Below are 72,089 nucleotides of genomic sequence, written 5' to 3' on the forward strand. Positions count from 1 at the left end.
CAAAAAGTTACAGATACCCCAATAGTCATTGCAGCACTGTTTACAATGGCCAGGACATGGAAGCAATCTAAATGTCCATTGATAGATCAATGGATAAAGAAGATGTGGTACATAATTACAATGGAATATTACTCTGCCATAAACAGGGATAAAAGTGGGTCATTTATAGTGATGTGGATGAACCTATAGTCTGTCATACACAGTGAAGTAAGAAAGAAAAACAAATATCATATATTAATATATATATGCAGAATCTAGGAAAATTGTACTAATGAAACTGGTTGCAGAACAGGAATAGAGACACAGACATAGAGAATGGACATCTGGACACAGAGATGGGGAGGGGAGGGTGGGATGAATGGGGAGAGTAGCACTGACATATATACATTACCACTTGTAAAATAGACAGCCAGTGGGAAGCTCTACACCACAGGGAGTTCAGCTCGGTGCTTTGTGATGACCTAGACAGGAGGAGACGGAGAAGGCAATGGCAACCCACTCCAGTGTTCTTGCCTGGAAAATCCCATGGACAGAGGGGCCTGGTGGGCTGCCGTCTATGGGGTCGCACAGAGTCGGACACGACTGAAGCGACTTAGCAGCAGCAGCAGCAGACAGGAGGAGAAGGGAACGACAGAGGAGGAGATGGCTGGATGGCATCACAGACTCAATGGACATGAGTTTGAGTAAACTGCGGGAGCTGGTGATGGACAGGGAGGCTTGGCGTGCTGCAGTCCATGGGGTCGCAAAGAGTCGGACCCGACTGAGTGACTGAACTGACTGACTGAACTGAATTGAGAGGGGTGGGATGAGAGGCGTGGGAGGGAGGCTCATGAGGGGAGGGGATATATGTGTACATATAGCTGATTCACTTTATTGTACAGTAGACACTAATGCAACATTGTAAAGCAATTATGTTCCAACTAAAGAAAGAAAAAGGTGAAGAACTGGAAACAAAACTAGCTAAGCGACAGGGTTGGAATTTGAACCAAGGCAGCCTGGCTATAAAACCTAAGTTCATAACTACTGTGTTATATCAGAAAGGCCACTATTGCTTTCTTAAAAACACAGCTTGTCCCTCACAGACTAGTGGGATTAATGTAGACAAACAAATGAGAATAGGAGTGGAAGGCTATTAATAAGGAGAAAAAGTGGAAGAAGAAGAAATAGGACAGAGAGGGAGGTTGTAACTATGGTGTTAAATCACAATTACCAATATTTACCAGTTACTGACTACTTGCTTACGTTTTATATCATCATTTCAGAGTAAACAGACTCCTGAGCATGTATACTGACATGTGTCAAATGTTTTGAGACTCAGAGTCACTTTTCAGTAATTTGGGAGATGTATCCCATTGTGGTAGCAACATTCATTTGGACAGGTCAGGGACACCGTACTCTTTTGGAAAGGGTGCTGGGTCAGAAATATGAGGATCCAAGCTCGCAAGGAGCAGCAAGAGAGCAATACCAACATCAGGAAATCAGCTGAAGACAAATCGGAGGGACAATGCCTTAGAATGACCTTTGAGAACCAGCAGGATCAGACATGACTGAGCGACTTAGCAACAGCAGCAGCAGGATTGGGATAAAATAAAGGTGATGAATAAAGGTAGATGACTGAGCACAGATGAAACCTTTGCCTATCAGGGAAAGACAATCTAGTTTCTCTATATTTGTACCTCAACTCAGAGCTAGATTTCTGGTTGTTGCTGTTGTGGTTGAGTCTCTCAGTTGTGTCCAACTCTTCGACCCCATAGATGGCAGCACACCAAGCTTGCTTCCCTGCCTTTCAGAATCTCCCAGAGTTTGCTCAAACTCATATCCATTGAGTCGATGATGCTATCCAACCATCTCATTCTCATTATTCACAGACTGCTGGTGGCAACTGCAAATAATCTGACAAGGGAGAGCAATCTATGTCAAGGCCAGGTATCCAAATTCCTGGTCATCTTCAAGGAGGCCCATTCAGTCCGTATTTGGAATTTAATTGAAACTGTTGGAAAATAGAAGCACTTTTCCTCCAGTGTTGCAGAGAGGGTAAAATGTAGGCCTGGAGCTGTGGGTGGTCACTGGCGTCTATGTGGAAAGAACCTGCTTCAGTCAAACCAACAGAAAAAAATGCTGATGCAAAAGTAAAAAATGAAAAATTACTAATTCTGATAACACTTGGAATTGCCAGATCCTTTTTTTCCTGAACTCCCTCTATACATTTCTATGATCCAAACCAGTAAATCCCCTTTTATTGGTTTAAAGCCAGACCGTTTGGGGTTCCAGTCCCTTGTATCTGAAAAAAATCTCCCTAAGACACCTGTGGTTCCTTGGAAGAAGGCATGCCCCTCAGTCCTAGGGTTTAAGAACTCCATTCCTGCAAGGGCCGGATCCTGAGGATTTCCTCCTGTGACCGGGGAGAGCAGCCAACATCAGATGCTTGGCTTTTTATTTTAAGAAGCAAACATCCAGAGACAACCAGGTGTTTCTTCATTCTTCTCCCTGACTCTGAGAGAGGGTTTGTGCAGGCTTGTCCCCGCCCCACCACTCTCCTCCTAGCCCCTGACTCCCAACCATACTCCTCCTCCCCATCCCACCCTGCCTCATTCTGCTTCATAAAAGACTGAGAATACTTCCATTACAAAAGCATAACTGAATGGAAAATCCATGGCTATTCATAAGCTCTCAAATGAAAGAATGTGTCTTGCATAGAACACATATCATTGAAGCAATCAGACCCTTTCCAAGTATTGCTCCAGCTTTAAGGCAAGTAGGGGAAACCTCCCCGGGCCACTTTAGATACTGTCATGGAGCCTGAGGTCATGGCTCATCTACTCTTAGCTCTGTGCACATGGCCCATGTGAGATGTTTGCTTGTTTTTCTGTATTTTGAGCTAGACTCTAAGATCCTTGAGGGAAGAAACTTCTTCTTTTCATGCTTTATCCCCTTTTACTTAAGAAAATAAATCAAGGTAACCCTTGATTACCCAGTGGCATCTATATCCCAATGATGAGCCAAGTGCTCTTGATTAGGGTTCTGCAAAGTATGTTTCCTAGAGCAGTAGCAGCAGCATCACCTGGGAACTTGTTAGAAATGCAAGTTCTCAGGCCCTGCTTGCTGAATCAGAAACTGAGCTGAGCCCAGCAAGCCATGATTAACAACTCTTCCAGATGATTCCACTGCCCTAGCTGATTGCTATTCAGTGTGTCATGGTCCAAAGACCAATAGTAGCAGCCTCATCTGGGAGCTTGTTAAACATGCAAAATTTCATGCTCTACCACAGACATGTTGCTGTGCCTGAGAATCTGTGTTTGAACATGCTTCCCAGGAAATCTGTAGCTTCAGTCGCATCCAACTCTTTGTGATCCAATGGACTGTAGCCTGCCAGGCTCCTCCGTCCATGGGATTCTCTAGGTGAGAATAGTGGAGTGGCTTGCCATACCCTCCTCCAGGGATCTGACCAACACCGGGATTGAACCCACATCTCTTATGTCTTCAGCATTGGCAGGCGGCTTCTTTACAACTAGCACTTACCTGGGAAACCCCATACTCTAAAGCAGTGTTTCCTATATTTTTAAGAACATCACTTTATTTAAGGAAAACTCAAGTTCTGATGCCCGAGAATTGGAATTTTTAACAAGCTGCCAGGTGAGACTGATGCTGCTGGTCCACAGACCACACTTCAAGTAGTAAGTGCCTAGAGAGAAAAAGGCAAGTTCTTCAAGACTCAGGGAAATTGGGGGCAGGGAGAGCAGAGAAACATCTCCAGACGTACTCACTAACCGTCCTCCTCCCAAGATCAGGCAGAGCAAATCTGTTTTTATCTGATTTTAATATCACACTTTAAGGAAATTTTTGATTTCAAATAATAATTCTGCTGCAAAACAAATCTTCTAGGCAACTGCATTACAGAAAGTAGTCAGCCTTTAAAGTGATAGACATGCAAACCTAATTCTAAATTAAATGTCATAGGGCAAATTAGTATACGTGCAGGAAGAAGCTGGTGGATTGAAATGAAGCTTGCTTGTTCCTGGAGACTTGGTTTAAAGTTGCAAAGCAAACCTTAAGTTTTAACTGATACTTCAGTGAGATAATTTTGCATTTCCTATTTCCTGTCTGAAACGAAATGGCTCATCATATTTTCATACTGCTTCCTTTTGGGCTCCAGGGTTCTGTAAGTCTGTATTCAGCATTGGTCTGTTATACCTTTCTTGGTAGAGATGAGGTAAAGATGAATTAAGACAAAGTCTTATGATCTTCTAATATCACTATTTTTCTGTTTGGCCATGCCCAACAATTCAACCCTCCTTTTTCCACACCCCCATAATCAAAAAGACCCCACACTGAATCTTTCTGAACAATATCTCTGATGTCTGTTTCCATTTTTATGGCCACCAACTCAACTGAAGTCTTACTCAATTATGTATGTGCACCATACACTATTTTCTTAACTGTTTGCCTAATATGTCTCTCCTCCAACTGTCTCATTCTAATCCATCCTTTGAGACTGATCTTCATGTTAGGAAAAACACACTGACTGAAACCGCCCACCCTGGCCAGGCACCATGGTAACCATTTGCATGAGTTATTTTACTGAAAGGAGGTCCTAGTAAGGAACATGAAACTAACAAGCCACCCACAAGCGTAAGAATCTGGGAAAGGTCAAAAGGAGACGCCATATTTCCTACCATCTCCTAGAATCCTTCTCTCTGGCAACCGTTTTGGCTGAACAGTGTGTATGTCCCATCAGTAAGGACCCTGAGTTAGAGTGATTGGCCAAAGACAACCTGGAAACTAATCCCATCACCATAAAACCTGAGACTGTGAGCCACTTGGCAGAGCAGTTCTCCCGTGTTCCTTTACCTTACTGCTCTCCACCTGGGCTGCTGCTGCTGCTAAGTTGCTTCAGTCGTGTCCAACTCTGTGTGACCCCATAGACGGCAGCCCACCAGGCTCCCCCGTCCCTGGGATTCTCCAGGCAAGTACACTGGAGTGGGTTGCCATTTCCTTCTCCAATGCATGAAAGTGAAAAGTGAAAGTGAAGTTGCTCAGTTGTATCCGACTCTTCGTGACCCCATGGACTGCAGCCTACCAGGCTGCTCCGTGCATGGGACTTGCCAGGCAAGAGTACTGAAGTGGGGTGCCATCGCCTTCTCCACTCCACCTGGGCACCTTCCCAAAAAAGTCTCTTGCTTTGTCAGCTCGTGTATCTCATTGGACAATTCATTTCTGAGTGTTAGACAAGAGCCCACTCTCAGGCCCTGGAAGGGGTTCTGCTTCCTGTAACATTTACACAACGTGTGTTTAATTACCCTCTTTGTGCAAAAATATGGGGACTACCTGAAGTCTATAGGGATAATGGCTAAACTATCCAGTGCTCAGGGCCTTCAACAAACTGATTCCAGCTTGACTTTCCACCTCACTCTCTCAGGATCTTCCACCTAATCAACCAGATTTTGCTGGTGGCAGGGGAGGGGTGTGAGGGGGTGGGATTCAGCCCTGTGAACACACATTCTTCTTTGCCTCCTCTGTGTTTCTGTGGTTGCTTTTGTACCATTTATGTAAAGAGGGAGGGAGACTTTTTTTTTTAATTGGCACCATTTTTAGAGCTGACTTGCACAAGTGTATTTTTTTTTTTTAAAGAACAAATTCTCAGAAAAAAAACATAAGAGCTCCAGAGGAAAGGAACATGCAGGTAGGAAAGGAGTTAATACATTCACCATTTAAGCTCTTTGGAGCTTTGTTTTTTATTAGTATTATTTTAAATGAATGACTCCTTGGAAAGAAATAAAATTCTTTTTTCAGGGGAGCTAAGAAAAGACTATGCAGTCTTGATTATGGCATAGTGGAAAACTGTTATGAGTGGCTATTATTTTCACATAAAGTCTTATCATAATACCAGATATTTCAAAATTTACAAGTCCATAAAGGCTAATCTTTTTTTTACTGTGCCTTCAATAGAGACCAGACTGGAAATGCATATGTTTTCCTGAAGTGAAAGTCTTTTCTGGAACAAAATTCCTCATCTTCCAGAATGGTTACATCTTCAAAATAGGAAATATTTCTGTCCATATGATGTTGTAATCCCCAGGCATATTCTGAATATTAAATATAGTAATACTTTAAAAAATGTATCTCTAGGTTTTTAAAATTAAAGTATAGTTGATTAACATTCGTTTTCATTTCAGGTATATAACACAGTGATTCAGTTATATATATTTAATTTATTATATATATAACACATATGGAATATACATGGGGCTTCCCAGGTGGTGCTAGAGGTAAAGAACCCATCTGATGCAAAAGACCTGGGTTTAATCCCTGGGTTGAGAAGCTCCCCTGGAGGAGGGCATGGTAATCCACTCCAGTATTCTTGCCTGAAGGATCCCATGGACAGAGAAGTGTGGCAGGCTGCAGTCCATAAGGTCACAGAGTTGGACACGACTGAAGCGACTTAGCACATAGGCACACATATAATATACATAATACATATATATATATTATAGATGTATATGCTTTTATTAAAAGCCATTTTAGGAAATTAATAAAGTATTATGTTTTGGTAATAATTCCCAAGGAGATTGTCTTATGTTGAGTTCCCTAGAGGTAGATCCAGAAGTGAGGATTCATGTACAAATGACTTGTTTAGGAGGTACCACCAAGAGGAAGTGACACAGGACAAGGAAAGGTGGAAGCCAAGCATGGCTGTAATCTCAGAGAAAGGCTTTGGAGGGTCACATCAACCATATCCCACAGGAACCCTGGGAGGCGAGTGATGCTTTGAAGTTTTTCCCAACCCACTGCCAGGGGCTGGGTTTCATATTATTGGAACCACGAGTTTCTATCCAGGCAGAAGCTGGGAGTTTCTGGTGGTGGGTAGAACTCACAAATGCATTTAAGCTCTCTGTCAGTTCAGTTCAGTTGCTCAGTCGTGTCCAACTCTTTGCGACCCCATGAATCGCAGCACTCCAGGCCTCCCTGTCCATCACCAACTCCCAGAGTTCACTCAGACTCACATCCATCGAGTCAGTGATGCCATCCAGCCATCTCATCCTCTGTCGTCCCCTTCTCCTCCTGCCCCCAATCCCTCCCAGCATCAGAGTCTTTTCCAATGAGTCAACTCTTCTCATAAGGTGGCCAAAGTACTGGAGTTTCAGCTTTAGCATCATTCCTTCCAAAGAAATCCCAGGGCTGATCTCCTTTAGAATGGACTGGTTGGATCTCCTTGCAGTCCAAGGGACTCTCAAGAGTCTTCTCCAACACCACAGTTCAAAAGCATCAATTCTTCAGCGCTCAGCCTTCTCTCACATCCATACATGACCACAGGAAAAACCATAGCCTTGACTAGACGAATCTTTGTTGGCAAAGTAATGTCACTGCTTTTTAATATGCTGTCTAGGTTGGTCATAACTTTCCTTCCAAGGAGTAAGTGTCTTTTAATTTCATGGCTCAAATCACCATCTGCAGTGATTTTGGAGCCCCCCAAAAAATAAAGTCTGACACTGTTTCCACTGTTTCCCCATCTATTTCCCATGAAGTGATGGGACTGGATGCCATGATCTTCGTTTTCTGAATGTTGAGCTTTAAGCCAACTATTTCACTCTCCACTTTCACTTTCATCAAGAGGCTTTTGAGTTCCTCTTCACTTTCTGCCATAAGGGTGGTGTCATCTGCATATCTGAGGTTATTGATATTTCTCCTGGCAATCTTGATTCCAGCTTGTGCTTCTTCCAGCCCAGCGTTTCTCATGATGTACTCTGCATATAAGTTAAATAAGGAGGGTGACAATATATAGCCTTGACCTACTCCTTTTCCTATTTGGAACCAGTCTGTTGTTCCATGTCCAGTTCTAACTGTTGCTTCCTGACCTGCATACAGATTTCTTAAGAGGCAGGTCAGGTGGTCTGGTATTCCCATCTCTTTCAGAATTTTCCACAGTTTATTATGATCCACACAGTCAAAGGCTTTGGCATAGTCAATAAAGCAGGTATAGATGTTTTTCTGGAACTCTCTTGCTTTTTCCATGCAGCTCCCTGTAGCTGCAGGCAAATCACAGGCAGTAGCCCAAAAGCAGACATTGGATAAAGAGTCACAGAGACACATCAAGGACAGAGAGAGATGCAGGAGAAGGGACCTGACAGGATCTGGAGGATGCTCTGGCCGGGGCCACTAGACAGTACTTTTAACATGGTAGAACCAGGAAGTCCCTATCCCAAGAAATTATTTCATCAATCAAGAATGATTAAGAACAGTGTGACCACATGAAGGATGCAGATGTGTTTTCTTGGACCTGTGTGGCCTTATAAAAATAAAGACATCTGGGAACTGCCCTGGTGTTCCAGTGGCTAAGACTTTGCACTCCCAATGCAGGGTTCTGGGGTTCAATTCCTGGTCAGGGAACTAGGTCCCATATGTTGCAACAAAGAGTTCGCACGCCCAAGAAAAAGACCCCTGCATGCTGTAATGAAGATCAAAGATTCTTCATGCCTCAATTAAGACCTGGAGCAGCCAAATAAATAAATAAATGTAAAAAAAAGTTTTTTTTTTTTTAAATTAAAGCAAGGACATTTGATAGAAAAAAAAAAGAAAAAAAGAACAATGTGACCATAGATATGCTACTTACATTCTCTTCATCTCAGGCTCTTCATGAAATTAATAAAAGTGCCCAACTCAGGATTCTTGTGAGTATTATGCAAAGGAATACACACAAAGGATTCTAATCACTACCTATAGTATCAAATTAATAATTTAATTTTTAAAACTCCTTTGTATTTAATATTGTAATTTTATATTCTTGGGCAGTGGGCCTCTCTTAGTGACATAATAGTATTATACTAGATTCAAATTATATGCAGAAGATAAGAATAATACCAGGCAATATGAAGAATGTATTTTCAGTAACATATCAGAAGATTGCTAAACTGTATAAGAAAAGGAAGGGAAACACAGCTTGGCTATACCTAATGTAAGCAAAAATATAACTCATTTTGACACTGAGGTAGAAAAAAGAGCTAGAAGCTTGAATACCATCTGAGTTTATCATTTTGCATTATTTTAAACTCTAAATTCACCTATGGGTCAAGAAGATCTCAATCCTTTGTAGGAATTGTTATGAGAAAAAAAGCATCAAACAAGTGTAATGGAAAGAAAGAGACAGTAAACAAAAAAGCAAAATATTTAAACAAGAGTAAGGTGTGTGTGCGCACACTCAGTCCTGTGACAGTAAACAAAAAAGCAAAATATTTAAACAAGAGTAAGGTGTGTGTGCGCACACTCAGTCCTGTCTAACTCTTTGTGACCCCATGGACTGTAACCTGCCAGTTTCTCCGGTCCATGGAATTTTCTGGGCAATAATACTGGAGTAGATTATCATTTCCTTCTCCAGGGGATCTTTCCAACCCAGGGATCTAATCCATGTCTCCTGCATCTTCTGCACTGGTAGGCAGATTCTTTACCACTGTGCCACCCAGGAAGCCCTGGAAGCAAAGGAAACAAATGTAAATATGCTGATGTTCATGCTGTTTCCTATGCTGCATGTGATAACTTCCTGTCTCTGACTCAGGGGGTTCATGTTTTCTCACAATCATGAAGCAGCAACAAGCTAACTTTCGAGCTTTAGAATGTGTCTTGTGTGTTCAGTCACATCAGTCGTGTCCAACTCCTTGTGACCCTGTTGCAGCAAGGGGGACCCCTTCCAGGGCCTGAAACTAGGCTCTTATCTAACGCTTGGAAATGAATTGTCTGAGGAGACACATGTGCTGACAAAGCAAGAGATTTTATTGGGAAAGGGCACCCAGGTGGAGAGCAGTAGGGTAAGGGAACCCAGAACAGCTCTGCCACATGGCTTGCAGTCTCGAGTTTTATGGTGATAAGATTAATTGTCTTTAGCCAATTATTTTGACTCAGAGTCCTTCCTGGTGGTGCAAGCCTTGTTCAGCCAAGATGGATGCCAGAGAGAAGGATTCTGGGAGGTGGTCGGAATGTGGTATCTCCTTTTGACCTTTCTGGAACTCTTCTGGTTGGTGGTGGCTTATTAGTTCCGTGTTCCTTAGCAGGACCTCCTGTCGTAAAATAACTCATGCAAATAGTTACTATGGTGCCTGGCAGGGTGGGCGGTTTCCGTCAGTGTGCTTCCCCTAAATACAAACCCTAAGGATTGTAGTCCGCCAAGCTTCTGTCTGGGATTCTCCAGGCAAGAATACTGGAGTGAGTTGCCTTGCCTTCCTCCAGGAGATCTTCCTGACCCAGGGATTGAACCCATGTCTTTCCTGCATCTCCTGCATTGCAGGTGGATTCTTTACCCACTGAGCCACCTGGGAAGCCCTAGCTTTAAAGTAGGGTAAAATAAAATTTCAGACCCAGCAAAGTCTCAGTACAGGCTGCTGCTGTTGCTGCTGCTGCTAAATTGCTTCAGTTGTGTCTGACTCTGTGCAACCCCATAGATGGCAGCCCACCAGGCTCCTCTGTCCCTGGGATTCTCCAGGCAAGAATACTAGAGTGGGTTGCCATTTCCTTCTCCAATGCACTCATGCATGCATGCTAATTCGCTTCAGTTGTGTCCTACTCTGTGTGACCCTATGGACAGCAGCCCACCAGGCTCCTCCGTCCACAGGATTCTCTAGGCAAGAATATTGGAGTGGGTTGCTATTGCCTTCTCCAGTACAGGATACTTTCAAAATTGCATTAGTTGCATCAACTGTGAAGTTTTTCCAAACTACTACCATTTAAGACCAGAAAGCTGAAAACATCCTTGAGAAAGATCAGTGTGGTCATTCATCACTGTTCTAGTCTTGCTTTTAGTATCCTTTCATACAGAGTAAAACACTTTCAGAAGAAGTGAAAAACATGTCATGGCCCTCGGTCTCCCATACCCTCAGAGAGATGTGAAGCCCCTGAGAAAGCTACAATTGTATCTGAAACTTTTGGAAAGATCCCTGTGGGAGGTTTCAGGCAAGCTGATGGCTTGCATTTCCATCCATTCCCTACCAGCTTTATTTGGCCATGGACTCAATCTTTAGACATGAATTGAGCTTTGTAGCTCCTAAAGTACTCAGAGGTCCAACTTGTTAACAGACAGCCTTAGAAACTAAAACACGGGCTGAATGAAAGCTAATAAACTGAGTCTCAAGCCTCAGCGCCTCAGCTCTTTTCTAGGATATGGCATTGGTGACCATACTAGTTTTCTTCCTTCACAAGCTGACCATTGATGAAACCCAACCATTTGCTCCCTGACAATGCCACAATTGTGAAGCTGGCATTTTTATGTAAATAGCTGTTCTCTGATTCATTAAGCCCCTCTGCCCCTGACATTTTCCTTTCTGACCCTTATCAGCCACACACTGGCAAAACACAAAAAAATAAGAAGGACAAAGAAAGGCAATAAAAGGGTTACAACCAAGAAGTATATTGTGACTGTGATCAACAAGGAAATTCAGAAATGGGTGACTGAACACCCAAGGATGCCTTGTCACTCAGTCACAGCGACAACATTTGTTCAAAGCCTGACAAGTGCTTAGCATCATTTCAAGGTGTCACATAGAGATACATAGGAAATGACAGTCATAGGTGCTACCTGAAGAGCATGTAAAGTGTCACAGACAAGATGGCACCATTAAACGGCTGTGTACCTGGAAACATAAAATCTGGCCCTTACTTACCTCTCTACTTACTTTTAATTTCTTTCCTAGCCCCTGTTACAAGCTGCTATGGTTAGTTTATATATTTGTGTTCTTGATTATAATGGCTCTCCAGAAAGGAGATTTGCCTGGTAAGCAATACTGTCCATTCCAGTCAATCTCACCCATTGGAACAGAAATTCTATGAGAACAGGGACCATGTCTGCTTTATTCACCATTGTAAACCCAGAGCCTAGCAAAATGTACCTCGTAGATTCTCAAAAAAAATTTTTTAATAAGTAAAATATTAAGTAAATAAGTAAAACAAGCAACAGCTATAGAGAAATTATATAACTTTATCTTCTGACTGCTGCTACTAACACAGTTACACAAAATTAAGAGTAAACTTGGGTCAAAGGCACAAGCAACATTTTCAAAGAATTTAGATGGGAAAAAATTTTCCAGACCCTAAGGCAGCTGCCTTGAAACTGACCACAGATCAGTTTCTGTGAGCACAGGCAAGATCAGAACTTCCTAGATGACCTATAGCTGTGTGAGCCACTGAATTGTAGAGTGGTAGCTGGTTGGAGAAGGCAGTGGCTACCCACTCCAGTACTCTTGCCTGGAAAATCCCATGGACGAAGGAGCCTGGTGGGCTGCAGTCCATGGGATCGCTAAGAGTCAGACAGGACTGAGCGACTTCACTCTCACTTTTCACTTTCCTGCATTGGAGAAGGAAATGGCAACCCACTCCAGTGTTCTTGCCTGGAGAATCCCAGGGACGGGGGAGCCTCGTGGGCTGATGTCTATGGGGTCACACAGAGTCGGACACAACTGAAGTGACTTAGCAGTAGCAGCAGCTGGTGAAGAATCTGCCTGCAATGCAGGAGACCTGGGTTTGATCCCTGGGTTGGGAAGATCCCCTGGAGAAGGGAAAGGCTGCCCACTCCAGTATTCTGGCCTGGAGAATTCCATGGACTGTATAGTCCATGGGGTTGCAAAGGGTTGGACCCAACTGAGTGACTTTCACTTGTAGCATTACTGTACCAATAACTGATATTATACTCTTTTAGAATTAATAAAAATTAACTACAGCAGAACAAACATGAAAATACAAAGATGATTCACCTTTATTGAAAGTATTTCTAGTTAAATTATTTGATTTCTCCATAGTTGCAAAAGCACCTGTTGGGCAGCCATGTCCATGTCACTGGGGCCGAGCAGGTCTGGGTAGGATGCACTTAGAGAAGAGACATGAAGGACATCAGCAAGCTCAGCACCAGAGCAGTAGATTTGGCCTTTCTGGCACTGTTTGTGTACCAGTACTTCTCATATACATCATCTAGGACTGAAAGCACAGCCTCCATGGTTTCCTCACAAGTGGCCTGAATCTGAGTTTCTGGCAGGACAAATCCATAGGTACCATTGTCCCTCAGTTCAAATGTGTATGAAAAGGGGATCCCAATGTCCCGAGCCCAGTCTCTTGAGGATCCTGATGTAGCATCTACAAATAAAACATGGAGGCAGAGTTAGAAGTTACCCTTGGAAAAGATAGATTTCTATAGGGACATTTAAGGGACTAAAGGTTCAGCCTAGCAAAATCAACTCTTTCATATTAGGATCTATGGACAGCTGCCTTCTTCCTCTCTTCGATATTTTCGGCTTTTGTCTCCACTTACCATCCCCACGATACCTGGCATTATGCCTGGCACCTAACAGAGGTTTGGTTAAAATTTCTCAGCTGAATCAAAGAAAAGACAATCTGATATTAGACAGTAAGAGTCAACTGACATATCAAGGACAGAAACAAAATGACCTATAGGAAAAATACTCGGAGAATACCATCTTGTTGGTTCTTCAGTGCTTGGAGGGGGTGGTAGCTGGGGATTGGGAAAGCAATGCACTGTTCTTTCAAGTAAATTGTTTTTTTAAAAAAAACTCCAAGCCCCACCTCTTTTGCTTTCTTAACCTGATAGTCCTCTGGGAACTAAATCAACTGATCAAGGATCACTGGAAACGGTCTTTCCTGTTAACTCCTGTACCTTCTCATGGCTAGCTCTTTATAACTGAAGCCAGAGGGAGTACTGATCTGAGCCAGTGTATTTTTTACTTTTAGTTAGCTTGCACCTTATCCCTAGAGAACACAATTCTGGATTTGTACAGCCTGCCTTTTATCCTTGATCATTTTGATTTGTACAACTTCCTGTTGATCCATGGAACACTTTTATCCTGTCCACCACACCCCACTCCAAAGTCCACTGATTTCTTTTGTGCCTTAGATACTATTGAAGAAGTTAAAAAAAAAAAGATACTTACATAAAATATCTGCACTCGATCCAACTCTATAATTGGTTCCATGCTTTGCTTTCAATGCATTTGCTGCCTTCTGTCCAACTTGGATCTGTAGGTGGGAAATGCAGAGACAGATATCTGGTGTTAAAAATAAATCTAACAATCCAGAGTGTTTGCTATTTTGTCCAAATCCATCCTCTGAGTTCCAGACTATCTTTCTAACTTCCCACTGAACACCTATACCTGGGTCATCTGCTGATACTTCAGACTCAACATACTCAAATCCAGTTTCATCATTTCCTCCACTAATAAGGCTGTTTTGATTTTCATCATTCTGTCTTATTACGTGCCCCATATGTAAATTCCGACAATCATCTTTGACTCTTCTTTCAAATAATGACCAAGTTGCACTTCTAACATCATCACTCTATTTCAGTTTTATTAACTCTGAAATGGACTGTTGTCATCTTCTAATAAGTTTTCCTTCCTCTTACCAATCCTTAACCCCAGCTGATCTTCCTGACTTCAGGGTGAGCTTTTGTAGAGCAGGACTGTGATCATGGTCCTGCTGAAAACCCTCACTGACTCTTGGTTTCCCACTGCGTTAGGGTACACTGCTCAGTGTAGTATTTAAGATTCTCTACAATAAGGACCTAACCCACCTTTCCAGCATCATATTTTCTTGATCCTACCCTAGATTATAGTCAAACTCCAGTTCTCCCACAGTTCCCCAGATGTGCCCCATGTTCTTCAGCCTCTCTGCCTTTTCTCAAGATATGCCCTCTACCTGGGATGTCTCATTTCTTTGTTGAAATTCTGCACCACCTCAAAACCTTCTCAAATGCTAAGTTCTCTTGAGCACCGTGACTAGATTATATCTCCTCGCTTTTTTTTTTTCTTACATAGCCCTTTCTTCATACTCCTCTTATTGCTTCCCTCTTATTTTTCTTTAAAGGTATTTGATATTTATCTTTCACTCATAGATTTTCAGAACAGGAAATGACACCCTTCTCTGTACCTATCACCATGTCACCTGACTGCATTGGAAACCCTTCAGAACTAGATGATGTCTAAGGTCTCAGCCTTGCTCTCTGAAGACCCTTTCCTGAGATCAGAAACACTAACTGAAGTCTAACTGTATTGGCTATGTTTATTGACCATGCAATAAATCTCCTTTCATACCCTATGGACAGTCTAAGTATTCCCCACCCTAGATTCCCTAGTGCTATATTCTAGCCACCTGATGACTTACACCATTACTTCCCCTTGGGTTCTACACAAGACACCATGAAAATCCCCTTAGCCACCACCTGCCTGGATCCACCATTCCTTCACCCCTTAGGGCAGCCAGACTACACTTTCAGGAGCATCAGTTCCCGACTTCTTCCCTTGATCAGTGACAGATCTTATTTTAGATTCTGTTTTTGTTTTTTTTGTTTTTGTTTTCCTGCTCCTGTACTGCCCCACTGAATCATAATGTGTGACAGTGTGGTCTTTGGGTAGAGTGGATTTAGGCACAGTGACATTCAAAACGAAAAGCAGGAGAGGTAATAAGTGGTGGGAGGGTTCCATGCAACAGTGGTAGGACTTAGAACTTTAAATTGAACATATTTGCAAGCTTTTTGCCTCCTCTCCACTCACTACTGAGTTTTACATTCTCTCTCTCTTCCTGAAAGATTATACATCTGCCCTAGTTCCTGGTTCCTAGTTCCTGTTCCTGTGTCCAGAACTGAAATGATGGGTAGGAAGGGTTAAATAAGTGCAAGGAATAAATCTGGTTTTAATCACTTACACTGGAAAGAAGTTGTTTTTGTTGTTCAATCGCTAAATCATATGTGACTCTTTGTGACCCGCCAGGCTCCTCTGTCCATGGGATTTCCCAGGCAAGAATACTGGAGTGGATTGCCATTTCCTTCTCCAGGGGATCTCCCTGACCCAGGGATTGGACACTTGTCTCCTTCATTGGGCAGGCAGGTTCTTTACCACTGAGCCACCAGAGAAGCCTCTGGAAAGGGGTACAAGAGCTGTCTGCAGAAAGAAGAGGAAATTATAAGAAGGAGAAGAGAGTCAGGGAGGGGATTTCTGGAGAGAAAAAATCCATTAAGGAAATCAGAAAGAAGAGTAGAGAGAAAGGAAGGATTCAGAATAGTTGCCGTGTGTGAGTGAAATTAAAACACGCACCCTGGAGAAAGAGTTGCTAAAATTTAGCAGCTCACTCCTTTTTGTAGTTCTTTGGGAGTCTCTAGTAGAGATGTAAATTGCTTTTAATTATTCTTAATTCCCATGTGTATCTGTGTTTCTTTGAATGAAACTCTGCTAACTTGTCCATGTGGGGTCTTAACCGTTATTTGGTTTGCATGAAGCAGCTCCAGGCTATATTTTCTATTCAGATAGGTTCTTGCACTCATTTTTTATTTCTTGAAACTCACTCCAGATCAAGATTCTTTCTTCTCATGGCCAAACTTAATTTTATATAGTTCCCTCTCCTTAAATCCTGCCTATTGGGTGGGAAAGAGTCTTTCCAGTTTCCTTTTCTTTATTGACAAAAGAACTTGTGATTTCTGTCTCCTTTCAACACTATACTGCAAGGCCATAGAGAGCCAATTTCTCTGCTATCCTTCTTCTCAGCCTTAAGGTTCCTTCTAGTCAAAATAATAAAAAATCTCTTTGCTAGTAGTGTGTAATTTACATTGTTAAAGACCTCATGCATGCTTAATAACTTCTTTCCTGGGCCCAGAAAGTTTCCTATACGCATATATTCACGGGCAAGTACTCAACAAGATTGATTAAGGCCCTGGCATCTGTGTGGGAGGATAGAGCTTGGAATGGGATACAGGGGTTGATGTGGAAAGAGTTCAAATGGAAAGAATGTCAGCATTTGAAACATTAGACTTCTTATAGCTATTCTAATTTCCAGAGAAGTTTCGAATGAGGCTATATATAGTTCTATTTCCCCTACTTAGTGATTGCCAAGTTGTCTATCACGCAGTATAATATTTATCATGATTTATACAAATTTTTCATTTTGTAAATACATAGAGATTAATTACTAGTCTCTGGTGGTTGTAAATATACCAGAAATGGAAAACTCCTGAAACAGTTGGTGTGATTCTGTCTTTGTGTGCTCTATCAAAGCTTACCACTGAGAACCTAAAAACACTGCTAACTAGCTTCAATGAGTTTGACACATGGTGGTAACATTTTCAGTCTTTTTATGGAGAAGTCTTAGTGATGAATGTTATGCTAACTTTTCAACACCTGATACTGTAAGAGACACAGAATTGAAGCAATCTTTGTCAATTCAGTTTTCCAATCTCTACATAGAGTATTAAGAATTGCCAGTAATTCTCATCTTAGAGTTCCACTTTCCATTAGTGGTAAAGTCAGTACTCATTCTGTGGTCAGAGGGTTCTAAGGAGACAGCCCTCAGTAGCCCAAGACCCTGTGACCTTTGAATGCAAACCTTGCAACATGGCGATGTAGTATCTGTTTTCCTGGACTAAAAAAGGGAATGAAATTACCTAGAAAAATACTGGGATATATGAGCCTCTTTTTTTTTTTTTTTGCTGGTAGAAGACCTGTCCCATCAAAGATCTATAATGGCCTGTCTGTGGTGGTTCATTTGTATTTGTCATAGAATCCTTTAAGCAGAAATCAAACACCCATGGCGAGATGGTTGGATAGTATCATTGACTCAATGGACATGAGTTTGAGCAAACTCTGGGAGATAGTGAAGGACGGGGAAGCCTGGCGTCATCCATGGGGTCACAAAGAGTCAGAAACAACTGAGCGACTGAACAACAACAACAATGGCAAATATCACAGGAACTGGGAGATAAGGAGGGGTCTGGGCTTCTTGACTGAAATCCCTGTTTCAGTACATTACTGAAGAAATAGAATTTCTGGGGTACAGAAATGAGGAGAATATAGGACACAGTGGCCCAGGCATCAAAGTCAATGACAGCTTCCAGAAGTTGCAGACCCTTCTTACGTGGAGAGGAGAGGCAGTGTCCTGTGGCCTGATAAATGTGACGCTTGGAATCTGAAGACGTGAGCTCCAACCCAGACTCCACCATTTACCGTCTACAGGGATTTTAGATATACTATTAACTCAAGGTCTTAACTTCTGCATCTCCAAAGTGAGCTTACTATATTGTCATGAGGATCAGATAAGGGTCATAAAATCTCCTTGTAATTTTTAAAGTTCTAGGTAAATGTTATTTCTACCTTGTACAAAATAATCAGGTAGTACAAATGCCCAAAAACAACTGTGGAAAGACAGTTGGGTACTATTGGATATTTTTGACTCCTGGAGGAAGTATTCCCCTCAGCAAAGATCTATAGTGGTTTTTCTTTTAGTGCCCAGACATGTGTTTTATAAGTGATGTTCCAGGGGAGAGAGACAAGAGGAAATGACAGAGTCAATAGGCCACCCGCCTTCTGTGATCTTAAGAACAGAGCAAGCCAGGCCCCCGTCCAGCCCAGCATTTGTTGATAATGAGAAACTTGTTTAAAAAATATTTTTAAAGGGTATACAGAAACTAACAAGTGTTGGTGAGAATGTGGAGAAATTGGAACTCTTATTCACTATTGGAGGGAATGGAAAATGGTGTACTTGCTCTGGAAATGATGATTCCTCAAAAAGTTGAAGACAGAATTACAACACGATTCAGCAATTCTACTTCTGGATGTGCCATATGCTCAGTCATGTCTGACTCTTTGCGACCCCATGGATTGTAGCCTGCCAGGCTCCTCTGTCCATGGAGTTTTCCAGGCAAGAATACTAGAGCAGGTTGCCATTTTCTCCTCCAGGGGATCTTCCTGATCCAGGGATCGAAAATGTATCTCCTGTGTCTCCTGCATTGCGGGCAGATTCTGAATGGAAAGCAGGGTCTCAAGGAGATATTTGTACACTTGTGTTCAGAGCTGCATTATTTGCAATAGGTAAAAGATGGAAACAATTCAATTGCCCATTGATTGATGAATGGGTAAAGAAAATGTGGTACATACATACAATGGAATATTATTTAGCCTAGAAAAAAGAACTTCTGATACATGGTACAACATGCATGAAGCTTGAAGATATTATGCTAAGTGAAATAATCCAGTTACCAAAAGGACAGGTGCTGTAAGATTCCACTTATATGAGCTACCTAGAGTAGTCAAACTCAGGAGGCAGAGAGTAGAAGGGTGGGTGCCAGAGACAAGGTGGGTGGGTCCGGAGTTGTTTGACAGGTAGAGATATTTGATGATGCAAGGTGAAAGTTTTGAAGATTGGTTGCACAATAATGTGAATATATGTAACTACTGACCTGTCCACCTAAAAATGGTTAAGATAGTAAATTTTATATCGATTCTATCACAACTAAAAGTTGAAAAAATAAATTTTAGGAAAAGATAACAAATACTACAACAATTCTAAATTGACCCTTTCTTTGACTTATGTCTATTGTTCTCAGGTTCACAAAAGGGCAAGAGCCCAGTACTTTCCAGCAATTCTGCCCATCAGGGCTTGGGTAAACAGAGCTTCAGAAAAGGACCCCAGATAAGACAAAGCAGAATTTCCCTGCCCCGGTTTGAATTCCACTGGCACTTCCCCTTACAAATATTCCTAGGCAAAAACTAGAGGCAGAGTTCAGAGGGAAATAAAGCATTGTGTTGAGCAGAGAAGAGAGCAGATATTATTTAGCCATGTTATTTTAGATATGCCATATTCCACTAACAGCTGGCAAGTTCTTTAAAGCACGGTTCAGAAGCTATAATTGCTGAACTGAGCTTCAAGAGAATTTACAGAAATGAAAGCACATTCCTACAGATTATTAACATAATCATCTCATTTATATTATACACGAATACCTAAGATGTCTCCCAACTTGACACTTTTCGAAACAGGTAGTTAATTAACGTAGGTAAAGCAGCATTTAACCTGAAGTCTTCCCAGCAGGCGTCTGGCAAGGTGAGAAAAGCGGGAGAAAGAAAATAAGGAAAAGCAGAGGGAACAAAAGCAGGGCTGGAGCCAAAATCCTATTAAAGGAAACGAGGGGGTAAAGAAGGCAGAGTCCTACTGAGGCCTCTCAGGGCTCCGGCACTGTGTATGGGCTTACCAATTCCTCATGGTTATTTGATTTATTTTTGGTGTAGCCATAAGGCACGAGAATGAGCTGTCCATAAGAGTGCATGGTCAGGAAGCAGGCAATGTTCTCCTTCTTGCTCTCGATAAAGCTGGAAACAGCTTTCGTCTCTGGTTCAGACATGGGTCCCATTCCACAAAATGTTAAACTTTCACAGTTGTGAGATGCACCGATACCTGAAATATACAGGAAACCCCAAGGAAGGCATCATGGTCTCCGTTTAGCACCAACCTGGGTGGGGGTTGAGATCGGGGGGTGGGTTGCGAGGATTCACTCTTACTCAGGGCATCTGTGGGTGGAATCAAGGCTTGCCTTTGCTTGTCTAAGTTTGTCCTGGTTAAATGTCATTTAAGGAGGAGCACAGAAAGGCAGGAGGGCTGATGTTCAGATTTAGAAGCAAACTCCCTGCTTATGTGGCTGGGGAAGGAAGATGCAAAAAGGAAAAGCATTTTCAGCAATCTTTCACTTAAATTTTTGGGGAACCCTGAAACGAATGCTTGGGAACCAGTTCTTGGGTTCCAGGGTCAGCCTCTGTCATAGTCTTATTGTCCTAAGTGTCTCTCTTGCTGTTTTACTGGCATGAGTCTCTCTAGAGCTATTTTGCAAGGATAGAAAAACAGCTATTTTCAGTCAGTTGTCTTCACCAGTAATAATAAGGACCATCAACAGAGTACTTTTTCCATGCTGGGCACTGTGCTCAGCCCCTCCTGTGAGACATCTGAGAAATGGGATATTTCCTGCCATATCAGTAAACAAGGATATCATCAGATCAGATCAGCCTCTCAGTCGTGTCCAACTCTTTGCGACCCCATGAATCGCAGCACGCCAGGCCTCCCTGTCCATCACCAACTCCCGGAGTTCACTCAGACTCACGTCCGTCGAGTCAGTGATGCCATCCAGCCATCCTCTGTCGTCCCCTTCTCCTCTTGCCCCCAATCCCTCCCAGCATCAGAGTCTTTTCCAGTGAGTCAACTCTTCGCATGAGGTGGCCAAAGTACTGGAGTTTCAGCTTTAGCATCATTCCTTCCAAAGAAATCCCAGGGCCGACCTCATAGTCATCACCAATTGCAGCCCTTCAGTGTGAGCTGAGCCCTGGGGGAACTCGGGAAGGAGAAGAATACTTGCCATCTAGCAGCCATCAAAATGCAGCCACTCTCTGCAGTGAGCCCCAAGGAAGTTCAGGAGGTGAAAAACAGACAATACTGGCCCCAGATAGCTGAGGTGCATATCAAAGGAATGGTTTCAGTCCAGACTCTTGCATCTTCCCATACACAGAAAGGGTTAAATTCCTTATCTTGGTATATCTGTCTTCTTTCATTAACAATAATATTTTGACCTTCAGACCACCTGCTCTTTATTGCGAAACTCTACATAAACCTGGCTTTCCCCCTCACCTGCTCAGAGTAGCTCTCTCAAGGTCACTTCATACACTGTCTCCCAAGCTTGAAGTCCTAAAAATTCTCTCCGAATAAAACATAATCCTCAACTTTTAGGTTGTGAATATTTTTCAAGTTGATACATCTCATTGAATCCCCACGACAACCTCCTGATAAGATGGTATTATGTTGAGCCACATTTTTTAAAAAAAGAGAAAACTGAAGCCGAGAGAGCAATTTTTCCAAGATCACACACACAGCCACCGAATCTGAACCTTTGTCATTTGGTTTTTAACCAGACTGCTCTTATCCATCCTTATTTCTATTTGCTTCCAATCTATTGAGTCTGTTCAGATTCAGAAACATGAAAATGCCTTGATGAGAAGAAAATGTTTTTCTTGTTCTGCCCTCATGTTGTAAAAAATATCTGCAAGGATAATTCTCTGACTTTTCTTTATACCAATTCCTAAAGAGATCCTTGATGAAAGTGAAAAGGGAGAGTGAAGAAGCTGGCTTAAAATTCCACATTAAAAACTAAGATCATGGCATCTGGCCCCATCACTTCATGGCAAATAGTTGGGGAAACAATGGGAACAGGGACACACATTTTCTTGGGCTTCAAAATCACTATGGATGCTGACTGCAGCCATGAAATTAAAAGACACTTGCTCCTGGGAAGAAAAGGTATAACAAACCCAGACAGTGTATTAAAAAGCAGAGACATCACTTTGTCAACAAAGGTCCATATAGTCAAAGCTGTGGTTTTTCCAGTAGTCATGTACAGATGTGAGAGTTGGACCATAAAGAAGGCTGAGCACCAAAGAATTGATGCGTTCAAATTGTGGTGCTGGAGAAGACTCTTGAGAGTTCCTTGGACAGCAAGGAGATTAAACCAGTCAATTCTAAAGGAAACAAATCCTGAATATTCATTGGAAGGACTGATGCTGAAGCTGAAGCCCAATACTTTGGCCACCTGATGTGAAGAGCTGACTCATTGGAAAAGACTCTGATGCTAGGAAAGACCAAGGGCAGGAGGGGAAGCGGGCAACAGAGGATGAGATGGTTGGGTGGCATCATTGACTCAATGGACATGTGTTTGAACAAACTCTGGGAGATAGTGAAGGTCATGGAAGCCTGGCATGCTGCAGTCCATGGGGTCACAAAGAGTCAGACATGACTTAGTGACTGAACGATATATTTTTAAAAAGAGTGATGAGTTTCAAATATATGCACACTGATCAAAGTCATCGTTGCCCTTTTTTAGGCAATCTCACTTGAAAAGAGTCCTGCATATGAGTGTTGCTGTTCTTATTGCATAGATAATATCATCTCTTTAGACAGAGTAACACCGACCAGGAAGTCCAGAAAGCTATACAATATTAGATGTTTATTTCAAAAGTTGCATACATAAATAGTACTAACTCTAGTAATGCACCTCTTTCCTAGCTTCTCTGCTCCATTTTTTTGCTTTTTGTTATTCATCTACTTACTAATGATGTACTTAGTAAGCATGTACTTACTACACCAGGATGCATCAAAGTTTCGATTGAGATCTGTTCCAAAACATGTGCCATTATTATGGGATGAACGGGACTTCCTCCAAAGCCGATCCTGTAACAGGGAAACAAACAGGGATGTTGTCATTCTAAGGTCTCATAAATCACAGTGTTAGTGATGATGGGTGGTCCTTGAACATGAAAAATAGTTCCTAGGACTGTCTGGAAGAACCTGCCTCAACATTATGAAGCTAGTGCATTTAATTTTTAGTCCCCCAGATGGGTTAGTAACCCCCAATAACAGGAACATCTGTACAACCCTAAGTGCACATGTGTGTAAACCATCACTTTGGAGGGGTAATTTGGCCTCTCCCTCATGGGCAGATTAATAGTGCCTGGTGGATGTGATCTGCTTAATCAGGAAAAGCTTCAGAGAGTCATTTTTTTAGGTTCAAGTGATAAAGAATGAAAGAGAAATGGCTTGGCAGATGGAAAAAGGCTCTTGCAGGTGCATCAGAGATGGTTTGTGCACATTTCTGGAAGCAGACAACTGATGAGTAGAGATAGGGATAAAGACATGTTTCACCAGACAAGCTGGAAGGGAAGGGCTTGATTCATACTGGGCCAGAGAGGCCGTTACAGAGAAAGGGGTCCCTTGAAGGTCTGGGGGAGCTGGAAGAAGTGGGAGGAATGAATACTCCCTAGAAACAGGGCTCTGACGTCTGGAGCGGTATGCTTTAGAAACATTTTAAAAGAGGAAGTTGTCTATTAAATAAAAATCTTGGATTTCCCTGGTGGTGTAGCGGATATAAATCCGCTTGTCGATGCAGGTTTCAATCCCTGGTCAGGAAGACCCCCACATGCTACAGAACAACTAAGCCTGTGCTCCACAGCTACTGAGCCTGTGCACCCTCGAGTCTGTGCTTGGCAGCAGAAGAAGCCCCCGCAATGAGAAGTCCACACACAGCAACGGAGAGTACCCCAAGCTTACTGCAACTAGAGAAAGCCTGCACAAAGCAACAAAGACCCAATGCAGCCAAAAAAAAAATAATTTTATGAGATGTTCCCCTGTCCACAACTCCATATGCATGACCACCATGGAAAAATAAAGGTTGGGTTAGAATTTATAGATTATTTGTGCCACTCATGTTTCAAGAACTGATTTAAGGATACACAGTAGTGTAGGAATTTTATACCAACATAATCCTTATCAGGTGACAGGCAATCCACAAATGTTAAAGAGATGGGGTTGAAGAAAATTAAGTCTGGCTGAAACACTGGGAATAAGTCAAAAACAAACAAACAAAAATGTTCAAAAAAGGCCTTCAGCCTCCTTGATCCTAAACTTAACTTAGATTGTTGACTTAAAAATGTGGATTTTAATTCCAAATGAGGTTTCCTCCTTTAAATGACCACAAAACATTTTTATAGTTGCAGTGACTGAAGTCAGAAAATGAACCTGAATCAATATCTAGTTCGTGAACCCATCCCAGGACCAAACTCAATGTACTCACAGTCGTCCAAGTGTAGATGTAACCATCTATGTTAAAAACCGGAAGCACGTAGAAGTCCAGGTTTTTAAGGAGCCTTCTTATCCTTGAGTTGTCTTCATAGTTCTGTAGAATCTGGACATTTGATAGAAAAATATTTGGAATGATCCTGGGAAGAGGTCTTTTCTCTCAATTTTCTGACAATTTCAGCTTAATCATAGGACGTGAGTGTACACTGGCCTTTGCCCATCAATCCTGCCTCAACTGTCCTGTTCAATGTGTGGTCTTTCTGAAACCTCTGCACATATCAGAATCACCTGGAGGCTGGCTTGTTAACATACTGCCCACCTGGCTATACACCCCCATCTCCACCCCTAGCCCCAATTCACTAGGTATGAGGTAGTGAGGTGGAAACCCAGAATTTGCATTTTGAACAAGTTCCCAGTTATGTTGATGCTGTGGGTCTAGGAACTACACTTTGAGAACTACTCCTTGTGGATGTCATCCTGTTTGGGCTTCTGAAAAGGCTTGACACAAAAGTATCTTATATTAATTTTAAAGTCTTATTCCCTAAGGAGGGGTATAGGTAATATGTGAGAATTCACGGTGCCAGGTATTGATAGTTTCTGTGTTAATCTCTTAATCCACACAACAGGCACTGAAGTAGTCATTTCATACACCTTTTGCAGGTGAAAAACTACGGGTCCTGGTGTTAGAAATTGTGCACCAGACTATTAGAAAGAGATGGCTCTGGGATTCAAATTCATCTCTGACTCCCAAGATATATTTTCTTCTCCATTTAGATTTGCTTACCTTCCAATAAAAATGATTTTGGGTGCACTAAAAAGACACCAGAACATCTAACTCAGTTTTCAGTGAACCTACTTATGAATTCCATTCACTTTGAGGTGAAGGAGCAGCTCAGTGGAGAGCTGCCTTGCCAACATGTGAAAAGAAACGTGCTCTCCAAATAGCCGAGACGTGACAGGTGTTTTGTAGGGTAGTTAACCACCTGGTGTCTCAGACAGTAAAGAATCCGCCTGCTATGTGTGAGACCTGGGTTCAGTCCCTAGGTCAGGAAGATCCCCTAGAGGAGGGCATGGCAACCCACTCCAGTATTCTTGCCTGGAGAATCCCCATGGGAAGAGGAGCCTGGAGGGCTACAGTCCATGACGTTGCAAAGAGTCAGACACGACTGAGCGACTAAGCACAACTAGCCATTGTGAGAAAGTTAAAAACACTTACTTCTTTCACAAACCACTGGCAGAAAGCAGGGGCAATCCATTCCCTGGCATGAATTCCACAGTCCATCCAGATAATCTTCTTGGGGTTACTGGATGGTTGGCTGATCTGGAGGGGACATTTGTGTTCCATTATCAAATAATTGCTTATGATTGCAAGCCACTGTGAAAAGTTATTAGATCTTTTTTTATTCCCCTAAGGGCACCTGTCTCCCTCCATTCCGTGGTTTCAAGGATGAGGCAAGGCTGCTGGTAAAGACACCCACCAATATGACCCTCCTATAGTTATGAGATGGCTGGATGGCATCACCGACTCAATGGACATGGGTTTGGGTGAACTCCAGGAGTTGGTGATGGACAGGGAGGCCTGGCGTGCTGCAATTCATGGGGTTGCAAAGCATCAGACACGACAGAACGACTGAAATGAACTGAACTGAACTGAACTGATGGTTACGCTTGCTCTCTTATTTTTCTTAGGACAACTTACTGACTCCCCTGCGTCCCCCACACAAAGCCTGGTCTTCCCTATACCTTAAATTATTCCCTAACTTTAAATAAAGGCCAAAACTTCCAAGCCACAAACTGTGACGCTAAATCTCTATAAACTGTATAAAACCTTCCCACATAGAGTTCACTCAGAGTAAAAAAGTACACAAGCAGTAACATTCAAGAATCAAAAGAACTTAAATTGAATCCCAGTCTACATTTAAGGGCTTCCCCAATGGCTCAGCAGTAAAGAACCCCCCAGCCAATGCAGGAGACATAAGAAATGCCGGATCAATCTCTGGGTTGGGAAGATACCCTGGAGAAGGAAATGGCAACCCGCTCCAGTGTTTCTGCCTAGAAAATCACATGGACAGAGGAGCGGCGGGCTATAGTTCACAGAGTCTCAAAGAGTCAGGCACAACTAAAGCGACTTAACATGCACACATGTACTACATTTAAACTTCTTGAAAACTGAGAAAGGATCCAAATACACAATGTCCTGCAATGCTTATTAAATTCATTAATTTCCTCTTTCTTTAGAGACTCCTCCAGTCCCAGCTGACCCAGTCTTCTTTCTCCTCTTCCCACTTGTCATTCGTGTCCAGCCTCACTCAAAGCAATAGAGATCCCCTCCTCTTTTGGGGCAATTATGGATTAACCTAGCAATTACAGATCCTCTTTGGTGGAGAAGCTGTGAACATGCCCATGTTTGTAACAGTCACATCTGGTTCTGTTTTGTAAACGTCCTGGACTCTTGTTCATTGAAAGCTCCTGGGAGTTGGACTGATGAAGGTTCTCCCTCTGTATCTACAAGAAAGTTACAATTTTGAAATATGCGGCTTGAACTCATTATATTCAAGGAATTTTTCCTTTTAGCCTCACCCATTTTCAAAGCTCCTAATGTACCTTTCACCTTAATTCTGTCTTATAATTCCCTCTTTTATGAATATATATATATGACCGTAAGTTTACCTTTATTGTCTCCTTATTACATGTCAATTCTCTTTTTTAAAAGATGTCCTGTGCAAAGGATGTTTAGATATCTTCTTGGCTGACTCAGCTCAGCTTGACAGCCTATGGAAAGTCACGTAGGTAGGTGGCCCACGTTTAACATAGCAGTCAACTCCTGGGTAAATTCTGTTTTGAAGTCAATAGACTTCTTTGTAACTGTGAGTAACTAAAATTTGAGGATGTGCTTTGCAAAATAACATGTCTATAGTAAGTAGTAAGAGGACAGCAAACAAATAATGCTAGTTTTTAATGCCAAACTGCTTTGGTGATGGTTCTTGAAGAGCAGTCCTGGGCCAGTAATATCAGCACCAGCTGGGAACTTGTTAGAAATGCACTGTGGTCCTGAAACTTGTGTGTGTGTGCTTAGTTACACAGTCATGTCCAACTCTTTGTGACCTCATGGACTGTAGCCTACCAGGTTCCTCTGTCCATGGGGATTCTCCAGGCAAGAATACTGGAATGGGTTGCTGTGCCTTCTCCAGGGGATCTTCCCAACTCAGGGATTGAACGCCGGTCTCCCACATTGCAGGTGGATTCTTTACCATCTGAGCCACCAGGGAAGCCCTCTGAAACTTGAGTGTCCATCAAAATGACCTGGGGGAGGGCTTGTTAAAGCACAGATTGCTGAGCCCAACTCCAGAGTTTCTGATTCAGTAGACTGGCAGTTAGGCCCAAGCATGTGCATTTCTAACAAGTTCCCAGGTAATGCTGATGCTGCTGGTCCAGGGCCGCCCTTTGAAAACCCACTGATTAGGTGTAGCAGTTGTCAACCCTGCCTGTACCTTAGGATCATCTAGGGAGCTTTCAAGGGGTGCCTGGGACCCATCCTGGAGCAATTAGCTCAGAATCTCTGTGAATGGGACCCAGGCATCAGTATTAAGCAATCAGGATTGAAAAATCACTGGTCTGAACCTGAGAGTCTATGGAAAAGTGGTTAATCAGCCTCAAACATTTTTCATTATGTCATATGCAAAAGGGGCAGAGAACTTTGGGAATGGCTTATTCCTCTGGCTATGCTATGATCTGGCTTTGTGACTTTGCACAAGTCACTTTACTTCTCTGGGTCTTTGTTCCCTCAGAAAATGAAAAGTGAAAGTGAAGTTGCTCAGTCGTGTCCGACTCTTCGCGACCCCATGGACTGCACCAGGCTCCTCCGTCCATGGGATTTTCCAGGCAAGAGTACAGGAGTGGGGTGCCATTGCCTTCTCTGTTAACAGCGGCTAGGCATATAATATTTACTTGGAGCTGGTATACTTGGTGACAGCCTTAGTGCCCTTGGACACGGCGTGCTTGGCCAGCTCCCCAGGTAGCAGCAAGCGCACGGTGGTCTGGATCTCCCTGGATGTGATAGTCGAGCACTTATTGTAATGCGCCAGGCGCGATGCCTCGCCAGCGATGCGCTCGAAAAAGTCGTTGACGGAGTTCATGATTCCCAGGGCCTTGGACGAGATGCCGGTGCCCGGATGGACTTGCTTCAGCACCTTGTACACGTACACGGAGTAGCTCTCCTTGCGGCTGTGCTTGCGCTTCTTACCGTCCTTCTTCTGGGCCTTGGTCACAGCTTTTTTAGAGCCCTTTTTAGGGGCAGGAGCCGACTTAGCCGGTTCAGGCATGTCTATAATGACAACACCCAACAACACAGAAATATCTTGGGAAAAAAAAATGAGGGAACCAAAAATAAAGGTTGTCCATAATGTTCAAATATTTTTATGGAAAATAATGTGTTAAAGAAAGCTGAGCGCTGAAGAATTGATGCTTTTGAACTGTGGTATTGGAAAAGACTCTTGAGAGTTCCTTGGACTACAAGGAGATCCAACCAGTCCTAAAGGAGATCAGGCCTGGGTGTTCATTGGAAGGACTGATATTGAAGCTGAAACTCCAATACTTTGGCCACCTGATGTGAAGAGCTGACTCATTTGAAAAGACCCTGATGCTGGGAAAGATTGAAGGTGGGAGGAGAAGGGGATGACAGAGGATGAGATGGTTGGATGGCATCACAGACTCAATGGACATGAGTATGAGTAAACTCTGGGAGTTGGTGATGGACAGGGAGGCCTGGCATGCTGCAGTCCATGGGGTCGCAAAGAGTCAGATACGACTGAGCAACTGAACTGAATGTGTTTAAAAAACAATTTTGTAAAAACTCAAAAGCATGAAAAGTGAACTGGGGATGTCACCCTTATGCAGACCATCCTTCCTGCCCCCACCACCCCAACTGTGGGAGCGCTGGAGGCATCAAGGCCTTCACAGAACACAGTCTGGAAACCTCTCCGCCAGAGCGTCTTAAGTCCTTTTCAACCACCATCCGTGATTCTAAGTTCCTCGGTTTTAGCAGGGACAAGTGAGGCCCAGCAGGAAGAAAACTAAGGAGTAAGTTCTTACTTCTGGGCCTTAGGTAGTACAGTGGTAAAGAATCCTAGCGCCAATGAAGGAGTCTGAAGAAATGCAGATTTATTGCTAGGTCAGGAGCATCCCCTAGAGAAGGAAATGGCAACCCACTCCAGTATTCTTGCCTGAAATCCCATGGACGGAGGAGCCCAATGGGCTACAACCCATGGGACTGCAAAGAATTGGACACAACTGAGCGACTGAGCAAGCAGGCCCGTGGTGTCACCCAGCCATTCCAAGTTCTCTTTACTTCCGAAGTTCTCTTTACTTCCGAATATGATTCCACCCAGATGATTAATATGTAAGCATTTACAAGTTGTTAATTTTAAATGCCCAGTTTAGGGTGGAAAAGTCAGCATCTCTCTGTCCTGTCTCTTTAACCTTGTCCGTACTTCTGAGTAGCCCCTGAATAGTAAGCCAATATCCTTGGATAAAGCTGTAACTCTCAGCCTTCTCACTCACCTTCAAATAGTACATGGGCCGGCTCTCATAGGTCATTCCTAGGAAATGCTGTGTCACCACTTCCGTGTACTTCTCCCTTATCTCACTCATCCACTGGTAGATCTGAAACAGCCAGGGAGGGCTGAGGTTATCAGTTAGAAGATCCTTTGCTTGCCTCTAATTAAGATAATTGTTTCTTTCATGAAGATACTGAACTCTCAGCTCTTGGCTGTTCATTAGCACACAAATGAAAGACTAAACCAATGAATTGTAACTGCCCCTTCTCCCTTATTCTTTAAAGATCTACTCTACCCCCAGGCTAGGACACCCTGTTGAACTTCACAAATAAATGATTGAGAATGTCAAGTTCAACAATGCAGAATAACACTTCCCAAACATTGTCCAATCACACAATTTTCAGATAGCCATCAGACTTCTGGACTTTGCTGTGGCACTCAATCATGCCAGAAATTTCAGGATAAGCTTATTTTGTGGGATCTTCTTTGAATCCCCAAAATATCCTTTGTTAATGTCCATGGATCCAAAATTGGAGAAGAGTCTGGGTATGCCCCTTCGCAGAACAGTGAAATTTCTAAATCAAGACCAAGTTAATAACTTTAAGGAGAGAATGAAATAAAGTCCTTTAAGGGTCCTTTAAGGGAGAATGAAATAAACAATTAACCAAGATAAGACATATTAGGACAGTCCTCAGCATATGATACCCTCCGCATTCAATTTCTGTCTAGCAGAATTATCTGAATGATAAGAATTATGGTAAATGATAATAATTAATTTGGCATAACAAATTCTATTTGAATTTCTGTGTCTTAATTGACTTTGTCTCAATTTTCTCTCAATTCTGAGACAAATTTCTGTGTCTCAATTGACTTTCATCTTTGGCATGGAATATCTATGGATAAAATGCATTATTATAACAGTAATAATACTTAACTGAGGGAAGAGATTAACAACTCATCACATGGGTACTATATGCTTTTCTGTGATGAGACTGGATCAGATGCAGTGCCCTGAGTCCTGGGAGAGATATAAATAGCGCATCACAGTTGCAGCTATCATTTTATTTATTGCTTCATCAGTAAAAGTGTAGCCTATTTCATTTATTCTCACAACCAAACTGCAGGAGAAGTACTGCTATTCCTTTTTCACATATAAGGAAACTGAGGAACATAGAGATTAAATGTCTTGGACAAGGTCACAGAGCAAGTAGCCGAGCCAAGTATATCTCATCTCTGATACCAGCACGTACACTTCTCATGGATCTTACTGGATCTTGTTTAAAAAAGAAAATCGAAGAGACTTTAGTATTTTGGGGTGAATGTTACAGAAGAAAGTGTAAATTCTTTCTTGTACTCTTTGAAAAAAAAAATCTGGAAAATATTAATATATTCCCCAAGACTGAGGAAATAAGTGGCAAAGCCTTGCTGGAAGGCAATTTGGGCATTTATATAAAAAATGTAAATGATTGTTTAACCCAGTAATTCTATTTTTAGAAATGTTTACTTCGAAAGAAGTGTTACATAATACCACATACACACACCACATATATGCATATATACTTTTTACTGTATCCAGTTTCAAAAACCATTAAACATATCTTCATAGCAATACAAATATTTCTTTCGAGAGCTGTTGCCTGTGTTTCTTGTATCCTACCAGAAATACCACCCTTTCAGCTAAACGGGAATCAATCAGAAGGCTTCTCCACCTGTGTTTTACATCCATATACACACTGATCCTGCCCTACTTAAAGCAGTTAAAAGACTTGATGAACGAGAGTAACATTTAATTTTGATCCATGTTTACACTAGAAAAACTGATTGGGGCATTCTTTTTCTTTTTTTTTTCTTTTGGTTGTTGATTTGCCTTTTTATTTCTATCACTAGATTTGTATCTGTAATGGTGATGGTCACAGGATGATGTTTGTGAATCCCTTGGCCTCAGTGCACAGACAAATCTCACCTTCTCATTCTGGGGCCCTCTGGTCTGTAGATATTAACAGGGATATGAACTATCCCTTGCCCACCGTAAAGCAGTTGTAACCGCCACCAACCCCACCCCCCATGTGTCCGTGCTTACCTCCCCCATGGGGTGGTATCTGTTATAAGAATATGTCTCCAGGATCCTCCACGGACTCACTACTTTATCCACAACTTCTTGTCTTTGTTGTGTGAGGGATCTGCAAAGACAAAAAGCAGCCATGAAACCAGGATACCATGAGGGTTGGAAGGTTGATGATAAAAGCAGTGGAAACCAACATGCACAGCACCTTGAGGACGGAAGTCAGTCCTCAAGTCTCGTCTCTGGAGCTTACAAACTGTGAGACCATGGGTACCACTGAGCCCCTCTGAGCTGCAGTTTCTTCATCTGCGGGTTGGGGACTTTGCAGGGAGGCTGGGATAATTCAGAGAGATAATAAATCTCTCACTTTTTTTGGAAAACTCTAAGATGAGGTTTTTTTTTTTTTTTTGCCACACCCTGAGGCATATGGCGAAGGCAATGGCACCCCACTCCAGTACTTTTGCCTAGAAAATCCCGTGGACGGAGGAGCCTGGTAGGCTGCAGTCCATGGAGTCGCTAGAGTCGGACACGACTAAGCAACTTCACTTTCACTTTCATGCATTGGAGAAGGAAATGGCAACCCACTCCAGTGTTCTTGCCTGGAGAATCCCAGGGACGGGGAAGCATGGTGGGCTGCCGTCTATGGGGTCGCACAGAGTCTGACAAGACTGAAGTGACTTAGCAGCAGCAGAGGCATATGGAACCTTTGTTCCCAGACCAGGGATCAAACCCACGTTTCCTGAACTGGAAAAGGTGAAGTCTTAGCCACTGGACCACTGGTTAAGTCCTAGGATAAGGTATTCTCTTTTTAAAAAATAATTTTATTTATTTATTTTTGGCTGCACTGGGTCTTTGTGTTGCTACAAGTGGGCTTTCTCTAGTTGTTGTGAGCAGGGGCTACATTCTAGCTGCAGTGCTGGTGTTTCTCATTGCAGCGGCTTCTCTTATTGCAGCTCCCAGGTTCTAAAGCATAGGCTCAATAGTTCTGGCACACGGGCTTAGTTGCTCCACAGCACACAGAATCTTCCCAGACAAGGGGTCAAACTGCATCTCTTTTTTGCAGGTAGATTCTTTATCACTGAGCCACCAGGAAAGCCCCAAAGTATTCTTATTACTCCCATTTCAGAGATGAAGAAATTGAGTCACAGGGAAAGTATTATTAGGACTTAAACTCTGACAGCCTGAGTGAAAAGCCTGAAGTATTAACCACACTACTGTATACAGTTGTAAGAATCTTAATGCAGTGGTTTATAATTTTTAAAAACAAGCTTTGTTTTTTAGAGGAGTTTTAGGTTCACAGCAAAATTGGATGAAAAATACTGAGAGTTCTTATATACTTACTGTTCCCTGCCCCTCTCCGACACACACAACCTCCCCCATTACCAACATCCCACACCAGAGCAGTCTGTTTGTTATAATAAACCTACATAGACACATCATTATTTCCCAAAGTCCACAGGTTACATGAGGGTTCACTCTTGCTGTTGTACATTCTATGGATCTGGACAAATGTATAATGATGTGTATCCACCATTATATTAATAGTATCATACAGAAGAGCTTCACTGCCCTAGAAATCTTCTCTGATCTGCCTATGCATCTTTCCCTCCCACCTAACCCCTGGCAACCACTGATCTTTTCAGTTTTAGTTTTGCCTTTTATAGAATGTCATGTAGTTGGAATCATACAGCATGTGGCCTTTTCAGATTGGTTTCCTTCACTTAGTAATATTTTAACTTTCTTCTATGTCTTTTTAGGGCTTGATAGTTCATTTCTTTTTGTGCATGCTAAGTCGCTTCAGTCTTGTCCAACTCTGAGCAACCCTATGGACTGTAGCCTCCAGGCTCCTCTGTCCATGGGGATTCTCTAGGCGAGAATACTGGAGTGGGTTGCTGTGCCCTCCTCCAAGGGATCATCCCAAAGCAGGATCAGACCCAGGTCTCTTATGTCTCCTGCCTTGGCAGGCAGGTTTTTAGCGCTGTCTGATGTTCTACTGTCTGTATTACCACAGTTTATTTATCCATTCACCCACTGAAGGATATCTTGGTGGCTTCCAAGTTTTAGAAGTTATGAGTAAAGCTGCCATATACAGCTGTGTGCAGTGTTTTGTGGACGTAAGTTTTCAATTCATTTGGATCATACCACGGAGCATGTTTGCTAGATCATATGGCAAGAGTATATTTAATTTTGTAAGAAACTACCAAGTGGTCTTCTGGAGTGACTGAAGGGACCGTGCCATTTCGCATTCTCTCCAGCGATGTGTCCTCTGTTTATCTGCCACCTGTGTATCCTCTTTGGTGAGGGGTGTCCATTCAGGTCCTTTGTCCATTTTTAAAATCAGGTTGTCTCTTTGTTGTTGTTAACAAAGAGTTCTTTGTATGTTTGAGATAACTGTGCTTTATCAGATATGTCTTTTGCAAATATTTTCTCTCATTTTGTACCTAGTCTTCTCCTTCTCTTGACATTATCTTTTGAAGAAGTTTTTAATTTTAATAAAGTATAGGTTATCAATTATATACTTCATGGTTCATGTCTTTGGTGATGTATTTAAAAAATCATCACTATTCCCAAATTTATCTAGGCTTTCTCCTACATTATCTTTTAGGAGTTTTATGGTTTTACATTTTACATTTTTTAGGTCCATAATCCTTTTTGAGTTAATTTTTGTAAAGGCTGTAGGTCTGTGTCTAGATTCACTTTTTGTGTGTGTGGATGTCCAATTGTTCCAGCACCATTTATTGGATTTTTTCAAATTTTTTTTCCTGCATCTACTGACATGATCATGTGATTTTTAAATTTTTAGCCTATTGATGTAATGGATTACATTATTTGGTTATCAAATGTTAAACTAGGCTTGCATATCTGGGATAAATTCAGTCAGTGGGCCTGGTGTAGAATTCATTTTATACATTTTTGGATTTAATTTGCTAGTGTTTTGTGGTGCATTTTTACATCTATGTTCATGAGAGATATTAATCTATAGTGTTTTTTGCCTCATGATGTCTTTGACTGGTTTTGATATTTCAGTTCTGTAGCTCAGTCATGTCCGACTCTTTGCGACCCCATGAACCGCAGCACGCCAGGCCTCCCTGTCCATCACCAACTCCTGGAGTTCACTCAGACTCACGTCCATCGAGTCAGTGATGCAATCCAGCCATCTCATCCTCTGTTGTCCTCTTCTCCTCCTTCCCCCAATCCCTCCCAGCGTTAGAGTCTTTTCCAATGAGTCAACTCTTCACATGAGGTGGCCGAAGTACTGGAGTTTCAGCTTTAGCATCAGTCCTTCCAAAGAAATCCCAGGGCTGATCTTCAGAATGGCCTGGTTGGATCTCCTTGCAGTCCAAGGGACTCTCAACAGTCTTCTCCAACACCACAGTTCAAAAGCATCAATTCTTTGGTGCTCAGCTTTCTTCACAGTCCAACTCTCACATCCATACATGACTACTGGAAAAATCATAGCCTTTACTAGACGGTCCTTTGTTGGCAAAGTAATGTCTCTGCTTTTCAATATGCTTTCTAGGTTGGTCATAACTTTCCTTCCAAGGAGTAAGCGTCTTTTAATTTCATGGCTCAAATCACCATCTGCAGTGATTTTGGAGCCCAAAAATATAAAGTCTGACACTGTTTCCACTGTTTCCCCATCTATTTCCCATGAAGTGATGGGACCAGATGCCATGATCTTTGTTTTCTGAATGTTGAGCTTTAAGCCAACTTTTCACTCTCCACTTTCACTTTCATCAAGAGGCTCTTTAGTTCCTCTTTGCTTTCTGCCATAAGGGTGGTGTCATCTGCATATCTGAGGTTATTGATATTTCTCCCAGCAATCTTGATTCCAGCTTGTGCTTCTTCCAGCCCAGAGTTTCTCATAATGTACTCTGCATAGAAGTTAAATAAGCAGGGTGACAATATACAGCCTTGACATACTCCTTTTCCTATTTGGAACCAGTCTGTTGTTCCATGTCCAGTTCTAACTGTTGCTTCCTGACCTGCATACAAGTTTCTCAAGAGGCAGGTCAGGTGGTCTGGTATTTCCATCTCTTTAAGAATTTTCCACCGTTTACTGTGATCCACACAGTCAAAGGCTTTGGCATAGTCAATAAAGCAAAAATAGAGGTTTTGATATTTGGTTGGCCTCAAAGAAACTAAAAAATATTCCCTCTGCTTCTATTTTTTGGATGAAATTGTAGAGATACAACCTTTTCCTTAAATATTTCATAGAATTCACCAGTGAACCCATCTGGGCTTGGTGCTTTCTGTTTTGTAAGGTTATTAATTCAATTTCTATAATATATATTCTTTGTTGCTTAGTTGCTAAGTCATCTCTGACTCTTTTGTCACCTCATGGACTGTTTAGCCCACCAGGTTCCTCTGTCCTTGGGATTTCCCAGGTAAGAATAATGGAGTGGATTGGGTTGCCATTTCCTTCTCCAGTGGATCTTCCCAACTCAGGTATAGAACCCAGGTCTCCTGCATTGGCAGGTGGATTCTTTACCACTGAGCCACCTGGGAAGCCCATAATAGATATAGGCCTATGAAATAGATAGCCATGTATGGCTTATATTTTAACAAACAGTTTGATAAAAGTATTCAATGCCTCTCCTTTGTGCCAGATATTGTGCCAGAACAATAATGCACACTATATGATTTATTCTCATTTCAACTCTGTGAAATGTCATCATGCATGTTTTACAAATAAGGAAACTAGGCCAAGAGAAACCAAGTAACTTGCAGACAGTCACAGAGTTAGTAAGTCATAGAGCTAATTCTCTGTCTCCAATCCACACAAATGTTTGAGGAATGTTTTGGTTCCCTAACTAAAAGTTTTTACCTAAGTTAAATATAGGGTTATATTTTCATTATAAGAGCATAGTAATTGATCATTCATTTACCCAATAACTATATTTGGAGTGATTTCTTTCTATGTTAATAGCACTCAGTTCAGTTCAATTCAGTCACTCAGTCGTGTCCGACTCTTTGTGACCCCATGAATTGCAGCACGCCAGGCTTCCCTGTCCATCACCAACTCCCGGAGTCCACTCAAACTCACGTCCATTGAGTCAGTGATGCCATCCAGCCATCTCATCCTCTGTCATCCCCTTCTCCTCCTGCCCCCAATCCCTCCCAGCATCAGAGTCTTTTCCAATGAGTCAACTCTTCGCATGAGGTGGCCAAAGTACTGGAGTTTCAGCTTTAGCATCATTTCTTCCAAAGAAATCCCAGGGCTGATCTCCTTCAGAATGGACTGGTTGGATCTCCTTGCAGTCCAAGGGATTCTCAAGAGTCTTCTCCAACACCACAGTTCAAAAGCATCAATTCTTTGGCACTCTGCTTTCTTTATAGCCCAATTCTCACATCCATACATGATTACTGGAAAAACAATAGCTTTGACTAGATGGAACTTGGTTGGCAAAGTAATGTCTCTGCTTTTCAATATGCTATCTAGGTTGGTCATAACTTTCCTTCCAAGGAGTAAGCATCTTAATTTCATGCCTGCAGTCACCATCTGCAGTGATTTTGGAACTTAGTTAATGCTTAATGTATGTTAAAACAAAGTAGCAATTCAAAACAATGCTAAGTAAAAACCGTATTTTGCTACAATAATATTGAAAATAATAATCATATGGAGAATAATTTAGCCATCTAACTGATATTATCTTCAAACAATATCAAACTACAAAATATTTTGATAAATTAATTAAAACTCAAGTTCCATTCACATCAATATAACTCCAATGTAGAACTGACTACATTTAATATTTTAATCTGCTCAATTAACACCATGTACCATAATAATCACCCACTGTAGTAGAAATCAATTTCTCTACACAATTCCATGATTTTAATTGTTACCATATTAATAATAATAATCTGAACTTAGCAGAACCTCTTTATCTTCAAAGCTGTAAATGTTTTATTGTTAAATGAGCAGTACTTCATTTAGCCTGTCCAAGAAAAGCTCACAAGATATGATTGTCTAGATAATTAGTTAAAACAATGAAATTAATTTTGAAAGGAGATTACAAGAAACAACTGCTATTAAAATTGTAATTTTTGTGGAGCAATACACTTTTCCACTCAAGGATGAATTTCTAATGCTTATCATTTATTCGATTTTTTAAGAAAATCAGAGTGCTTCAGAATGAACAATTTCAGTTTAAAAATACTCTAAGTGTAATATGTTGAGGCTGATTATTTACAAAACATATTAACATTTTATAAAGAAAACACATACATCCCTTGGTGTTTAAAATTTTTTAAAATTCAACTTACCCATAAATTTTCAGAAGCTCATTTCATCTGCTATTATCAAATAATCATCTAGTATGTATGTGTTATAGTAACATTTGTTAACCCTTATTGGGCACTATATTCTAGGCACCAGTCTAAACATTTACATTATTATCTTACCTAATTCATTCAACAATCCAATAGGCAGGCACCCTTGGGACTCTATGCAAAAGTGATAACATAGTAATAGTAATAGAATGTAGATTTCTTCCTTACAGAGCTTAAAATCTACTTAAGGAAGTGAGATATAAATACATGAAAAGCAAAATAACTTAGCTATTAAAAAATATAAAGTGAGGTATGATAAGCTAGAGCCTAATTACCAATTAAATAGTGCACTAAGTATATTGAGGACAGGAGAAGGAGAATTCCAAACTGAAGAGTAGCTGGTTATAATAACAACCAATATTTTACAAGCAATTATGTATGTCAGCACTGTTCTAACTCTATATATAGTTCTAACAACAATCCTTAAGGTAAATATTAGTGTCCCAGGTTGTTGGATTTTTTTTTTCTCCTCTGAAGATTTTGTTACAGAGGCTAAATTAGACATTTGTGTGCGTGCTAAATCGCTTATCATGTCTGACTCTTTACTTCCCCATGGGCTGTAGCCTGCCAGGCTCCTCTGTCCATGGGATTCTCAGGCAAGAATACTGGAGTAGGTTGCCATGCCCTCCTCCCAGGATCTTCCTGACTTTGGGATCCAACCCACAAATCTCACATCTACCTGCATTGGCAGGGGGGTTCTTTACCACTAGTGCCACCTGGGAAGTCCAATTATACATTCATTATACTCTAGAAAATATGCATAAAAATGTTTATTAGCCTTTTTTAAAAATTATCGATCTCTAATTTGGACTACAAGAAAGCTAAAAAAGTATTAGCACTATAAATGCGTTGGAACCTAGTTTCAGTGCTTTTGCAGAATGGGGAGAGGCGAGGAAATGAAGCTAATGAGAAGAGTCCATTCAGCCCTTCCTTCTCACTCCTCACACTGACTGTACAACTGGGAAAGGAGATCACTGCAGATGCTTTCCTGTGCGGTTGGGACCAGGGATGGTGGTTGTTCAAGGCAACACGGTTATTTCCATCACATAGTTCAGCAAAGGTCTGTTTCGATCACAGTCATCTACTTGGTAACATAGGAAAGTGAATACACTGAAAAGCAGTCCTGGCAGCTGGTGAATTTCTGTTTCAACTGAGCTGGTATTCCCAAGCAATTTTACAATACGGAAGGGAATAAATGAAAGGTCACTGGACACTATCAAGCACCGACCTTCAACTTTGCCCCAGTTAAATGTCTGGAAAATGTCCAAGCCCAGCATTGAATGACTGGGTCCATACAATATGCAAAAAAAGTGAACCATATGAGATTTGAATGAAAACCCCTAATATTAGAAGTGCTGATCATTTTACATGACATTAAACACAATACTTATATCTCAAAACCCCAAATGTTACTTAGTTCAAGCAACATATAAACCATATACTTAGAAAAGGCAGCTTCCTGTTTCCAGGCAATTTCTTGGGTGATGCATAATACATGTAGATAGGGAAGGAAAAAGCTGTCTAATCCCCCGGATTATCACCAGTCTCATCTCACGATCAAATGGAAAGATTATTGTACGTTGTGTATTCTTTTTGAATAGGAATTCATAAAATGTTTAACAGAGAAAATGATCTCTTGGGGTACATTATTAATAAATACTGCAGATCAAAGATTGTCTGATGAAATTTTTTTTGGAATGTTGAAAGAGGCAAAAAATCCTAATGTATATTGAGGCAAATTTTGTATTTAAATACTTAGGAAACAGTTACATGAATATTTCATGACAGTAATGTATTTTCAATTTTTTTCTCTCTTACAAAATTAACATTTGCTTATAAGTGGAAAGTTAGGAAGTACAGAGAGAAGAAAAATAGAAGAGAGAAGGAAGGAATAATCCCATCTTCTTCATTCTTCAGTTAACCACTGCTGATATTTTGACATATTTCCCTTCAGGCTTTTATCAGTGCATATTTTTTAATAAACACAGTGCAAATTATATCTATATATAATTTTGTTTTTGCTTCTTTTTATTATATATTCTACCAAAGACATTTCCTCAAACTAATAGAAACTCATTATAAATATTTTTATTGACTGCATAGTATTTTACAGTAATTACTGGAGCATCTCAGGTGGTGTTAGTGGTAAAGAACTCACCTGCCAATGCAGGACATGTAAGAGATGGGCGTTCAATTCCTGGGTTGGGAAGACCCCTTGGAGGAGAGCATGGAAACCCACTCCAGTATGCTTGCCTGGAAAATTCCATGGGCAGAGGAGCCTGGCGGGCTACAGTCCAAAGGGTTACAAAGAGTTGGACATGACTGAGCATATGGATATCAAGCATATCCTTGATCCATAGGCTTAATCCAAATGATTCTACATATTGGGAGTATGTAATATATATAATAGACCACCTCCCTAAATGATCAAGGGAAAGATTACAAAGCTTGTCATCCTTGTTAACTGTAGATTTTCTGGACTACTATTACATCAGATATTCAAGATGGTTTTAAAAAAGGCAGAGGAACCAGAGATCAAATTGCCAACATCCCCTGGATCATTGAAAAAGCAAGAGAGTTCCAGAAAAACATCTATTTCTGCTTTATTGACTATGCCAAAGCCTTTGACTGTGTGGATCACGATAAACTGTGGAAAACTCTGAAAGTGATGGGGATACCAGACCACCTGACCTGCCTCTTGAGAAATCTGTATACAGGTCAGGAAGCAACAGTTAGAACTGAACATGGAACAACAGACTGGTTCCAGATAGGAAAAGGAGTATGTCAAGGCTGTATATTGTCACCCTGCTTATTTAACTTCTATGCAGAGTACATCATGAGAAATGCTGGGCTGGAGGATGCACAAGCTGGAATCAAGATTGCCGGGAGAAATCTCAATAACCTCAGATATGCAGATGACACCACCCTTATGGCAGAAAGTGAAGAACTAAAGAGCCTCTTGAAAGTGAAAGAGGAGAGTGAAAAAGTTGGCTTAAAGCTCAACATTCAGAAAAAGAAGATCATGGCATCCAGTCCCAACACTTCATGGCAATTAGATGGGGAAACAGTGGAAACAGTGACTGACTTTATTTTTCTGGGCTCCAAAATCACTGCAGATGGTGACTGCAGCCATGAAATTAAAAGACGCTTACTCCTTGGAAGGAAAGTTATGACCAACCTAGACAGCATATTGAAAAGCAGAGACATTACTTTGCCAACAAAGATTTGTCTAGTCAAGGCTATGGTTTTTCCAGTGGTCATGTATGGCTGTGAGAGTTGGACTATAAAGAAAGCTGAGAGGTGAAGAATTGATGCTGTTGAACTGTGGTGTTGGAGAAGACTCCTGAGAGTCCCTTGGACTGCAAGGAGATCCAACCAGCCCATCCTAAAGGAGATCAGTCCTTAGTGTTCACTGGAAAGACTGATGTTGAAGCTGAAACTCCCAATACTTTGGGCACCTGATGTGAAGAGCTGACTCACTGGAAAAAACCCTGATGCTGGGAAAGATTAAGGGCAGGAAGAGAAGGGGATGACAGAGGATGAGATGGTTGGATGGCATCACCGACTCAATGGTCATGGGTTTGGGTGGACACCGGGAGTTGGTGATAGACAGGGAGGCCTGGCATGCTACAGTTCATGGGGTCGCAAGGAATTGGACACGAATGAGCGACTGGACTGAACTGAACTGACTACATCACACAAAGTGTGTAAGGAGAATCAAAAATGGCAGCTAACCTATGTTTTGAGTTGGTAAGAGCCATACGAAAGTGGGCATTATTTTATGTCAGTAAATAATAATGAAAATGAAAATGAAAACCATCAACAAGGACCAGGACTAGGAGATTTGAAATGTTTTGCTCAAGAGCTGGGATGAGGAGCTGTGCACTGGAAGCCATCTTGTCTGATTCCCCATATCTGAGCCAAATCACTTCCATAATTTAACTTGGGCTTGTCAATCATTTTTAAAATAAAAATTTTATGTATCTCCTTTGTAGATATTTGCAAAATGAAGAATAATTGAGGGAAAAGGAAAGGAATTACCAGCCAAAGATAACAGTGTCCATTTTGGTACATACCTGGTTTCTTCTATTTTTTTAAAGTATTTTTTATTACATTTTGTATTCTGCATCTTTCTTTTAGCATAAAACATGTCTTTTCCCATGCTATTAATTTTTTCATAGTTATTATTCTAGTGGATAAATAATATCCTACTGTCATATGTCATGTATCAATATTTACATACCTTAATGTGGGGCACACAGGTTGTTTCCAAATGTTATAATATTTAATATCATGTTTATCTTATAAATAAAGCTATATCTCAGTGCATATGATTCTTTCCATAGTTTGTTTTCTCAATATAAATTTACAGAAGAAGGAATACTGATTCAAAGAATATGTAAGTTTGAAGGTTTGTGATATTTTAAGCAAGTTTTTTATTCCAATCAAAGTCCTGTAACATATGTAAGTCTTTGTCTCTGATTTATGAATGAAGAATCTCAGAAGAGAAGATAAATGCAGTATCTATATGAAACCCAAGTAAAGTAATGAAAACATGAGATGGTGATGCAAACAGCTTTAGGTATCACTAGATCCTGGACTTCCTTTATATACCTGAAATCAGACTGTCTATGAAGCTGAGGGACAGGCTGAGGTCATACAGTTAATCTGGGGCAAAAATTGGACTGGATTTCTCTGTTCAGTGAGAGCGTGTTTGCTGTAGGATTAGATTAAACATGGAACTAAAGAAGAAACACTGTTTATAACCACACATGCATGATGAGATATATTAAATGTGCAGAATAATAAGCTATGTATAATATTAATACAGGAAAATATACTTTATTTTGAAACTATACATACACGCAATGTTTATATATATTATATATTCAAAAAAGTTCTTCATTATGAGTGGAGAAAGGACACAAAATGGGCAAATGACATGAATGAGCAATTTATAAACATAAAATGAATAATAAATAAGACAAAATACTTAACCTTATAAGAAATCAACAAAATGAAAAATAAGTAACTGTGGGCATTTTTCACTTGTCAAGTTGGAAAATGCTTAAAAAGTGCTTTCATACACTGTAGCTGGAAGTGTAAACTGATGCAGCTTTTCTAGAGGGCGGATGTAGCAAGATTCTTGAGCTTTTTGCAGCTTCTAACCCAGTGATTCCACTTCTTATAACTTATATTAGGGAAATAATAAAAAATTTGCAAAATAACAACAAAAATTATCATATGGCTGGATGTGCATCACAGTATTATGTACCAAATGACAGTAGGAATCACTCTGCCTTGTAGGGTAGCAATGATGAACTGTTATTAGTGATTGCATTATGCTTTCAAGAAGTTATGAATGCCGTAAGAAGTTTTGTATAAGACAACTTAACTGAAAAATGTTTGCAGTAGTACTATATGCTTAATTAGCGATCTCACTATCTATTCAAAAACATCAACAGTAATTATGTCTGAGTGAAATTGTTTGGTAGTTTTAAACACTTGAAACATTTTCTGAATAATTAGAATAATGTGATTTATAAATGGAGAAATTATGTAAATGAGGGATATAGAATTTTCATTACAGTTTTCTTTTTTCAATTACAAAATACGACATATCTATTGGTATTTATCATACACTGTGCTAGGAAATCTTTGTTGAAGATCTATGTATTTATTTAAAGATTATTAGAGTAATGCTCTGGAGAAGGGAATGGCTCACTACAGTATTCTTGCCTGGAGAATCCCATGGACAGAGGAGCCTGGTGGGCTACAATGCATGGGGTTGCAAAGGGTTGGACACGACTGAAGTAACTTAGCAGCAGCAGCTGCAGAGTAATGCTCAGTTCGATTCCTGGGTTGGGAAGAGCCCCTGGAAAAGTATTCTTGCCTGGAGAAGTCCATGGACAGAGGAGCTTGGCAAGCTACAGTCCATGGTGTTGCAAAGAGCCAGACATGACTGAGCAACTAACACACACACACACACACACACACACACACAGTAATGCTCAATGATAAAATTTCAGTCATTATTATTCTCATTTCATGGTGGTGTGTGTAATGGGTAGGAAGAGTGGAGAATCCAACTGCACTGATATTAAAAAGAAGCTTTCCATTTAGACAATCCAAATCATACCAGTCACCCCTCCTTCCACTTCATACTCACCTATCATATCCCAACCAACCAGGAACCAGCATACCCAACAGATAAAAGGTTCCAAGCAGAGGTTTCATTCTTCTGTAAAGAGAGCTAGAAAATTCTGTGCTTCTCGTGCAGATCAGTCTATCCTGTGTCTCTGAGAATGCATAAGGGCATAGGCTCCCACAATCAAGATAAGATAAGTCAGTTACTAGATGTCTCAGCAGAAGTTAATATGTGAGCAGTTGCTTCATTTACTCCATCATGTCTTCAAACAGCTTTTTTTAAATAGTGGAAAATTACTTGACTTTTTTCTCCTTTAAAACCAACTTTATCAAAGTTCTTGGCTCCCCCAGATCCAGAAAGAAGTTTCTTCCCTGTGTAAAGTCCTCAGTTCTAGGAATCCCCATCACCCATATTCAAGAGCAGACTACTCCTGCTCTTTCTTCCACACAGGTCATTGAGTAAAATAGGGGGTGTGTCTTCTGCTCTGGTCATGGTGGGCATGATTATTATTCAGGATCTTCACTTCACTCTGCAATCTAAGGCTTTATCTGGGGTCAAATGTCTTCTCTTGTTCTGATGGACCACATCATCAGCTCCTTAAACCCGGGCCTCTCCATATATGAGCAATGAAAATGTTTTAAATCCTTTCCCAAGTGGATTTCCCCATACATTCTTCTTACATAAAGGACTCTTGTCAGACACTGCCTCCCACCCCCTTGTTTTAGACAAACCCAGGATTCGGCTCGAATCTCAAACAGTGACCAATAAAACAAAGGTTCAAGTTAAGATTACCGATAAAAATCTAACTGAGCTAGGCAAATTTTAGTGCAGAGACGTAAAAGGTTTAAACAGAGTTCTTAGCATTTGGGTTGTGTGTGTTCGTTGTTCAGTCATGTCCGACGCTATGCAGTCCCAACGGGTTCCTCTGCCAATGGAATTCTCCAGGAGATCTTCCTGACTCAGGAATTCAACCCAGGTCTCCTGCATTGCAGGCAGATTCTTTACCATCTGAGTCACCAGGGGAGCTCAGCAGTAAAGAATCTGCCTGCAATGCAGGAGACATGGGTTCAATCCCTGAAACAGGAAGATCCCCTAGAGGAGGAAGTGGCAATCCACTTCCTGAAAAACCTTGCCTGAAAAATCACATGGACAGAGGACAGTAGCTGGCTATAGTCCAAAGGGTCACAAAGAGTCAGACACAACTGAGCCACTAAGCATCTCCCTTCATGGTGGGGGTTAGGGTTCTAGCATTCCGGGATCCTTCTAAATCCTTTGCCATGTATGATCATTCATCCATTCATTTATTCTACGAAAATGTCATGAGTACTCACCAGGTACCAAGCACTATTACAAAGATCAATACATACAAGATGAATGAGGTTCTTTAAATGGAATTCACAGTAGAATTGAAAAGAGAATAAGCAAGTTTACAAACAAATAATACAATTTTGAGTAAAGGAAATCAAAGTAAGGAAATATATGGGCCAAGAATATATTGAGATAGAGAGCCATTCCTGACTGATGTAAGACAGTTCTGAATGATGTGGTTCTTCAAAGGTCTGTAGAAAAGGTATTTTAAGTAAAGGGGGCCAAATATGTAGGGAAGAAATGAGCTTGGCGTGATAGAGGAACTGGAAGAAAATCAGTGTTTAAGTGAAGTGGGAGCAAGAGAGAGTGATGGAAAACGAAGTCAGAGAGATAGTTAAGAGCCAGATCTAGTAGAAACCATGGGCCACAGTATGGACTTAGGGTTTTATTCTAAGAAATCATTGAACAAGTTGTGTTTTGATATTTTTATTTTTAATTAATCTTATTGATGTAAAGTTGCTTTACAATGTTGTGTTGGGCTACCCAGGTGCCACTAGTGGTAAAGACCTGCCTGCCAATGTGGGACACAAAACAGACATGGGTTCCATTCCTGGGTCAGTAAGGTACCTTGGAGGAGGGCATGGCAACCCACTCCAGTATTCTTGTCTGGAGAATCTCCATGGACGGAGGAAAATGGCCAACTAGAGTTCATAGGGTCACAGAGTTGGACATGACTGAAGGGACCACACATGTATGCTGTGTTAGTTTCTACTATATAGCAAAATCAATCAATCATATTTATACATATATACCATCCCTTTTGGCTTTCCTTCCCATTCAGGTCACCACTATGGATGGAGGTTCATAACACTGGACAGGAGGTGGTGATCAAAACCATCCCCAAGAAAAAGAAATGCAAAAGGAAAAAGGTTGTCTAAGGAGGCCTTACAAATAACTGAGAAAAGAAGAAAAGCAAAAGGCAAAGGAGAAAAGGAAAGATACATGCATCTGAATGCAGAGTTCCAGAGAACAGCAAGGAGAGATAAGAAAGCCTTTTAAAGTAAACAATGCAAAGAAATAGAGTAAAACAATAGAATGGTAAATACTAGCGAGCTATTCAAGAAAATTAGAAATACCAAGGGAATATTTCATGCAAAGATGGGCACAATAAAGTACAGAAATGGTATGGAAATAACAGAAGTAGAAAATATTAAGAAAAGATGGCAAGAATACACAGAAGAACTACACAAAAAGATCTTCATAACCCAGATAACCAAGATGGTGTGACCACTCACCTAGAGCCAGACATGCTAGAATGAGAAGTCAAGTGGGCCTTAGAAAACATCACTACGAACAAAGCTGGTGGAGGTGATGGAATTCAGCTGAGCTATTTCAAATCCTAAAAGATGGTGCTGTGAAAATGCTGCACTCTATATGCCAACAAATTTGGAAAACTCAGCAGTGGCCACAAGACTGAAAAAGGTCAGTTTTCATTCCAATCCCAAAGAAAGGCAATGCCAAAATATGTTCAAACTACTACACAATTGCACTCATCTCACATGCTAGCAAAGTAATGTTCAAAATTCTCCAAGCTAGGCTTTAACAGTATGTGAACTGAGAACTTCCAAATGTTCAAGCTGGATTTAGAAGAGGCACAGGAACCAGAGATAAAATCGCCAACATTAGTTGGATCATAGAAAAAGTAAGAAAATTCCAGGAAACCATCTACTTCTGCTTTATTGATTTCGCCAAAGCCTTTGATTGTGTGGATCACAACAAACTGTGGAAAATTCTGAAAGAGACGGGAATACGAGACCACCTTACCTGCCTCGTGAGAAATCTGTATGCAGGTCAAGAAACAACAGTTAGAACCGGACATGGAATAGCAGACTGGTTTCAAATTGGGAAAGGAGTACCTCAAGGCTGTATATTGTCATCCTGCTTATTTAACTTATATGCAGAGTACATCATCAGAAATGTTGGACTGGATGAAGCACAGCTGGAATCAAGATTGCCCGAAGAGATATCAATAACCTCAGATATGGAGATGACACCACCCTTATGGCAGAAAGCAAAGAGAACTAAAGCGCCTTCTTGATGAAACTGAAAAAGAAGAGTTTAAAAGCTGACTTAAAACACAACATTTTAAAAATGAAGATCATGGCATCCAGTCCCAACACGTCATGGGAAATAGATGGGAAAACAATGGAAACAGTGATTCACTTTATTTTTTTGGTCTCCAACATCACTGCAGATGGTGTCTGCAGCCATGAAATTAAAAGATGCTTGCTCCTTGGAAGAAAAGTTATGACCAACCTAGACAGCATATTCAAAAGCAGAGACATTACTTTGCCAACCAAGTTCCATCTAGTCAAAGCTACTGTTTTTCCAGTAATCATGTATGGATGTGAGAGTTGGGCTATAAAGAAAGCAGAGCGCCAAAGAATTGATGCTTTTGAACTGTGGTGTTGGAGAAGACTCTTGGGATTCCCTTGGACTGCAAGGAGATCAAATCAGTTCATCCTAAAGGAAATCAGTCCATCCTAAAGGAAATCAGTCCTGAATATTCATTGAAAGGACTGATGCTGAAGCTGAAACTCCAATACTTTGGCCACCTGATGCAAAGAACTGACTCATTGGGAAAGACCCTGTTGCTGGGAAAGATTGATGGCAGGAGAAGGGGATGACAGAGGATGAGATGGTTGGATGGCATCACCAACTGGATAGACGTGAGTTTGAGCAAGCTCCGGGAGTTGGTGATAAAAAGGGAAGCCTGGGGTGCTACAGTCCATGGGGTCACAAAGAGTTGGACACGACTGAATGACTGAACTGAACTGAACTTGCACCTTGGAAGAAAAGCAATGACAAACCTAGACAGCATGTTAAAAAGCAGAGACATTAATTTGCCGACAAAGGTCAGTACAGTCAAAGCTATGGTTTTTCCAGTAGCCATGTACAGATGTGAGAGTGCCAGAGAATTGATGCCTTTGAACTTTGGTGCTGGAGAAGACTCTTGAGAGTCCTTTGGATGACAAAGAGATCAAACCAGTCAATCCTAAAAGAAATCAACCCTAAATGTTCATTTGAAGGACTGATAATGAAGCTGAAGCTTCAATACTTTGGGCCAACTGATGCAAAGAACTAATTCATTGGAAAAGACCCAGATGCTGGGAAATATTGAAGGTAGGAGAAGGGGGCAACAGATAATGTGATAGTTGGATGGCATCACTGACTCAATGGATGTGAATTTGGACAAGCTCTGGGATATGGTGAAGGATGGGGAAGACTGACATGCTGCAGTCCATGGGGCCTCAAAGAGTCAGACTGAGTGATTGAACAGCCTCAGTAGGTCACCACAACTGAACAGCCTCAACAGGTCACAACAGGTACTGAGTAGAGTTCCTTGTGCTATACAATATGTTCACATTAGTCATCTATTTTATACAAGTAGCTCAATATTAAGAAAAAGTAACCAAATCAAAACGTGGGCAGAAGACCTGAACAGACATTTCTCAAAGAAGATACAGAGATGGCCAATAAACACATGAAAAGATGCTCAACATCACTCATTATTCAGTTCAGTTCAGTTGCTCAGTCATGTCCGACTCTTTGAGACCCCATGAATCACAGCATGCCAGGCCTCCCTGTCCATCACCAACTCCCAGAGTTCACTCAGACTCACGTCCGTCGAGTCGGTGATGCCATCCAGCCATCTCATCCTCTGTCGTCCCCTTCTCCTCCTGCCCCCAATCCCTCCCAGCATCAGAGTCTTCCAATGAGTCAACTCTTCGCATGAGGTGGCCAAAGTACTGGAGTTTCAGCTTTAGCATCATTCCTTCCAAAGAAGTCCCAGGGCTGATCTCCTTCAGAATGGACTGGTTGAATCTCCTTGCAGTCCAAGGGACTCTCAAGAGTCTTCTCCAACACCCCAGTTCAAAAGCATCAATTCTTCGGTGCTCAGCTTTCTTCACAGTCCAACTCTCACATCCATACATGACCACTGGAAAAACCATAGCCTTGACTAGACGGACCTTTGTTGGCAAAGTAATGTCTCTGCTTTTCAATATGCTATCTAGGTTGGTCATAACTTTCCTTCCAAGGAGTAAGCATCTTTTAATTTTGTGGCTGCAGTCACCATCTGCAGTGATTTGGGAGCCCCCAAAAAATAAAGTCTGACACTGTTTCTACTGTTTCCCCATCTATTTCCCAAGAAGTGATGGGACCGGATGCCATGATCTTCATTTTCTGAATGTTGAGCTGTAAGCCAACTTTTTCACTCTCCACTTTCACTTTCATCAAGGGGCTTTTTAGTTCCTCTTCACTTTCTGCCATAAGGGTGGTGTCATCTGCATATCTGAGGTTATTGATATTTCTCCCATCACTCATTATTAGAGAAATGTAAATCAAAAGTACAATGAGATATTACCTCACACCAGTCAAAATGGCCATCATCAAAAAGTCCTAAATCCTAGAGAGGCTGTGCAGAAAAGAACCCTTTTACACTTTGGTGGGAATGTAAAATGATATGGCAACCATGGAAGTCAGTATGGAGATTCCTCAAAAAATTAGGAATAAAACAACCATATGATGCAGAGATCCCACTATTAGGCTTGCACACAGAAGAAACCAAAATTGAAAAAGACACATGTTCTCCAGTGTTCATTGCAGCACTATTTACAATAGCTAAGACATGGAAGCAACCTAAATATCCATCAACAGTGAATGGATAAAGAATGTGGTACATATATACAACGGAATATTACTCAGCAATGAAAAGGAATGCATTTGAGTAAGTTCTAATGAGGTAGAAGAACCTAGAGCCTATTATACAGAGTGAAGTAAGTCAGAAAGAGAAAACAAATATCATATATATGCAATCTAGAAAGATGGTACTTATTAACCTATTTTCAGGGTAGCAATGGAGATACAGACATAGAGAACAGACTTATCGACATAGGTTGGAGGGAGGAGGGAGACCTGGGGACGAATGGAGAGACTAACACTATAGCATATACCCTACCATACATAAAATAGATAACCAATGGGAATTTGTTGCATGACTCAGGGAACTAGATCAGGGGCTCTGTAACAACCTAGAGGGGTGGGAAGGAGTGGGAGGTGGGAGGGAGGTTCAAGAGAGAGGAGACATATGTATGCCTATGGCTGACTCATGTTGATGTATGGCAGAAACCAACACAATATTGTAAAGCAATTATCCTTCAATGATAAATAATTAAATTTATAATAAAAAATGAAGACAGAAAGAGCAGTGGGGAAGGTTACCACAGCATTCCAGGGGAGAGATGATGGGGCCCAGTGCTAAATGTTATGGACCACATGGTAAGCCATGGTTGCACTGGGAATTTATTTTAACAGCAGACTAACACATATGCTTATGGAGTAAATACAAAGTATGAGGGGATTAGGAAACTCAAGAACACCTCCTAGACTGAAGGGCCACGAAATGGACTGAATAGTAGTGACTGTTTATGATATGGGGGAAATCAACGGAAGAGTGACTCTGAGGGGATGGAAAGTCAAGATTCGATTTAGGGTTGATAATTTTGAGATGTTTCTTAGACACCCCAAGGACTTAGAAATGGGCAGCAGCTATAGCAGGCTGGATCTCAAAGGAAAGCTGGAGTGAAGTGCATACATTTGTGGCTCTCTGGGATGAAAGAGCTGGTGTTTGAAGCCACACAGAGGAGCCCTTCTAGGGGCCAAGTATAGATAGATTGAGAAGGGAAGAACAAGGACTGAGGTGTAGGTCAGTATAACATTTAGAGATCGTGGTACAGAAGAGGAGAAATCAGCAATGGAATTAAGAAAAAACAGCCAGTGAGGTATATAAAAAACTGAGAGACTGTTGTGTCCCAGAAGTCAAGTGAGAAGAGCATTTTAAGAAAGTGAGAGTTACCCACTGGGCCAAATCCTGTAAAGAGGTCAAGTCTGATGAGGGCTGAGAACTAGCTGGATAGAGATTCATGGAGACCTTGAAAAGAGCAATTTCAGTCAGTACATGGCATGTGATAAGACAAAAGTCAACTAGAGTTGGTTCAAAAAGGACCAAGAAGAGAGAGGAGGTGGGGAGTACAGAAAATTCTGCAGCATGCTTCTGTGGCCTAATAGAAACTTCATGGTTAATAATCTTCCTTCATCCCCCTGGGGAAATTGTCAATTTGGAAATCTTGAATTTGAATTTTGATGGTGTTCAGAATGAGAAGTAAAATGCAAGCCCTGTGATATTCTTCCCCTCACCTGGTGCAGAGACAGGTCAGCCACCTGGGTGGTCCTAACTCTGAAGCAAATGTTTTCATGGAGCTGAGAGCTCCACAGAGGGAGAGAGGAACATAGGAGATAAGGGTGTTTTCTTTCCATGCTTCTGCTAATTGGAAGGGGACCCAGATGGACTCAGGGATGCATGGGTAGTTTAAATAAAAAGCAAGATTAAATAGGCTTTTCCCCTCAATAGCTATGCAATCCCATGCAGTCATTCTGAAGAAAAAGAATATAAATAAGAATAAGAAGTACATGAAACGCATGATCAAATAATGCATACAAATTGTTAATGGAAACCTGCAAATAATTTTTAAGAATACATTGTGAGGACGTTTGGCAGTACTACACAGGGTTTTCACTGATAATTGGATTTTCCTCAATCCCCATGTCCAATTTCACTGTAATATGTAGTCTCCTGCCAACCCAATGGTCAAAGATTATCTTTCTGCAACCTATGGAATGCAGGCAGTAACCTAGAGCACCCGGGGCCAATGAACTGGAACCATGGACTCCTCGCTAACAAGCGTGAATTATTATCATATCTTTTCTGGTGATTAGATTATTCCTTATCATTGTGTTTTATAGCTTTCTAGTTAGTCATCTCAACACAATTTATTCACAATAATAGTGTTTTTTATTATTGCTGTTTTATAGTTCTTATAGCAGTAAAATTTATTCTCAACTCTATTATTACAATATTCAACTACTAATGGAATTCTTGTTTTTATTTGATTGTGTTTTAAAGCCATAACAATAAAATTTACTCCCCAAAATTATTACTGCAAGTTTTATGTTCTCTAAACTACTTGATAGAATGCCTGCAAACACATGTGATTCTTTAAACCATGTGAGAGAAGGCCTGCCAAAATGTAAACATTGTTTTAGAAAGAAAAAGGGAGGAATTAGTTCCTATTATGGTGAGATCCATGACCTTTGATGGAATAAGTAATAGGGTGAAAGAAATGCAAAGGACCTTAGAGACTGCTGATTTAGTGAAAGATATATTTCTAATTGGCAGGAATATCTCTTTAAAAAATCAACCTCTTTTTATTATTTGCCAAGCCCTAGACAATCCCACCATCTTTATCCTCCAAAATAATATGCTCTCAAAATCAAGTCCATGATTTCTCATGGCTGGTGGCCGTATTAGTTGGAAAGAGGATGCTATGAAATATTATAACCAAAGGCCATGGTTATCTTGAAGGTAAACAGTTTCAGTGACCTCAGAACTGGAAGGCACACAGCCAAGCTGTCTCACTACCTCTGCTGTCCCTTAGCTGTTCTTATTGACCCTGAACCCAAGGACATCACAGTGAACCTCATCACTTGCCAGGCACCTTTTATGCCTGCAACACTGAGTCAAAAGTCCATAACATAAATTATGGTCTATCCAGTGGAGCAAAGTATCATTAAGACTCAAGAAAGAGGTGTGTCTGACTAGTAGAAATTAGGGTTTATTAAAGGACTTCATCTCAGAAGTGTAAGTTAAATTAGGAACAGAAGCAAATTGGGTAGAGATACAGGCTAGTTGTCACTCACAGATTGTGGCTGTGGTAGCAAAGAGGCAAAATCTAGATTTGGTTTCTGAGGTAGCACCATGGATAAGTTTCATGTTTTGAGAGAACCTTCAGAGATTGCTGCTGTCAGGCGATACATGAGTGTATGGGTGGATAGTTAAGTGGGTGGATCCATGGATTCATGGATGGATGCATGAATCTGTATCCATGTTCTTGTCAAATGACACAAATCTTGGCTATGTCTACCATCTCATGTATACAGCTAGGCACTTAGCTCTCTGTTTCTATCTGCTTCCTTTTACCAGCTATAGCAGCTATGGGAGCACCCCCATTGAGATTTACTTTCAAAAAGGAAACTTCTGCCAATCTCTGGCTGTGGATGCCTTCAGAATCTTACTCAGTATTCAAGCTAAAACTATGCGCTACCTGGACATTTCCCAACCAATGATAAAACACAGAAATGGTGTAAGAGCTCTCCCTTGTATATATGCAGGGTTATTCTATGAGCAATATTCTTGGAACTGCACTATGGTCTATTCAATCCTCCTTTCTTCCCTCTCTCTTTAATGAGTGTCAGAACTGCATCAAGTTCTGAAGGTTCTCCTGCTTCCTATGCCTTTTATCTTTCACAAGGACTACCCCCTATAAATCTTTTCCACTTCTAAGTCCATCTTGGCATCTACTTCTCAGATGATCCAGCCAACACACCAACCAGATTCCAGGACAAATGAAAATAAGTAAACACAATTGCTCTTAGTCTTTTTGGACTTGGTGAATAATTAAATGCAGAAACAAGGCTGAGGTTTGGAAGAACGGGAGCAATCCTCCATGGCCAGATCTTATCAGGCTTCCAAAACACAGCCAGCAAACTACAGAAAATTATACGCTAGCTAAATAGCACCACATACTAGTTGGCTTCAAAAAATGTATTTTTTTTTTTTTATCTCATTGCTTGCTTGCCCTGTCTACTTTGTTCCCAATACTGTATGGCAGGTCCTCTATCTTTTTGTGGAGATAACAAACTGTTCTTTATTTCTTTTTTGTGCTAAAGTATCTTCTGTTTAGGTCATTAGGGGAAGAAAGTGGAAAAGGAAGGAAATACAGGCTCTCAAGTGCCAGGAGTATAGATAGGAGGGTAAGGAGACTGAAGAGCTACTAGTGAGGAGTTTGGGTTTCCTCCAGAAACCCCAGCAACCTGCCTGGAGGTGAGATGGGCATAGAACCAAGGTATGGCAAGGGCAATTAGCATAGGAATTAGCCCTTTGGATACTCTTCCATCTCTTTCACGGTTGGATAGTACCTCATTCCATATCAGCTACCAAGTGATTTTCAGAAACTGTTTTTGCTTCTTATGAGTTTAAACAAATCAAATTAAAAAGTAAAAAATAACACTTCTGATTTATCACGATCGGGGCTTTGTCAATGGTGATATTTAAATGGAAGGCATTCAAACGGGAGGCAAAAGATATGGAGACAACCTAAGTGTCTGTCAACAGATGAATCAATAAAAAAGATTTTATGTAGATAGAGAAATATATAATGGAGTATCATTCAGCCATGAAAAAAGAAAGAAATCCTGCCACTTGCTATAACTCAGATGGAACTTGAGGGCACTAGACTAAGAGAAATAAGTCAGAGAAAGACAAATATGCTCTTACTATATGTGGAATCTAAAATAGCCAAACTCAGAGAGTAGAATGGTGGTCACCAGGGAATGAAGGTTGGGGAAAAAGAGGAGATTTTGGTCAAAGGATTCAAAATTTCAGTTAGAAGATGAATAACTTCTGGGGATCTAATGTACAGCATGGTCATTATAGTTAATGATATTGTGTTATATGCTTGACAGCTGCTAAGAGAGTAGATCTTAAATGTTATACCACAAAAAGAAAATGGTAATTATGTGACGTGATGGAGAAGGAGATGGTAGCTAACGTTGTTTGCCTTAAACTTTCATGGGTCAATTATATCTCAACAAAGCTGAATATATATATATATATGTATATAAAACAATATATTTAGAACAATCCTCCTCCCCTTCTCTGGATTTTGCCTCAAGGTCATTTCCCTGCATCTTTTAGTTTCCAATTACTATATTTAGCAGGATCATTATAGATCATTATGGATTACTATGTTCACTGTCAGAATCTCAGTGCAATATTAGGTGGGCCAAATGCAGAGCACTGAGTTAGAAATCAGAAGCCTTGGATTCTAATTTTTATTCCAGTATTTATCAGCCGTGTAATTTGGGGCAAACTTCACCTGCCTTCCTTCATAAACAATTATCCTTGTCTGGCCTGTCACTCAGAGTTGTGGAACATATTAAAAGAAATAATGTATGTAAAAGCAGTCTGAAGATTATAAAAACCATCAAAAATGTATAGTGTAATTATTACTGACACTAATAACAAGGATCTGTAACTAGATTATAGTTCTACACAAGATTATTCCAATATGATAACCACACTATAGAGAAGAGAAAAACTAAATTCCCTCCAAAAAAAAAAAAACGCAACTATTTACCACAAAATTTATGAATGTAAAGTTCACTAAAGTATTTTCATGGGACAGAGGTTAGAGGGGTTTCTCAGCTTTATATATATTAGAAAACCAGATTTTTGAAATGTATCATCTGTTGAAAAAGAGCTTTATCTTAGCTGCTAAAATCAACTGTATATAATCTGTATGATCCTTGCTTCCTGTTTATAAAATAAGAAAATTCTTTCAGCATAATTACTCCTTATATAAAAATACTCCCAACTTAATGTCATTCCCATATTCCTATTCCTGTGTATTTCCCTATTTCTCTAAAACAATATCTATAAAAGGATAGAAGTGAGACTCATACCTTATTTCATAAACTGAGATGCATTTTATACACAGAAAAGTAAAATTGTTAGCAAAATTGTGATGGGGTTTAATAAACCCAAATACATTCAGGAGTTCAATTTCACACGTGTACACTAAAACCACCAAACTTCACAAGGCTCCTACTAGTTCTTTGCATACACAGAAATCATATTGTCAGTAAGGGTGGAGTGCCTTATGCCAACTTTCCTATGTCCCCCTTGCTCCTATTAGCACTTCCTTAATTCCCTAGACAGACACCATGTTACTCTGATGAGAAATATCCTAAAATTTTTTTTAAAAAATTAAAGAGTTACAAAGACAGTTTATAGAGTAATTGCTATGTTCCAGACATTGTGCTTTCATGCACAAACTACATGGTGGGATCGATTATTGACCTCAATTACCGAAAATGAAGGTAGCCCAGCTGGTAAAGAATCTGCCTGCAATACAGGATTCCATTGGATTCCTGGATCAGGAAGATCTCCTGGAGAAGGGATAGCCTACCCACTCCAGTATTCATGCTTCCTTGGTGGCTCATACCACAAAGAATCCATTTGTAATGTGGGAGACCTGGGTTCAATCCCTGGGTTGGGAAGATCCCCTGGAGAAGGGCATGGCAGCCCACTCTAGTATTCTTGCCTAGAGAATCACCATGGACAGAGAAACATAGGTTCCATAGAATCCATAGGATCACAAAGAGTCGTACATGACTGAGAGACTAAGCACCCAGAAAAGGAGACTAAGTCACAGAGGTCTTCATTGACCATTTTATCTGAAACATAAAATAAAAATAACTGTGGGCTGGAGACCAGCAGAATTAGCACTGTCTGGCCCAAGCACTATTAGAAAGGCAGAGCCTCAGACCCTCATCCCAGATTCTCCATTTTAACAAGATCCCTAGATGCGTGCTTTATCGAGCCCATCTTTGCATGAAATGTTCCCTTGGTATCTCTAATTTTCTTGAAGAGATGTCTAGTCTTTCGCATTCTATTGTTTTTCTCTATTTCTTTGCATTGATATCTGAGGAAAGCTTTCTTATCTCTCCTTGCTATTCTTTGGAACTCTATATTCAAATGGGTATATCTTTCCTTTTCTCCTTTGCATTTCACTTCCCTTCTTTTCACAGCTATTTGTAAGGCCTCCTCAGACCTTTTTTGCTTTTTTGCATTTCTTTTTCCTGGGGATGATCTTGATTCGTATTTCCTGTATAATGTCATGAACCTCCGTCCATAATTCATCAGGCACTCTGTCTATCAGATCTAGTCCCTTAAATCTATTGCTCACTTCCACTGCATAATCATAAGGGATTTGATTTAGGTCATACCTGAATGTTCTAGTGGTTTTCTCCACTTCCTTCAATTTCAGTCTGAATTTAGCAATAAGAAGTTCATGATCTGAGCCACAGTCAGCTCCCAGTCTTGTTTTTGCTGACTGAAAGGACAGAAATGGTAGGGACCTAACAGAAGCAGAAGATATTAAGAAGAGGTGGCAAGAATACACAGAAGAACTGTAAAAAAATGGTCTTCATAATCCAGATAATCATGGTGGTGTGATCACTTACCTAGAGCCAGACATCCTGGAATGTGAAGTCAAGTGGGCCTTAGGAAGCATCACTATGAACAAAGCTAGTGGAGGTGATGGAATTCCAGTTGAGCTATTTCAAATCCTGAAAGAGGATGCTGTGAAAGTGCTGCACTCAATATGCCAGCAAATTTGGAAAACTCAGCAGTGGCCACAGGACTAGTAAAGGTCAGTTTTCATTCCAATCCCAAAGAAAGGCAATGCCAAAAGAATGCTCAAACTACCGCACAATTGCATTCATCTCACACACTAACAAAGTAATGCTCAAACTTCTCCAAGCCAGGCTTCAGCAATACGTGAACCGTGAACTTCCAGATATTCAAGCTGGTTTTAGAAAAGGCAGAGGAACCAGAGAGAAAATTGCCAACATCCACTGGATCATCGGAAAAGCAAGAGAATTCCAGAGAAACATCTATTTCTGCTTTATTGACTCTGCCAAAGCCTTTGACTATGTGGATCACAATAAACTGGAAAATTCTGAAAGAGATAGGAATACCAGATCACCTGACCTGCCTCTTGAGAAACCTATATGCAGGTCAGGAAGCAACAGTTAGAACTGGACATGGAACAACAGACTGGTTCCAAATAGGAAAAGGAGTCCGTCAAGGCTGTATATTGTCACCCTGCTTACTTAACTTATCTGCAGAGTACATCATGAGAAACGCTGGGCTGGAGGAAGCACAAGCTGGAATCAAGATTGCTGGGAGAAATATCAGTAACCTCAGATATGCAGATGACACCACCCTTATGGCAGAAAGTGAAGAGGAACTCAAAAGCCTCTTGATGAAAGTGAAAGTGGAGAGTGAACAAGTCAGCTTACAGCTCAACATTCAGAAAACGAAGATCATGGCATCTGGTCCCATCACTTCATGGGAAATGGATGGGGAAACAGTGGAAATTGTGTCAGACTTTATTTTGGGGGGCTCCAAACTCACTGCAGATGGTGACTGCAGCCATGAAATTAAAAGACGCTTACTCCTTGGAAGAAAAGTTATGACCAACCTAGATAGCATATTGAAAAGCAGAGACATTACTTTGCCAACAAAGGTCCGTCTAGTCAAGGCTATGGTTTTTCCTGTGGTCATTTATGGATGTGAGAGTTGGACTGTGAAGAAAGCTGAGCATCAGAGAATTGATGCTTTTGAACTGTGGTGTTGGAGAAGACTCTTGAGAGTCCCTTGGACTGCAAGGAGATCCAACCAGTCCATTCTGAAGGAGATCAGCCCTGGGATTTCTTTGGAAGAAATGATGCTAAAGCTGAAACTCCAGTACTTTGGCCATCTCATGCGAAGAGTTGACTCATTGGAAGACTCTGATGCTGAGAGGGATTGGGGGCAGGAGGAGAAGGGGACGACAGAGGATGAGATGGCTGGATGGCATCACCAACTCGATGGACACGAGTTTGGGTGAACTCTGGGAGTTGGTGATAGACAGGGAGGCCTGGCGTGCTGCGATTCATGGGGTCGCAAAGAGTCAGACACGACTGAGTGACTGAACTGGACTGAACTGATCTTATTTATGAGTGAGTCAGTAAGATGTTACAACCAGTCCAAAGAAGAATTTAAAGAACCACAGATATGTGGGTAACAAGGAACTTTGAAACGAATTTACAGACAGATGCAAAATTAGTCACTTCCACTCCACCAAATGCTCTTCATTTCTTTTTTATGGACAAGAACCATTTGGATTATTATTCATTTTCTATGATGTACAGAGTTATAAAGCAGATTAAAAACAATGAAAGTCGGAGACAACCACAACAGTGCTCTAGACAGTGTCTCATTTTTCCACTGTGGATGTCTCATGACTTTTGTGATTCATTTCATAGCTTTTCCCAATTTTTCCTTGTAACACTCAGTGTTTTTATGGTCTGTTGAATGTTGGGACAGATAAAAAGGTTAGATGGAAACCAACTAAAAAGCCTCACTTCATTAGGAATTTGATTGAGATTAATTTAGCTACAGGTATCTTCAAGTAACTATAGGCAAGGTGAAGCTCAAATCTAAGTTTTAACTGGAGTAGCCCTGACTTTTGTGATGCCTGTTCAAATTTTATTAGTAAAGAGATGAAACTTCTGATACTGGAAAGGAGTTATCATCAAGCTGGCTATCCTGGGAAAGAAGGAGAATATGCACCAAGAAGCTCATTCAAGTCTGCATATAAGAAGAAACATTTGGGAAGGAATTGGGATGTCTAAATTTATAGCTCAGTTGGTAAAGAATCTGCCTGCGATGCAGGAGACCTCCATTCGATTCCTGGGTTGGGAAGATCCACTGGAGAACGGATAGGCTACCCACTCCAGTATTCTTGGGTTTCCCTTGTGGCTCAACTGGTAAAGAATCTGCCTGCAGTGTGGGAGACTGTGTTCGATCCCTGGGTTGGGAAGATCCCCTGGAGAAGGGAAAGGCTACCCACTCCAGTATTCTGGCCTAGAGAATTCCTTGGACTGTATAGTCCATGGGGACGTAAAGAGTTGGACAGGATTGAGCGACTTTCAGTGGTTTGTGTAATGCCTCATTTCAACTTCGTAACAACCCTAAAAGGCAATCATCTTATCCCTGTTTTCCCATGAAGAAATGAAAGTTCAGAAGTACAAAGGGATTTGCCCAACTAAGGGCAGGGATTTGAACCAAAACCATCTTTGCCAAGATCCACACTCTCTCCTATAGTTTAAGGTTGCAGATTAACTTTGTTCTTTTATTGTGTCTTCCAGAAAGCTTCAAAACTTTATTTTTTTTTAATGAAGCTATAGTTTTACCCTGAAAAGGAAAATTTGATTATTACTCAATGTGGTCTAAATTTATTCTAGGAGATTTAGCAACAACTTGAAATTTCATTTTCGGTCACCAAATTTCACTAACATTTTACAAATTGCTTTCCAAATAACTGATTTTTTTCCAGATCTACCTCTGACTTCCATTTTTTATTAAGCTGAAATATTTGAGGTGCAATCACTTTCCACAGGCATTTTGCAATTGTAGGACAAAGATGCTATAAAGTACCAGAAACTTGGAACATACAGTTATTACCATGATGATGCTAAAGTTGAGCATTTGGATTGAGGATTTATGTATTACAGCCTTACTTCTGGGAATGTGTGACTAGCAGATCAAGTACAAAGATATGGTACAGGAAGTGCAGTCTCTCAGCCTTCTTTGGAGAGCCTGTTTATTCCCAATCCTACTGCTAAACTCAAGAGTTACTCTTAAATCTTTCAAGTACCCAGGCCAGAAGAACAATTTCAATTTCTCTTCTGAACTTTGTTCATGAGTTTTCTGTAGTAATACATGTGCTGCCAATAATTTGGATTCAAATTGTGTTATACTTTACATCTTCACATCCCTTATACTTTCCTGCTGTACATAGAAGCTGTGCAGGATCTCTTCATGTTGAAATGGCACAGCCCAGTTAGTTAGTTTCCCTAGAGTGTAACATGAGGTCAGGGGCAACCTGGCCGCAGTACATGGATTTCTAAAATTAATCATGATAAAGTAAGTATGGCTTCTTGGTTTTTGGAACTATATATGAGGTGGACCTAGAGATTTTCATGCTTAAACTAAGTCAGAAAAAGGAAGAGAAATACCATGTTGTTGTTCTTCAGTTGCCAAGTTGTGTCTCACTCCTTGCGACCCCATGGACTGCAACACGCCAGGCCTCCCAGTCCATCACCATCTCCCAGAGTTTGCCCAAGTTCATGTCCATTGAATCAGTGATGTCATCCAAACACCTCATACTCTGTTGCCCTCCACAAATACAATAGGATATCACTTAAAAGTGGAATCTAAAATAAGAAACAAAAACAGATTTATAGACAGAGAACAGACTTGTGGTTGCCAAAGGGAAGGTGGGGTGGGAGTGGGAAGGACTGGGAGTTTGGGATTAGCAGATGCAAACTACCATACATAAGACGGATAAACAACAAGACCCTACAATAGAGCACAAGGAACTATATTCAAAATCCCATGATAAACCATAATGGAAACGAATATGAAAAGAATTGCTGCTGCTGCTGCCAAGTCGCTTCACTTGTGTCTGACTCTGTGAGACCCCATGGACTGCAGCTTACTAGGCTTCTCTGTCCATGGGATTCTCCAGGCAAGAACACTGGAGTGGGTTGCCATTTCCTTCTTCATGAAAAGAATATATGTGTATAAATACAAATAAAAAAATATATGTATAACTGAGTCTCTTTGCTGTACGTAGAAATTAAACATATTATATATCAACTATGGAGAAGGAAATGGCAACCCACTCCAGTGTTCTTGCCTGGGGAATCCCAGGGACGGGGGAGCTTGGCTGGCTGCCATCTCTGGGGTCGCAGAGTCAGACACGACTGAAGCAACTTAGCAGCCGCATATCAACTATAGTTCAATAAAAAATTTTTAAAGAGCATATATGGATTTTACCACTGACTCAGCTTTTTAAAACTCATTTAATCAACTTTATTCATTCTGAAATGTATTATTATCAGTATAATGTTAGTCACTGATCATTTTTGATCAGTGTACTGTCATTTGGGGTATATTTCCTTAGGACTCACCAAGATAGAATTAGTAGGTCTACAGTTGACCTGCCTCTTGAGAAATCTATATGAAGGTCAGGAAGCAACAGTTAGAACTGGACATGGAACAACAGACTGGTTCCAAATAGGAAAAGGAGTACGTCAAGGCTGTATATTGTCACCCTGCTTATTTAACTTATATGCAGAGTACATCATGAGAAACGCTGGGCTGGAAGAAGCACAAGCTGGAATCAAGATTGCCAGGAGAAATATCAATAACTTCGGATATGCAGATGACACCACCCTTAGGGCAGAAAGTGAAGAGGAACTCAAAAGCCTCTTGATTAAAGTGAAAGAGGAGAGTGAAAAAGTTGGCTTACAGCTCAACATTCAGAAAACGAAGATCATGGCATCTGGTCCCATCACTTCATGGGAAATAGATGGGGAAACAGTGGAAACACTGTCAGACTTTATCTTTGGGGGCTCCAAACTCACTGCAGATGGTGATTGCAGCCATGAAATTGAAAGACGCTTACTCCTTGGAAGGAAAGTTATGACCAGCCTAGATAGCATATTCAAAAGCAGAGACATTACTTTTCAACAAAGATCCGTCTAGTCAAGGCTATGGTTTTCCCTGTGGTCATGTATCGATGTGAGAGTTGGACTGTGAAGAAAGCTCAGCACTGAAGAATTGATGGTTTTGAACTGTGGTGTTGGAGAAGACTCTTGAGAGTCCCTTGGACTGCAAGGAGATCCAACCAGTCCATCCTAAAGGAGATCAGTCCTGGGTGTTCATTGGAAGGAATGATGCTAAAGCTGAAGCTCCAGTACTTTGGCCACCTCATGCGAAGAGTTGACTCATTGGAAAAGACTCTGATGCTGGGAGGGATTGGGGACAGGAGGAGAAGGGGACGACAGAGGATGAGATGGCTGGATGGCATCACCAACTCGATGGACATGAGTCTGGGTGAACTCCGGGAGATGGTGATGGACAGGGAGGCCTAGTGTGCTGCGATTCATGGGGTCGCAAAGAGTTGGACACGACTGAGCGACTGAACTGAACTGAATTGAACAGTTACTTTATGGAAAATTGAACTACTTGGTAGACTATAGATTGCTACAACAGTCTTCTGATTTATATTTACCTGCAGCCATTCCCTCTCCATGCCAGTCTGTTCTCTACCCCAATCCCAGAGAAACCTTTTGAAATCCCAACTTTGGCCATACTTTTCCATGATTTTCCATTGCTTTAAGGGTTAAGATAATCTCCTTGTCAATTCATGCAGGAAAAGTGTCTTTTGATACTTTCTTATAACCCTACCTGGTCTAGACAGTGATCCATTCAGTTCAGTTCAGTTCAGTTGCTCAGTGGTACCCGACTCTTTTCGACCCCATGAACTGACCCCAATGAGTCAACTCTTCGCATCTGCTGGCCAAAGTATTGGAGTTTCAGCTTTAGCATCAGTCCTTCCAAAGAACACCCAGGACTGATCTCCTTTAGGATGGACTGGTTGGATCTCCTTGCAGTCCAAGGGACTCTCAAGAGTCTTCTCCAACACCACAGTTCAAAACCATCAATTCTTGGCACTCAGCTTTCTTCACAGTGTCCACTTAATACCTCAACCCATTCCTTTCTGAAGGTCTTTCTTGCCCCCTCCTACTCTCAACTGGATCCTATCTTCCTATTATATGCTCTTGTATGAGCAATAACCAAGAATCCTTTGTAACATTAATTAAGGATGTAATTTTGTCACTTAATTAAGGATGCAATTTATTGATATGATGATTTGGTTGTTGTCTAACTCTCACATCAGACTCTAAGCTCCATGAGGCCTTTTTCTGTTCATCACTTATTTCCAGTGCTTCACAGAGTGTCCTGCCCAGAGGGGCACCCAATAATTGTGGAATCAATAACTGTATGAAGTCCCCACTTATACACAGATGTAGCAATTGCTTCTTGGCAATTGCTTCAATAAATTGTTTTATTTATTTCTTTGCTGATTGCTTTGTTTGGGCTTTTTGTTTTACTTTGCTTTTTTGCTGCTTTTACAAGACTGCATCAGAAACATGGGAAGGAAGAAGTGTGAACTGAGCCAGTGTAGAGTATTTTCACATGATCTCATTTAATCTTCATAATCTGTGAGGTAGCTGTTTTTCAATTTTATGGAAATAAGCTGAGGCTTAGAGATACTATACAAAATTACACCATTGGACATGGCAGAATAAGGGCGAGCCCAAGTTTCCCTTTTACTGCTGGGCTTGACATCAGCGACCCTGCTTTGTCTGCAGGCTGGGAAGTCACCCGTGGCACCATCTTACCAAGGCTTTGGGCCTCAGTTTCCTTCTCTACAAAATGAAGACTAAAGGTCTTTATTTTTTACTCTTCTTTAAAGAATGTATGCTTCTTTGATCACCAGTAACAAGGTAAAGTTTCTACGTGATGACCTGCTATTCTCCGTAGCTAAGCAGTCTCCTTTACCAATCACCGATGCATGGTAAAAATGGTCACAAACCTGCCCCTTCCCCACTTCCATACTTCAGTAGTGCCCCCGGGTCACTGGCTCTGAGACTGACCGTGGGACTCCTTTGGTTCATATGGTAGCCAATGTAGTGTAAGCAAGAAACATGCCAAATGCATGTGCTTCGGAGTTTGCCCTCTGGCTTCACTTGGAAACTTTCTGCCATATGTGCAGAAAGCTTGACTAGACTTTCAGATGATGAGAGCATGGGACCCCACGGCTCCAGCTGACAGCTCGCCATCCCTTAGAGGCCAGACCATAGATGCCAGAGTAAGTTGGTAGAGACAGGCAGAAGGATCGCTGAGCCAGTCCAAACCCATGGACTCAAGTGTCAAATAAATGGTTATCATTTGAAGCCACTACATTTCAAATATTGACTTTGTATGGGGCTTCCCAGGTGGCTGTAGTGGTAAAGAACCCACCTGCCAGTGCAGGACACACGAGAGACATGGGTTTGATCCCTGGGTTGGGAAGTTCCCCTGGAGAAGGAAATGGTGACCCACTCCAGTATTCTTGCCTGGAGAATCCCACAAACAGAGGAACCTGGCAGGCTACAGTCCATAGGGTCGCACAGAGTTGGACAGGACTGAAGTGTCTTAGCATGCATGGAATATATATATATATATATATATATATATATATATTATATATAATTTCTCTATTTTTAACAGTAAGTTTCTAGCATATATGGCAACCCACTCCAGTATTCTTGCCTGGAAAATCCCATGGACAGAGGAGCCTGGTGGGCTACAGTCCACAGAGTAGCAAAGAGTCGGACACGACTGAGCAACTTCACTTTCACTTTCTATCATATATTAGTCCTACAATTTTTTCATTCTGAGAGAAATGTGTCATATCTCCTATATTTATTCTCTTAAATGAGGTAAAATGTGTAATTTAATAGACACATATTTCTTCTTTGTAGGTGGGAGAAATACACTTTTATTTTCTTCTAATTTTGCCACCACTTAACTCATTAATTCATTTGAAATTAATGAGATTTTAGGGATTAGGCTTCTTCCCAGGTGGAGCTAGTGAAAGAGACACAGGTTTGATCCCTGTTTTGTGAAGATCTCCTGGAGGAGGGAATGGAAACCCACTTCAGTAATCTTACCTGGAGAATCCCATGGACAGAGGAGCCTGGTGGGCTATGGTCCATGGGGCTGCAGAGTTGGACACGACTGAGTGACTAAGCACACACATAGGGAAGAGACATGAATTTAAATGATTTTTCTCCACATTAATATCAAATTGTGACATTCTTTTATCATTTAATAACTCCTTTCTCAATTATTATAGTGCTTCTTGATTTCCAAGCATTAATTTCAAATAACATGTTAGTTATATTCTTTGTAATTGGTATGGCATCCTATGAACTGACTTCTCTTTTTATAATTTAATACCATATTTTTATTACAAATGTACAATTCAGAAATATAAAATATGTTACTAATATACAGTTGTTTGTAATAGTATAATTAGTGAAAGCTCTTTATGTATCACAGACAGTAGTTTCTTTCTCCTTTCTAAATTTCCACTGCCTTTCCATCTTTCTTCTGATTCCTTCACAGCTCTGTTTTCTCTTATAGGTCTTTGATTCATTTTCATCATTCTCTGACTTTAAACTTTTTGAGAGCAGGAAGAGTATCTGTTTTCCCTTGTTCACTGTCTTCCACAGAGTATTCAGTCACTGTTAGAGTGATGTGAAATTCAATTATCCCAGCAGTCCTTAGTTTCGGTTATTTATTTATCTGTTTACTTAGCTGTGTTGGGTCTTAGCTCAGCACGAGGGCTCTCTAGTTGAGGTTCACAGGCTCAGTAGTTGCAGCAGGGTCTTAGTTCCCACACAGCCTGTGGGAAATTAGTTCCCAAACTAGAGATTCAACCCATGTTCCCTGCATTGCAAGGCAGATTCTTAACCACTTTACCACCAGGGAAGTCCCTCAGTCCTTAGTCTTAATGCAGTCTTCCTGAACCTGTGAGTTTTCCCTCCTTATAAAGTTCCCAGATCTTCTCTGGGTTATCTAAATGGCATGGTGGTGGTTTAGTCACTAAGTCATGTCTGATTCTTACATCCCATGGATAGTAGCTTGCCAGGCTTCTCTGTAGCTTGCCAGGCTTCTCTGTCCATGGATTTATCCAGGCAAGAATACTGGAATGAGTTGCCGTTTTCCTTCTCCAGGAGATCTTCCAGACCCAGGAATCGAACCTGGGTCTCCTGCATTGCAGGCAGATTCTTTACCAACTGAGCTACTAGGGAAGCCTAGTCTCTCAATGGCAGAGGCAAAAGGAATAGGAAACTCTTAAGTAGCTCAAAAAAGACTGTTAAAACAGGCATGTAAATTTAACTGATTGGGATGTCCTTGGAAGTAGGTTCTAATTACTAGTAAAATAAATGAATGCAAGACCTCGAGACTTCATGGCAATGTCAGCCTTCTGGACAATATCCTATTTGCCAGGCCCAGGGTCTACAAAGATCACTTGGGTGTGGCCTCTGCTTTCCAAACCAGGATAACAGTGACCAAAAGCTTTCAACCTTTAACCACATGACAGTGCAAATCTTATTTTCACTACCTTAAAAAAGTATCTGTACAAATTTAATGTCAATGTTGTCATTTAAAAACCAAGTTCTAATGTCCATTCCCTTCTCCCACTCACAAATCTACTTCCCAAGTAGAATCTATCTATTGTTTAGATTTTTCTCCCCTCCTTATCCTTGATGGATGGGAGGTTCCCATTGGATTGTGAGGAATGCTCTGAGAAGTAGAACTGTAAGGCCAGAAGCACTTTTAGACCTGGCAAGGTCACATCCCAGCCCTGCCTCAACCCTAATGCTTCCCATAAGCCCTCCACTCCCTTGGCCTCACCCCAGACCTCTCCCCTATCTTGACAGGCACCACCTCTCACATCTTACCCAACCCAGCCCTTCTGGAACATTGTGTCAACAAGGCTCCTGCGAGCATCCTTAACATCTTCACCCCAGGTGACACCACCCTGCAAACCTCTTTATAATGCTAGATCATTTATTTAATTCCTTTGCTTTTCTACTCTGCCTTCTGAGAGCTATGGGTGAAGCCTCATAGCTACCATCTTGCTGATGCTTATTAATTAGTATTTATTGAGCATCTAGAATGCACTAAAAACACTAGAAGAATCTATAGTTGGCTCAGAAGAATGTAACAGTAAATGAAGCTGGATCTACTCCCTCTTAGAGAATAATGTCTGATGGGGCAGGAAAGCTCAACATTCACACCATCATGAGATAAGGATCTTCAGGATGGAATTACAGAGAAAACCCATAGGAGGGCACCTAACCCAGAGATAGAGGGGGTCAAAGGAAGACTATGTCAGTTCAAATTCATGGTCTTCAATTCCAGTGGGGTCCCCGGCACCACTCAGCAATCTTCTGTAGCTGTCTGAGTGTGTGCTAGGTCACAACAGTTGTGTCTGACTCTTTGACTGTAGACAATCAGGCTCCTCTGTCCATGGAATTCTCCAGGCAAGACTTCTGGAATGGGTTGCCGTTTCCTCCTCTAGGGGATCTTCCCAACCCAAGGATTAAACCTGTGTCTCTTAAGTCTCCTGGATTGGCAGGTGGGTTCTTTACCGCTGACCTATCAGAGAAGCCCCTAGTTATCTGCTGCTGCTACTCTAAGTCGCTTCAGTCATGTCTGACTCTATCTAGTCAACTGCAATTCCCCTGAAAGAATGGTTAAGACCTCATGGTTCTCCTCAAGACACCCAGATTACTTTCACCTTTCTCACCTCTCAACAAATGAGATAGCCTCTGTCTACAAGGAGCAAGTGCACTCCATGTTGAAAATCCATTTCCATTTCAACATCTCCCCTCTTGACTCAGTAAAAACAGAAACAGTGCTCTTCTCTTATCCTAGTTGTTTATCATTATCCCCCAATTAATTGGGGACCAAACCTGAAAAAAATTGGTTTATTTTCACCCTCACTTTTATCTTAAGTTCAAGCTCTTCCTCTTAATTACTCAATAGTAAACATATACATCTCTCTTACACACACACACAAATACACACACACACGCACATACACACTAATTTATAAATAAATTTTAATATAAAGCAAAATAAATGCTCTTCAGTTCAATTCAGTCGCTCAGTCGTGTCCAACTCTTTGTGATCCCATGAATCGCAGCACGCCAGGCCTCCCTGTCCATCACCAACTCCTGGAGTTCACTCAAACTCATGTGCATGGAGTCGGTGATGCCAGCCATCTCATCCTCTGTCATCCCCTTCTCCTCCTGCCCCCAATCCCTCCCAGCATCAGGGTCTTTTCCAATGAGTCAACTCTTTGCATGAGGTGGCCAAAGTATTGGAGTTTAAGCCTCAGCATCAGTCCTTCCAAAGAACACCCAGGGCTGATCTCCTTTAGAATGGACTGGTTGGGTCTCCTTGCAATCCAAGGGACTCGCAAGAGTCCTTCCAGCACCACAGTTCAAAAGCATCAATTCTTCAGCACTCAGCTTTCTTCACAGTCCAACTCTCATATCCATAAACGACCACTGGAAAAACCATAGCCTTGACTAGACAGACCTTTGTAGCCTTCATCAAATTTCAGATTAAACCCAGATTGCACAAAGTAAAAAATAACCCATTGGTTACAAACATTTTCCTGCACCTTAACAAGTTTCCTAACCCCAACCTCCACCTACTTCTGCCTCTAGGTATATCTGAGATTCCCAAATGGGAGGAAGAGGGTCTTACTTGCGTTCTTAAAAAAGGTGTGTTTGTTCCTTGCTGCCACCTAGCTGGAGACCTGCCTCTGCCAAACCACTGCCAGACCCTGTGTTGAGGTTCTATCAGCCACCACTGGTGAGGTCCTAGCATGGCTGCCCTGGGCTCAGTAGCCCCTCAAGACTCCTGTTGAATCTTCAGTATGGCTTATTGCCGGCCTCCCCTCAGCTGAGCTAGGGCTTCATGTTGGGGTGCAGAGTTCCCCTGAGGGTTCTGCCCACAAATGTTCTCAAAATGGACTCTAGCCCCATCACACTGCATGATGTCTGGACAGTTGTGATGTGCAAACAGAGGGGAAGGTAATTGCTTCCACTCCTCTGCCCTAGTGTCTGTTAAGAAGCCCCAGAGCAAGCATGTCCTCTACACACATGATGCTTGAGCAACACCAGGGACCCCGTGCACATTCTTTTCTATGTGAATAACATACTCAGAACAAACTCTTTAGAGTCCTCTTTTGGGGGCAGTGCTGTCTAATATTCCAGGCTCTGCTTGTGACCCCATGGGCTGTAGCCCACCAGGCTCCTCTGTCCATGGAATTCTCCAGGCAAGAATACTGGAGTGGGTTGCCATTCCCTCCTCCAGGGGATCTTCCCAACCCAGGAAGGGAACCCTGGTCTCCTACATAGAAGGCAAATTTTTTACCATCTGAGCCACCAGGGAAGCCTCTGCTTGCCCACCTCCAGTCAAAACCCATCTGCTAGGCATGTCTATATGTGTCTGAATTCCCATTGTGGTTACAGCTCAGCTTCCCAGGAGGGTCCTCAGCTTCCTGTAAACCAGTGGCTGTCAACAGATACCTGGATAGTTATACGTGTCACAGCTCAATACAGTAGCTGTAGGGGAGAAAAGTGTTCCTCCATCCTCTTAAGGGCCTTGGGTGTGTACTGTCCAAGACAGAGTAACAAGAGAAAAGTATACACATTTATTTAATGGAAGTTTTATGTTTTATGACACAGGAAGCTTCATAAGAAAATGAGGACCTGAAGAAAAAGTGTTTTTTTGTGCTAGGATTGATGAAGAGTGGGCAGTCATGTAGAAAGGTGACAGGTCGGAGAGTATGAGGTATGCATAATAAACTGGAGGAAATATAGCAAGCCCTCTTTGTTAGGATTCTTCTCAGCATCCACTTTGTCTTCACAGATAAAGATGTTCTTTTCCTCTGGGTCTAGGGAGGGTACCTCTCGCCTGAGGGTTTTATGACCTATCTCAGGGGAGAAAGTCAAAGTAAAATTCCTGTTTCTTCTGTTCTCTCAAACTCTCTTAGTTTAAAATATTGAACATGCCAAGGTGCCATATTCTGGAGCACTGTGTCCTCAACCCCACCACCGCCTTACACAAATTATGGACTAGTCATGACTCTGCTACAAAAAAATAAAGTGTCACTTCTCAATCCTGCATCCAGTTCTAGCTCCTGCCTTCTCTTCTCTTCACAGCCAAGCTCTTTGAAAGAATAAGCTATAATTTTTACTTCCTTATTGCACATGCATTTGCCAGGAGAAATATCAATAACCTCAGATAGGCAGATGATACCACCCTTATGGCAGAAATCGAAGAACTAAAGAGCCTCTTGATGAAAGTGAAAGAGGAGAGGGAAAAAGTTGGTTTAAAGCTGAACATTCAGAAAAATAAGATCATGGCATCCAGACCCATCACTTCATGGCAAATAGATGGGAAAACAATGGAAACAGTGAGAGACTTTAATTTTTGGCTCCAAAATCACTGCACATGGCGACTGCAGCCATGAAATTAAAAGATGCTTGTTCCTTGGAAGAAAAGCTATGACCAACCTAGATAGCATATTAAAAAACGGAGACATTATTTTGCCAACAAAGGTTGGTCTAGTCAAAGCTATGGTTTTTCCAGTGGTCATGTATGGATATGAGAGTTGGACTATAAAGAAAGCTGAGTGCCGAAGAGCTGGTACTTTTGAACTGTGGTGTTGGAGAAGACTCTTGCAAGTCCCTTGGACTGAGAGGAGATCCAACCAGTCCATCCTAAAGGAGATCAGTCCTGGGTGTTCATTGGATGGACTGATGCTGAAGCTGAAACTGCAATACTTTGGCCACCCATTTCTTTTTCTTGGGGATGGTCTTGATTCCTCTTTCCTGTACAATGTCATGAACCTCCATCCACAGTTCATCAGGCACTCTGTCTATCAGATCTAGTCCCTTAAATCTATTTCTCACTTCCACTGTATAGTCATAAAGGATTTGATTTAGGTCATACCTGAATGGTCTAGTGGTTTCCCCACTTTATTCA

The 72,089-nt window shown here is 41.2% G+C and overlaps 1 protein-coding gene across 1 annotated transcript; it reads right to left on the reverse strand.

Annotated features, from left to right (window-relative positions):
- Window positions 1–12,841: 12,841 nt before the first annotated feature.
- Window positions 12,842–44,604, reverse strand: CPO (carboxypeptidase O). Its single transcript, XM_005904748.3, has 9 exons — window positions 44,537–44,604; window positions 32,050–32,149; window positions 29,974–30,075; window positions 25,631–25,735; window positions 24,410–24,520; window positions 22,920–23,010; window positions 19,997–20,199; window positions 13,917–14,001; window positions 12,842–13,104 (listed from the first exon to the last, which is right to left on the reverse strand). The coding sequence occupies exons 1-9, from the start codon at window positions 44,602–44,604 to the stop codon at window positions 12,842–12,844; spliced, it is 1,128 nt and encodes a 375-aa protein (XP_005904810.1).
- Between the last annotated feature and the right edge of the window lie 27,485 nt (window positions 44,605–72,089).

The sequence above is a fragment of the Bos mutus genome, chromosome 2 (assembly GCF_027580195.1).
Source record: "Bos mutus isolate GX-2022 chromosome 2, NWIPB_WYAK_1.1, whole genome shotgun sequence".
NCBI classification, from domain to species: Eukaryota; Metazoa; Chordata; class Mammalia; order Artiodactyla; family Bovidae; genus Bos; species Bos mutus.

Excerpts from the sequence above, each read along its gene's own strand:
- CPO (XM_005904748.3), bottom strand. The coding sequence starts at position 44,604 with ATGAAACCTCTGCTTGGAACCTTTTATCTGTTGGGTATGCTGGTTCCT. Across the intron at positions 32,150-44,536 it reads GGTTGGTTGGGATATGATAG|ATCCCTCACACAACAAAGAC; the intron begins GTGAGTATGAAG and ends TTGTCTTTGCAG. Across the intron at positions 20,200-22,919 it reads CTTTGATGCATCCTGGTGTA|GTATCGGTGCATCTCACAAC; the intron begins GTAAGTACATGC and ends TGTATATTTCAG.